The following is a 66,239-nucleotide window of genomic DNA, read 5'->3' as shown; positions in this document are numbered from 1 at the left end:
CATTGCGGTACCTGTTCATTGTTGCTCTTGATAACATGAATCAGCTCACATGGCACTTTCATCAAAGGCCCCGTACACTTTGTTCCTTTTAATGACGGCATATCTTAATGGCTTTTGTTTTAATCTCATATTCTATCACTGCAACATCCCCTGTCTGTCTTCAAAGGGTACAATAGGCCCCGCCTGTGTACGCTGTTCTGTAAACAAGGAGGAGCCATCACTATCGCAGCCTGATGTTTGGAATGCCACCATTATGATGGCATTTCTTTTTCTTTTTTTTTTTACATCCCATCACCTGCGTCTGCGCTCTCATGCCATTTGGAATGGAGAGAACAGCTTTAACAGATGTGTGACCTCTGACTCTTATGAATATCAATCACCAGTTGAAAGCAATACCAGATCAATTGAAAAAAACTAAAAATAATACATAAAACAAAAGTAATCAGTCGTTGCAGGCAGACTGAAAGTGTTTTTTAGTGCTACTGAGAAGTGAGTGTATCCCGTGTGAAGCAGTGCCGGTGCCTTTTCCTCATTGTTAACACCACAGGTCAAATCCTCCTCCTTGAGATTTGAAGCATTTCCGTGGAAACTGCAATGAAACTCTTTTACCTCTAAACTCCTGCCAAGTTGTGCTGCCATCAACATTTGCAAGGCTGAAATCTTGCTGCGTGTGAATGCGTGCCAGTTTTTGATCTGTGTGATCCGAGCAGTGTCCTTGGACAGGTTCCAATGTGGAGTGAGTGTTTATCAAATTAGACTTAAAAAGAAAATATATATAAAAAACCAGCACAATTAAGACAATAGAATAAGAGGACGATGTATATTTTTAAAATATGCATCCAAGGACTTTTGAAAGCTGTTTTGATTGGTGGTAAACAGCTGTCACGGAGTGAACATGGAGGACGTCTGGGAAGATAATGACCATCAAGGGATTAAAGGAACCTTTATCATGACACGGAACAATTGAAGGAAGGAAAGGTCCGGAAGTAAAAGGCGTCTCAGGAGCTTTGCTCGCATATTCGGGCTTGAGTTCAACGCAATGAAAGTTCCTCCCGTGCGGAAAAAAACAAAACAACAATTATACATTTTCAAGTTCACACATTCCTTATTTGAGTGTCGCCACAGCAACAAATGAGTTTTAACAGGAAGGAAGATCAACACTCTCTGAGAGCTGTAGCTCTCTGTGTTGAATTTGTGAATATCGTATATCTTGATATTATATAGCTGGAACTCCCCACCAGCTGAACAAGCCTCATGGATGAGAGGCAAAACATCATCAATCTTTTTCTGCAACTTCAGTTGACTTTATTCAACACAGAGACAGGAGGCGGAGCTAGAAGAGGAAGAGATGAAGATGCTGAGGTTGTCCTTGGGAGTGACCAGGTTGGACAGGATTAGAAATGAGACAATGAGAGGGACAGTGAAGGTTAGACGTTTTGGAGACGAGGTCAGAGAGACCAGACTTTGATGGGTTGGACATGTCCAGAGGAGAGACAGGGACTATATCGGTAGAAGGATGCTGAGGATGGAACTGCCAGGGAACAGGGCTAGAGGACGACCCAGGAGACGAGACATGGACGTAGTGAGGGAGGACATGAGAGTGGCTGGTGTTGGGGAGGACGATGCAAAGGACAGGGTGAAGTGGAGACGGTTGGTTTATATATACATAATAAGCTTCACTGTTACAAACTCCAAATTATATTTATGATTTTGCAAAATACAACTAAATATCTGATGCAACAGGAGTTAAATAACAAAGTGCTGTTTTTTGTTCTTGTTGTTTCTCTAATAACATCTGCTCCTGGTGTCATGGCCAGAGGTTAGAGCAGGTATGGGCAAACCCAGGCCCGGGGGCCATATGCGGCCCGTTGGTCTTTTTAATCCGGCCCGCCAAACTTGTCCAAATTATATTATTAAATAAAATTGTATTATAATTAAACCTCAGTCATTTGACCTTTTCCCTGTAGTGCTACCTGTAAAAGGCCAAATACTTTACTGCAATAGCTTTCATGTGTCATTTATATTAGCTCACTCAAATACTCCATCCATCTGTTCTTGGTCCGGCCCCTCTGCCAAATTTTAGAACCTATTGTGGCCCGCGAGTCAAAAAGTTTGCCCACCCCTGGGTTAGAGTGTGCTTCGATGCCGAATAATGAAAGATAACCACCAAACTAGGTCGTCGAGGTGCCTCGCAACAAGAAGGTTGCAGGTTCGATTCCTTTCAGTAGCAGCTTTTTGTTCTCCCCGCATCTGCGTGGGTTTTCTCCGGTTTCCTCCCATCAGCAAAAACGTGCGACTTAGGTACGGTAAATTAATTGTTCCAAAACTGTCCGTCAGTGTGCGTTAGTGTTGTGCGATTCCTGAACGAATCGTTCAAAACCCGTGATTCACTTTACTGACTCATGAGTCATGATTCTTCTTCCCCGCTGAGTCGTTCAGTGACTCGTCCCTGCTACGGCTAGTTAGCTGCACAGCTAGCTGAAGACACCAATCAGTATATTACTGCTGGTCTAACATACCTTGTAGAAATATATCGAGTTAATCATTGTAATTGTGAGAAAAGCATCGATTCATGTTTTTTTAATGAACTGCCCATTCCCCTGGTGAACCGTCCCACTCGCTACAAGCTAGCATCAGCTCAGCTGCGCTCACAACAAGAGAGGAGCGGTTCAGTGAGTCGCTCACCCCCCCTCCCCGCAGCACAACGAGTCACTGAGTCGCTCACCCCCCCTCCCCGCAGCACAACGAGTCACTGAACCGGAAAAACTCACGTACGAAATGAGTCGCTGAGTCCAGACTCACGCCCTCTTGTGAGCGGCTCACTAACCCCCTCCGCCCCGCTTTGAGCGGCAGCAGCCACTCGACTCGAGCCTGGGGGGGCCCTTCCTCGCCGGAGTCGAGGGGCTGCTCCCCCCTTCCGTTCTGTTTGTCTTACAAGGATCAATAAGAGACTAAAGTAAAATCGATATTCAGTCAGTTAGTCCACTGATTATTCTGAAGATAAACTTTAGTGTCCCGACTTAACAGAAACTATTTAATGCCGCCTTTTATTATATAATTCAAATTAGAAAATATATTTTTGGAATATTGGCGAAAAAATAATAAATAAAAATAAACATATACAACTTTTTTATTTATTGCTTTTGCACAAGTGTATTGTATACTATATGTATTTTTATTCTAATGCTGCACTGTTTGAACACATTTTTGGTCGCAGGTGAAACTTGTATTCACCTTCTGGGTAACTGACTCAGTGACTCATTCAAACCCGATTCAGTTAAAATAATCATAGTTCCCATCACTAGTGTGAGTGTGCGCGTGTGGCCGCGCGACGCGCTGGCGACGCCCCCGATGAACCCCAGCTGGGATAGGCTCCAGCAACACGCGAGAGGCGGGGCCTAACCCGGACGCGTCACCAGCGCATGGCGGGGATTCTAAGCAGCCAGCTGTTTGTGAACTATTGATCCAGCTGTTTGTGAACTATTGATCCAGCTGTTTGTGAACTACTGATCCAGCTGTTTGTGAACTATTGATCCAGCTGTTTGTGAACTATTGATCCAGCTGTTTGTGAACTACAGATCCAGCTGTTTGTGAACTATTGATCCAGCTGTTTGTGAACTATTGATCCAGCTGTTTGTGAACTATTGATCCAGCTGTTTGTGAACTATTGATCCAGCTGTTTGTGAACGACTGATCCAGCTGTTTGTGAACTATCAATCCAGCTGTTTGTGAACTATTGATCCAGCTGTTTGTGAACTATTAATCCAGCTGTTTGTGAACTATTAATCCAGCTGTTTGTGAACTATTGATCCAGCTGTTTGTGAACTATTGATCCAGCTGTTTGTGAACTACTGATCCAGCTGTTTGTGAACTACTGATCCAGCTGTTTGTGAACTACTGAGCCAGCTGTTTCTGAACTATTGATCCAGCTGTTTGTGAACTATTGATCCAGCTGTTTGTGAACTATTGATCCAGCTGTTTGTGAACGACTGATCCAGCTGTTTGTGAACTACTGATCCAGATGTTTGTGAACTATTGATCCAGCTGTTTGTGAACTATTGATCCAGCTGTTTGTGAACGACTGATCCAGCTGTTTGTGAACTATTAATCCAGCTGTTTGTGAACTATTGATCCAGCTGTTTGTGAACTACTGATCCAGCTGTTTGTGAACTACTGAGCCAGCTGTTTCTGAACTATTGATCCAGCTGTTTGTGAACTATTGATCCAGCTGTTTGTGAACGACTGATCCAGCTGTTTGTGAACTACTGATCCAGATGTTTGTGAACTATTGATCCAGCTGTTTGTGAACTATTGATCCAGCTGTTTGTCTGTTTGTGAACTATTGATCCAGCTGTTTGTGAACTACTGAGCCAGCTGTTTGTGAACTACTGAGCCAGCTGTTTGTGAACTATTAATCCAGCTGTTTGTGAACTACTGATCCAGCTGTTTGTGAACTATTGATCCAGCTGTTTGTGAACTACTGATCCAGCTGTTTGTGAACTACTGATCCAGCTGTTTGTGAACTACTGATCCAGCTGTTTGTGAACTATTGATCCAGCTGTTTGTGAACTATTAATCCAGCTGTTTGTGAACTACTGAGCCAGCTGTTTCTGAACTATTGATCCAGCTGTTTGTGAACTATTGATCCAGCTGTTTGTGAACTACTGATCCAGCTGTTTGTGAACTACTGAGCCAGCTGTTTGTGAACTACTGATCCAGCTGTTTGTGAACTACTGAGCCAGCTGGGCCACTGGATCAACGTGCTGCATGTCTGCGTCTCTCCTGGCACCCCGAGTCCTCGCAGAGAGAAGCAGGGAAAGCTGCAGCTCGCTGATAGGACTCATTGTAATCTCCAGCACCGACTCTATTTCCTCTCCGCTTCGTGGCCTTGCTGCTTCCTGCTTTCCTCTTTCTCAGCCACTCCCGTCTCACACGCTTAACATTTTCCTCATCCATCAGGTTGTTGGCTCTCGCCGGTCAGGACTCAAATCCTAGGGGGGGGGGGGGGGGGGTTCCCACAAAGCAGTTCAATCTAAATGCAATAGTCTGGAATTTGGAATTGCGTATCATTATAATGTAATTTTTTATTTATTCCTGAATCCATTCCTTTGATCAACATTCACTTCAAAGATAATTCATTCAAATGTCAGGATGGTCTGAGGAGCAATCTGAAAATCAACAAACTGAAAAAAATGCGTTTGAAAAACACTGTGCCTTGCAACGTGCTTTTAACATTGACCTGTGCTCTTATTGATTTATAGATCTTGCAGCGCACGCTCCTCTGTTTGCCATCCACTGACTGCGCTTCGACTCGGCAGAGACCGGGTGAAACCATTTATCGGTGTGGGACCACGTCGTGATATCCTTGGAGTTTTTTTTTGGTTAGTTTTTTTTCCTCTTATCCTTGGAGTTTAAACCAAACCGAGTGATTTACAACAACAAGGTAAGGCATTTAGAGAAACAAGAAACAAGAGCAACAAACGATCATCTATCTCTGAGCGACATGTCTAATGGTGGGGCCTCTCAGTGAAACGCTGGATTGAGCTCCAGTCTCACATGCACAGTGCCGTCCTCCCAGGCGGGTTGGACATGCTGCTGCGACCATTTCGATCCCAACATTTCCAATTGTCAAATTCACTACAGAAAGGCCGTGTATGGGCTGCCTCCTTCAAATCTTTGCAACCAAAGTTTCGACATTGTTTTGATGAAACATGTACTGTCATCGATCTTACACACAAATTAAGAGTCTGATGGCATTAAGACTTAAAATAGTAAATTAAAGTATGCACATAACAGGCAGATTTTGGTGAGAGAGTAAGGGCATTTAATTGACAAGTACTTTTGTACTCATCGTGCTCGAGCATTTAATAAAATAAGACGAGTCTAAATGACACATTTCAACTGAGGATGCATTACGCAACTTCAAATGAAACACTTGCGCTAATAATGAGTATTCAATTACTGGTTTAGTTGCTTGTGAAGTAACAGGATTCGTAACTTCACCTCCTCCTGCTTCAGTTCAATCTGTTTCTTTGTGAGGACACTCTGTTCTTGCACGCCCAGTCTCCACTCTACATCCTCCTGCACCTCCTGTTACCGCGAGGAGCGACTGGAGGTGCCGCTGCTTGTAAAGTACCTCACTTTGGTCCTGGCTGTGGCTCGGGTTGTGACTGCGGCCCAGACTCTGGGCTCTCTAGATACATTTAGTAGTCCCATGGAGTCCACCGATTCCCCACCTTCAGCAGGAACAATGCCATGCAATGCCTTGGAGCTCCCGCCTCCTTTGATGTCCAAGGCGATATCTGTGAATTCACCCCATTTTGCCAGCTTGTTTCCTGTTGGGGGTTCCTTTGCCTCAGAGTGCTCTTTGTTAATTTGCACTTTTCATGACAAAATTCTGTATGTAGACTTAATATTTTGATTTGAGGTTAAAATAAATGTCTGGTACAGATTTGTTCCAAAAAAGGCCAGACTGTCTTTATTCAAATGCCTAGCCCTATGTTTTGAAATACCGGGATATGAATCTCAGATCCATGAATCAGAGGATTTTGAAATACTGGGCCCTGGAGAATAATGTGTTAGACGGGTGGAAACTATCCTGTCTTTTAAAATGATGCTTCTGTAGAGAAAAATCTTGTTAAATGCTCACGGAAATTAACCGCAAATATTAAATTGAGCCAGCAGGATGCATGAAGTCACAGACATCACTGAGCAGTTTGCAAAGGTGTGATACAAATTGCCTATTTTTCAATATGCATTTTGATTTTCGTGTCAAACAAAGGGACCATTCAAAGGGAAGACTCCATCCCCTACACTCCATAGTGCCAAAAGCCAACTTTATCATAAGTATGACAAAGTGTGCTGTGTGACATTACCACAAATGAAATATGTAACTTTCTTATATTTGTGGGAATCAAAAAAGACGCATTGAATGAGCTTTACTATTAGCTACTGGAGTTTACGAGTATAATAATAACGCTTATTGTTTGTTTTTCTTCCACAGGGCATGTCCAGAATAATCCCCGTATTCCTCGCGGTGCTCTTCTCCTTGTTGCTGAGGGCCACTTGTTGCAGTGGCAGCAGGATCCTGGTAGTGCCTATTGATGGCAGCCACTGGATCAACATGGAGCTGATTCTCCGAGAGCTGCACTCCAGAGGCCACAACATTACCGTGCTGCGCTCTGCCAAGACTTGGTTCATTCCTTATATATCTCCAGTTTATACTTCCATTAACGTATCCATGCTGGAGGATGAGACAGATATTAACTTCTACAATAATATGATCCGAAATGTTATGGACTGTCCCAGTTCATGGTCGTTGATACACACCTTCTGTAAACGGAGAATAATCACATCCATGTTGGCGAGTGGCCACAGGATTCTTGCCAGAGCAGCTACTAGAATGATAGAAGACCCTGTTTTTGTGAAGACGCTGCAAGACGCTGAGTTTGACTTAATGTTAACAGACCCCGGTTTGACTATCGGGGTTCTTCTGGGCAGCTACCTGCAGCTGCCGATGGTCTACAACGTCCGCTGGATGAACACAGGCGAGGGTCATTTCAGCGTAGCCCCCTCTCCTGTTTCCTATGTCCCCTTGTCAGGAAGCGAACTGCGTGATCGAATGGATTTGTTTGAAAGGACCACGAATATGTTTCATTATCTCTATAGTGCTTTTGTACAGTATGCTATCATTAATGCTGCCTACTCGGATCTGATCCAACGGCACTTCCCCCCTGGAACTGATTTGATGTCCATGCAGCAGGAAGCGCACATCTGGCTGGTGAGAACAGACTTTGTCTTTGAGTTCCCTCGTCCAGCCATGCCTAATGTGGTCCACATCGGAGGTTTCCAATGCAAAAAGGCTCATCCCCTCCCTGCTGAGCTGGAGACCTTCATGCAGAGCTCTGGTAGACATGGAGTTGTGGTCATGTCCTTAGGGACACTGTTATCAACCCTCCCTCAGGAGATCACCGAGGCCATCGCAGTTGCTTTTGCTCATCTCCCCCAGAAAGTGGTGTGGAAGTTTGTGGGCGAGATGCCTTCATCCTTAGGGAACAACACCATGCTAATTGACTGGTTGCCTCAGAACGACCTCCTGGGACATCCCAAGACTCGTGCCTTTGTATCCCATGGAGGCACCAATGCCATATTTGAGGCCATTTACCATGGCATTCCTGTTCTCGGCCTGCCTCTTATCTTTGACCAGTTTGACAACTTACTCCGGCTGAAGGTGCGTGGGGCAGCTCTGGTGTTGGAGGCCGTTTCACTCACCAAAGAAAGCTTTCTGGAGGCTCTGAACGACATCCTGGACACTCCCTCGTATCGTGACAACATGCAGCATCTCTCGCAGCTACATCATGACAAGCAGCTGCCCCCTATGGACACAGCCATCTTTTGGATAGAGTATGTCATCAGACACAAAGGAGCAGACCATCTCAAATCAGCAGGTTCTAATCTGCCTTGGTACTCGTACTTCTGCCTGGATGTGGCTGTGTTCCTTGTGGCACTGACTGCTGCTTTTGTCTGGGCTTCCGTCTTAGTCTGTAGAATTCTCTGCTGTCGAAAGTCAAGGAGAAAGATGAAAGCAGAGTAAATGATTCAGAAATAACCAGTGTTTCTCTCAGGGATGCTAGTTGAGTATCCAAAAATAACCATTGTTTCACAGCTCTCCTTTGGAGTCCAGCAACATTTGTACATCATATTCTAAACCCTTTTGAAAACTCATGGCATTAATCCATGTGTAAAATGTTGTTTTTACTTGCAGGTGTTCTTGTATTAGAACTTTTGTAGGCTACATATTTAAGTAAATGGGAATGTCGCACTGAGGCATTCTTGTAAGTACTTTGATACATGAACTGTTGATACAAGCAATCAATCAAGTCAATTCTAGTTCCAAAATAAATTGCGTTGTTATACTCGTGTCTACTGTTACGGGAAATGAGTGAGAAGCAAATCACAGGTATGCCTCCAAAAACTGTTGTGTAAGTTTAGACTTTTATACCTACAGGAGTTTGTCAACCTAGGCCAGCGGTCCCCAACCTTTTTCCTGCCGCGGCCCGGTGGTTGGGGACCCCTGACCTAGGCGACTCGAGACTGTTCGGCTTTACAGCCGCTCTCTTCTGTTGTTGTTTTTTTTGTCTGTTTACGAGGTGTTTTGAGAAAGTGAGCGAGCAAATCGAGTGTGCAACAGTTACTTCGGTCTCACCCACGATGTCTACCGAGATGGAATTGTCTCCTTCTACTCCTATATTTCTCGTATCATGACGCAGCATAATATACCGTAATTCCCGGTGTACAAGCCGCTACTTTTTTCCAATATTTTGAACCTTGCGGTTTATGCAACGACGCGGCAAATTTACGTATATTTTCCCACTTTCGTTACGAGCCGTGTTTCGTTAAAGCCTATTTATTTTCGTTACGAAATTAACGCCCGCCCGCCCGGAGGGAAAGCCCCGCTTGCGCGTAGCTGGGGAGATCCGTGAGAAGGGCCCGGCGCTCGTCCAGAGTCGCCGCCGCCAGACCGCCGTACCCGGTCCCCGGCGCCTGTCCGCCATCCGCTACGCGGCGTCGGACGCGCCGGTCCGTAGGGAAGGAACCCGCCCCCCTCGACCTCCCGGGCGTCCCCACCCCTGCCGCACCACACTCCCGCGGACGGAGGATGAGGGGCACGGGGGCAAGGGGGACGGGGACGCGCCCGCCAACCGGGCGCGCGCGCCGCGCAGCCTCCGACAGGCGGAGAGGGGAGGGCGACGGGGCGACTGCTCCCCCAGCCGCGGCTCGAGCCCAGCCCCGCTTCGCACCCCAGCCCGACCGACCCAGCCCTTAGAGCCAATCCTTATCCCGAAGTTACGGATCTGATTTGCCGACTTCCCTTGATCTAACATGCCAGAGGCTGTTCACCTTGGAGACCTGCTGCGGATATCGTTACGAGCCGTGTTCCGTTAAATAGCATTTGTTTCAATGTACCGGTAGACACCTGCAGTTTACGAATATGTGCGGCTTATTTTTGTACAAAATAAATATTTTTTTAGAATTCAGTGGGTGCGGCTTTTTCACAGGTGCGCATAATAGTTCAGCAATTACGGTACTTATGGTAATTTAAGATGGGGCGACTTGCGACCAAGTCGGAATACGACAAAAATCTTGGAACCAATTGTCGTAAGTCGACGAACCCTTCGTTTGTGTCGGGCAATTTGACATGGTCTGACTTATGTTTGTTTGCGGGCCATGGCGATAGAAAGTAATGAATTTAGTCTTCACACTAAACTTTATATTTGCACTCTACGCTCTATAAATCACATTGTTTAAGCTCGCATCACTCTCATGCAATGTGGCATGTAAAAGCTCATTATGGTTCAGTGTCATTCTAAATTACTCAATAAATTCTCCTCTCTCATTTTTGCATATTATATTTTATAATTTAATAGATTACTTTGTTCATATGCTTTTACCTGTTCACATGTTTCACCCTCAAATTCCATTCATCTTGTGTCAGAACTTCTTGAGTTAAATTTAAAACATAAGACAGAACTTGGTCCAATGAGAATTTCTGACTTTTGAATGTAATCATTTTATTGAAAAATGTGTTGGCCTTAATTAAAAGAAGTATACGAGTCAGAGCAGAGAATAAACTGGTAGTAGTAGTACTGCATGTCCAAACAGTAGTTGCCATCAAACGAATATATAGCCTGGCACAAGCAATACAATTATCCATCATACTATTCCAAGTACCATAGTTTATCCACAATTTCATTTTACCTACTTCCTGTATGACCCAATTTCTTTGCATGAAGAGGAACATACTGAGATCTTGTGTAGGTTAGGGAGTTAATAAAACACTGGGTCGATTCATATGCGTAGTTGCACTTTAATGCAAATACTACATTTGCACACACTGTTTTACAATATGTGCTAAAATAATAACATTTATGAAATACATGCGTGACACATTCCTGTAATGTGAGTGTAATTCCCATACTTTTTGTGTACGTTACTCTACCTATAATAAATGCACACTAACTTTACACATGGTGTGTTATCATCAGGTCACCATAGAAATGTACAGTAAACAGAAATATTTACGTTGCCTGTGTGAATGTTGGTGGAGGTCAGGAGGGCCGATGGTGCAGATTGGCAGCCTCGCTCCTGTCAGGCTGCCCCGGGGCAGCCGTGGCTACAATAGTAGCTTCACCACCACCAAGTATGGAGTGAATGAATAATGCACGACGTGAAGCGTCTTTGGGTGCCTAGAAAAAAGCTATAAAATCAAGCATTATTATTATTATTATTATTAAATATACTAGGTATGTAGCTAGTAATGAAGGAAGCTAACTATATAGCTGCCATTTATATATTGTGATGGCTCCCTTTTTTTAATGGCATTTAACATTTCCTCGATAGAACGGTTTCTTTTTTTGAAAACCATTTTCTGTAGGGCTTTAATCTAGCAGGTGAACTGCTCTCACACAGCAAACAACGCTGCCTGGCAACTCCCAAGATGTCTTTGAAGTGTACAGGTTAAAACTCTTTATCACATTTAAGAGGCATAGAGATATTAATAGATCTCTGGAGACCTTTACAGTGGGAGTGATGTCTCATAGGAACTGCTCAGTTTATTCATTACAGTCTTGGTTTGCTCAATAAATCAGAGACTGGTGACATTTTAAAGAAAAACAAGTGAATGATTCAACCCTCCTCCTTTTGAAACCATGCGGTAAAAATACGACCCAACACCCATTGTCTCGGCATATCCATTCTTCCCCAAAAAACAATCTCAATTGTGTGAGATTGTTTTTCTACCAATGTTACCCAGGGAAAGTTCAAGCTAGGTGAACTATTAGTCTACAAATTTAATAAAACAATTCATTTTCAATTCATAATAATTTCTTCAACCTAATTGATGTGCTAAAATTATAGGACCGCTCTTCTGTAATATCCTCTGGTTTCGATCTTTTGTTTGTGATTGGAAATCAGATACAACCATGAACTGATACTTGTTTTATTAACTGCATTGACTACCCAAACCATTATCTGGGCTAAAATGCGTTGAAAAGCATGCATGTATGTCGTGCTGCAGAAGCGTGAATGAATTGAAGTGGTCTGACAATTTACAGAGCGCTGGAGGACTTGCCTCAGTTCCTCTTCTCAGTCCCTGTCCACCTTAATCATCCTGTCTAGTAATGGAATAAGTGTAGGCGAGTGCCTGTTTTTGTTCTGGCACAGAAAGGCGTTCTCCTGCCTCAGGATGTCGCCTTTAAAGTTGAAGACGTGGGTTTCCTGTAGAGGAAACGATCACAGAACACACAAGGCTTGGTCGAGACACTATGTTCCCAACATTTCTTGAGAGCAGGTCACCCAGCTGCAGTGTGGGCAGCATGCTTTTGTGGATCTAAGTCCTTCTCAATGCTGCTAGAGGTGAGCGAGCGCACAAAACTATCATGTTTAGCTTCTTATGCACCAGCTATTAATGAATAATCTAACAATGCTCTGATTATCTGCTTTGCAGGTGTTATTTTGCCCCCTGATGGATCGTCTGTGCTTTAAAGCCGGGTTGACTGACGGCATTGAATCCCGCACATGACCTTTTCCTCAGGATAAAATAACACATTTCTGAATATTACACAATGGATCAACAAGTGGATACGTCAAACTGAATACTCTACCTATCTTTTCTGACGAGCTCATCATCTTGCTCAAGAGCACATGTCGTTTCTCATGCCAGGTTCTTGACCAACAGAAACATGCCCAATGACAGCTGCAACCTCCCCTTGGACACGGACACATTGGGCCTCAGTTGCATGTATGGCCTGATCTTTTCTTTGGGCCTCCCCTGCAATCTGCTGTCTCTCTGGGGATTGTATCAACTGGGACGCTCCGGCGGAGGAGGCTGCCAGCTGGTCTATATTCTTAACCTGCTGCTGTCGGACCTCCTGCAGCTGCTCACCCTGCCACTCTGGATCCTTTATCTCCAAGGTGCGCACCGATGGCCTTATGGCCAGCTCCCCTGTGAGCTGGTAGGCTATGTGTTTTATGTAAATGTCTATGCCAGTGTCATGTTCCTGTGCCTGATAGCGCTAGATCGCTGCCTGGCTATCGTGTACCCACTGAGCAGCCGCAGGATTCGGACTGTTCGGGTTGCAGCTGTATCTGGAGTTGCAGTTTGGACGCTCACCTTCCTGTTCTGCCTGAGCGGGCTGCTACCGTCAGTGTTTGACTCTGAGAGACTTCTGTGTCTGGAGCAGTATCTAGTCAGTCCTGGCTATGCTTACTTCAAGATCACCTCCGTGGCCCTTGGCTTCCTGTTGCCGTGTGCTATATTAGGGTAAGTGCTAGCTCTGCTTTCAAACATGGTGTGAATGTGTGTGTGGTACAGTACAGTACAGTGGTACTATAGAACTATTTTCTTTAATATATGACAACTCTCACCATCGACTGTTCTTTTCATCCTTAGCTACACCTCCGCCCATATTGGGGTGACACTCCGGCGATCTCCTTCTCTCTCTGACCATGAGCGGCACAAAATCGTGGGCATCCTGGTTTTGATCACTGTCAACTTCATTGTTGTGTTTGGACCCTATCACCTTGTGGGTGGATACAGATTTGTGTCCTTGCTGCTGACTGATGAGCCATGCGGATTGGAGCGTTCTATTTTCCTGATCTATCGTCTGTGCTACGGTCTGACGAGCTTAAACACCTTACTGGACCCCCTCTTCTACATCTTTCTGTGCCCTGATGCCCGGCTAGAGCTGCAAAGATCCCTGCCCTGTTTGGGAAGGGGACAAAGTACCATTAAAAATATCACATTTGGTGATAGAGCATCTTCAGACACCCCGGGGAAGAGGATGAGCGAACAAAGTGATCTTGTAATATAACCACAGGTTTGACGCCTAGTATTTGGTCAAAGTATTGCTCCCCCCAGTGGGCATGTGATGTAAATGTACGGCATGAAAACAAACTCTGAGTTGACATTTCATAGTAGATAATCTACGGTCAATAATATTTCAGAACAGGAAATTACACAAACTGCATATATAACAGTGAAGACTTACGGAAATCCACTTTGTCACTGATGCAAAATAAAAAAGTAAATGTATGCAATTCATTTCTAGACTGACTCATTTTTGAAAAGTCAAACTGGTATATGGAGGTATGCATCTTTCTGTGGTTTTATGTTCATCACCCGAGAAAAGCTGCTCACACAAATATGTACTACCAAACATGGAGAGCGTTCGAGCAGCACGTCTTTGGAGTTAGGGCATCTTTTCAGGGATGAAGCTGGAGACCTGTTACACTGGAGATCTATCAGCTCAGAATCACCTGCAATTTGCAAATGAAATATTCCTGGGCAGTTCAAAATAAAAATTTAGCCAAGCGTGCTTAGTTGAGCAGAACCCAGTAGACAACACATCGGTACAGTGATCTGTTTTGCCCTTCTTTTTTTAGCAACAGGGAAAATGACTTGAGTTTCGTCTCTGATCCTCTCTCTCAGCATGAAAAGCTTCCGCTGCGTCATACATGATGCAACACGCGATTCCGTCCTTGAAGCTGTGAGATAACATACGTCACCAAAATCAGACCGGCTATCTTTAAACAAAAGGTATAGCGACCGCCGACCGGCTATCCTTTGTCTTCACGACGTCGACACTCTGTGCTGTGGTGCTGACGACGTGTCCCATCATCAGGGCAGGAGGGTGATTTCTGCCTCTGCCTCTCCTCCTGTTCCCGCCAATCAAAGAGAACTATTGATGATGATGATGAATATATTTATTAGATAGAATGTTAGAGTACAAGTACAGTCAAGCAGCATGTATTACAGTACAAGTACAGTCAAACAGCATGTATTACAGTACAAGTACAGTCACACAGTAGCATGTATTACAGTACAAGTACAGCCACACAGTAGCGTGTATTACAGTACAAGTACAGTCACACAGTAGCATGTATTACAGTACAAGTACAGTCACGCAGTAGCATGTATTACAGTACAAGTACAGTCAAACAGTAGCATGTATTACAGTACAAGTACAGTCACACAGTAGCATGTATTACAGTACAAGTACAGTCACACAGTAGCATGTATTGCAGTACAAATACAGTCAAACATCCTGTCTAAGAGGAGCATTTCTAAAAAGCCCTTGCGGTCTTGTTTCCGTTGAAAGTCCTTCGTACATAAATCATCGACATTTAACAATAACAATAAAACTAATAGTAAATTACTCAATTGATGCAAAATAACAATAAAATAAAAAGACACATAATATGTGGATCCTGGATCCTTTGTGTTATCTGGATGATTTTTTTTGAAGAGTTCTAACCTGCCACGTCTAAGTTAAATGAAGTTGTTTTTAAATGCTCATAGAAGGCAAACGTAGAAAACCGATCGCTTATACTCCTTGTGGAGTTAAAATTGATGCGGTGAGCAGCGCCCTCCTCAGGAACGTTGGTGCAATGTTAAAATGAAGGACAAGATCATTTGCACAAGCCCGGCGATGCGTCGGTGACTTGTCCGGGGTGTCCCCCACCTCTCGCTGTCAGCTGGGATAGGCTCCAGCAACAGCCGTGGGTACGCATGGACGAAGCTACTGGAGATAAGATGATTGATATCGTCTGGTCTACAAGAAAATGGTTGAACATGATAATGAAGCATCTTGTTGGTCCTTTGTCTATGGTCAACAGAAAATTATAATCACATAGTCAAACTGTTTTTTATGATAAGATATTCCTCTCTTAGTCCCAGAATGGGGAAATTCCAAGTTTCAGCAGATGAAAAAAATTAAATAAAGCAGGTAACCAAATACAGACATCTGTTCAGATTAAAGTATGGAAATGATACAACTATGTACAGAGAAGGTATTGTACTGATTTTCGTGTTGTACCTATAATGCACATCAGGTTTCACATCAGGATTCTCAATAACAAGACAAAATGGAATTCCTTTATCTCATGACGTTTCAATCTGGTCAGGTTTTGCGCTGTGTGCAATTCAGCTCTTTGACGGTAGGTGGCAGAAGTTGACCTCCTTTGGATCATTGTTGCTGTGAAGTGATGTTTCCGGTTTGTTGTGGTCAACTAACATTTAAAGGTCCCATATTCTACCCATTTTACACAAGTTAATTCAGTTCTCAGGCACTTATGTGAAATATCTGTGACAGTCTTTGGTCAAAACAGCAAACAGATGCTGCAGGACAGCGTCCGTCTTGTCTGTGTCAAACAGCTCTCTCAGAAATGGTAGCAAAAGGGGGAGACTCTACTGTAGATCATGCACTAGAATGATCGCATGTTTATTGTGATGTATGTCCTACATCAGTTGCCGTAGGTTCGTACTGCGCATGCTCGGGTTCTAGTTTATGGTCTAGGCAATAAAGAAGTGTTACCGAAAATAAGTATCTGTTCTCATTGCACGAACATTTTACATGGTGTCAGAAGACGTTTCGGACCCGCCGACCGCGAGTTGTCGTTTTTTTTTGAAGAAAGAAAAGAACAGAAGAAGACAGTTAATCGTCTTAAGCGTGCTTGTTAAGTATGGCGGAGGGATTCCGAAGACCCGACCCCCTTGTGTTCGAGGGAGACATTGCCGAGAAACGGCGTATTTTCGAGAGGGAATACGACATCTTCATCGAGGCGGCGCACACGGATAAACCTGCTAAAACAAAGACGTATATCCTCCTCAATCTCGCAGGAGCGGAAGCTACAGAACGGGAGCGTTCATTTGTCTACGCAGCAGAAATTAGGGCGACGACGGCGCTGTCCTCGTTCCCGCCGAGTCCCATGAAGATCCGGAGTGTCTCAAACGCAAGTTTCGAGATATGTGCAACCCGCAACACAACAGGACGATGGAAAGGCACAAGTTTCACACCCGAAATCAGAGACCAGGTGAGACAATTGACTCGTTCATTAGCGATTTGAAGATCAAGGCGAAAAGTTGTCGTTTTGGTGAGCTGACAGAAGAGCTAATCTGTGACAGGATCGTGTGTGGAATCACGAATGACAGCGTTAGGAAGGCCCTGTTACGGGACAGCGATTTGACTCTCCACAAAGCCGTCTCAATCTGCCGTGTTTACGAGGTGACGGAGGAAAACACGAGAGCCCTGGCGAAGCAGACGCTCACCGTGGATGCGCTACAGCGAAAGTCCACCAGAGGGCAGCACATACCGTGGAATAGTCGAGAAGCCACACAGCCCATTTTGAACTGCAACAATTGCGTTGGCAGCCATCCAGCGCAAAGGGAGAAATGTCCAGCATTTGGCCAGCAATGTCAGCAGGATGAACCATGACAAGAAACGCTGCAAATCAAGGTTAGTGAGTCAGAATCCAGAAAAAAGAGGCTTCACAAAGAGAAACTACTCCAGAAAACCAGTTCATCAGGTGGAGGTAGAGCAGTCTGAGCAGGCTGACACTGATGACACTTTGTATGTTGATGGATTATCTGTGAACACAGTGGATGATCCGGCACAGGACCGAGACGAGGGTTTTGTCACTCTGCATGTGAACAACAAACCGATTGAAATGAAAATTGACACAGGAGCAAAGTGTAATGTAATGGCGAAAGACACTTTCCAACAGATTTCAGGAGGGAACGTCATCCCGTGTGGCGAGAATACGAATCTAGTGGCTTATGGAGGCTGCAAAATTGAAACTGCAGGCCTCATCACTCTGTCTTGTCATTTAGATGGAAAACAACAGACGCTATCTTTCTTCCTTGTAGAGCGTGATGTTACACCACTCTTGGGGTTTCGCTCATGTATGCGTCTAAATCTTCTCACCCTCAGCCCTCATGTTCATCAGGTCAGTGCAGAGACTAAAACAGACTTTGTCAAACACATTAAAGAGCAATACGAGGATGTGTTCAGTGACGAGCTGGGAGAGTTGCCGATAACTTATTCCATGACGTCGGATCCATCTGTGCAACCAGTTGTACGTCCGGCGCACCGCATTCCCTTGGCAATGCAGGATCGTGTGAAAGCTGAACTCGACAAGATGACGAACAAAGGAGTCATCATCCCCGTCTCTGAGCCCACGGACTGCGTTTCAGCAATGGTAGCGGCACATCAAAGAGACAAAGAGGAAGTAAGGCTGTGTATTAACCCCAAAGACTTGAACACTGCTTTAAAGAGACCCCACTATCCGATGCGTAGCGTGGAGGAAGTCGCCACCCAAATGTCAGGTGCAACTTTGTTTTCAGTGCTCGATGCAAAGAATTCTTTTTGGCAGATCAAGCTAGATCAGAAGTCATCCAGGTTAGCGACATTTAGCACACCTTTTGGACGCTATTGGTTTCTCAGGATGCCGTTTGGCATAAACGCAGCAAGCGAAGTTTTCCAGCGCTCAATGGAACAACTGTTCGCTGGCTATCCATGTGCCATTATAGTTGAGGACATACTCGTGGGAGGTCATGATGCTGCTGAACATGATGCAAATCTGAAGAAGGTACTTGACCGCGCACGAGAGATCAAACTCAGACTCAGCCCGCAAAAGTGCAAGTTTCGTCTAGATCAGGTTTGCTATGTAGGTCACATCTTCACAAAGGAAGGTCTTAAGGCTGACCCCACGAAGACTGAAGCCATCACGAACATGCCAGCCCCAGGATTCTCTGGCAGCGCAACGTTTCCTTGGTATGGTGAACTATTTGGGGAAATTCATTCCAAATCTGAGCAACATCGCAGCGCCGCTCAGACACTGCATGGTGCTGGCCCCCACAACACCAACAAGCATTTGACAATCTCAAGCCATGCTTATCCAGGTCACCGGTTCTGTCAGGCTTTGATGTGAGGAAGCCGGTGACATTAACCTGTGATGCCTCTTGTTATGGACTTGGCGCAGCATGTATGCAAGATGGAAAGCCTGTCGCGAATGCGTCTCGGACTCTTTCAGACACGGAAACTCGCTACGCACAGATCGAAAAAGAACTGCTCGCAGTGGTTTTCGCGTGTACAAAGTTCAAGGACTACATATATGGCAAGTTCACAATCATTGAAACAGACACACACGGCGCGATGATCCCCCAATAAACTCAGGACGGAATAAAAATGCTGTGAATTATCCATCCATCTTCAAAACGCTTATCCAGGGTCGGGTCGTGGTGGCTGCAGCCGAAGCAGGGAAGCCAGACTTCCTGGATTTCTTCCAGACGCGTTTCAGGAGGTGATTACAGACCTACGCAAACTACAAAGGATCGACTGGATGGTTTATTTTGCTGTTTTTGGGGAGATAAGGACCCAAAATCACAACAATAGTGTAGAAACATACTTACTATGGGACCTTGAAGTCTCATTACCGCTGCAAAGGAGGTTCTCCTTTTGATAGCGTTTCTCTGTCTGTCTGTTTATTAGTAGAATTATGGAAAAACTGCTGGATGGATCTTGATCAAATAAATCTGAAGATAGGTCTTGGCAAAAAGTATTTTGGATATGATCCAGAATGAGATCAGGAATAAACTTTAAAAATGCCATTTACAGATTCAAAAATCAGTTGAAAATACACATCAGCTCTGATTCACTTTTACTTTTCACGGTCGGTGTATAAAGATACCAAGAACAATTTAGAATCTTTTGATGATGATCCAGGTCACTATGTGGACGGTGTAGATCCAGTTAGGAGGGGAACGAGCTGCTCGGCGGAGGTCTGCGCTCTCTGAGTTCTTTTCTAGTTTTTAACTTTTTCTCAGAAGCCCCAAACACCATTCAGGCTATGAGAGAGTAACATTTCATTCTGCAATAAATATTGTTTTTAAGTTTTCACAACAAGCCAAATTTAATTAGGGATGTCGGTCTTTATTCATCTTATTTATGTATTTTCATAAAAAAATGAAAGCATTTAATATTTTTAGTATTCAAAAAAAGTGTTCTTGTATTTTTGTTGTTTTCCTCCTCAGAGACTTACATGTTTTAAAATCTCGTAGACAACTATCTAAAAAGTTCCCCCCCCCCAAACCCTCTGACAGGATGTCACTGTGGTTTTATTTGAGATGTTGTTGGTTTGTTTGTTCCAGTTGCACCACATTAACACCCCGGTCTTTCATTTCTCATATCACCATTACATGAACGTCTCATGTCAGTTAACAAGTCGACAAAAGAAACACAGTGTGACAAAGATCAACTCAAATAATTATATTGAGAGTTGTACATACAAAAATCAAAATTAAAATACATAATGCATTGCAAGAAATAAAAAATAAAGGTTTGGTCTGGGGAACTACAATCCCCACAAAACCGATTGTAAAAATAGTGCCAAAACTGCCACAAGATGTGATGCCATAGAGTTACGCTCCATGAGCCATTTAAAGTCACACACATGGCAAAAGCATTCTGAAAGTGCAAACCTTGTTTAAAAAAAATCCCAGATGCTGGCCCTGATCCACGCATCCACTAAAATGTAATCACCACTAAGATGGAGAGGTCTTCTCCTCGCTTTGTTGTTTCCTCAAATGGCTCTTATTCATTGTTTAACACTTTTGGACTCATTTTCTAGAAGGCGGATCTTCACTCTGACAAACAGTGAACATTTTGCAGATAAACTCTCCCTTTGTCAGACTCAGATTAAGAGTAATGTTTATTGCCATTATGTTTCACACTCATTTACTCTGCAAACACAAAAGGAAATTCCATTTTCACCCTTGTTAGTACAAGAGCCCCTTGAAACAACCACACACATCACGCATATAAGCAGAGTTTTGGAGACCCTGCAGCCGGCAAGCTCTGTGTCTAAACTCTACAGTCCAAACTGGGATCTATGATGGAAACCAAAGTGTTCACTGGTTCAACAAAGGAGAAGAATCTCATCCAGGATTCATTTGCACCCACGGAGGTGTAGCGTCGGGCATATGGGGCTAAACGAAATGTTGCCAACAACGCCACTTTAGGCCTTTCAACCTAAAGACCTATTTTGTGTTCCTTCGGTTTCAATTCAATTCAATTCAGTTTTATTTATGTAGTGCCAGATCACAACATAAAGTCATCTCAAGGCACTTTACAGGATTAGCAGGGAAAGACCTGCAGGGAAACACAGAACCCAACTTGACCCACAAGAGCAACGGAGGCAAGGAAAAACTTCCCTTTAACGGGCAGAAACCTTGGACAGAACCTAGGCTCATGGTGGACGGCCATCTGTCTGGCCGGCTGGGTTGAGAGAGAGAGAAAGAGAGAGAAAGAGAGAATGGCAGGTCGGAGACGAGTCAAGGAGATGGATAGGGAAGTGATAGTGAGACAGAGCAGGAGCAGACAAAAACTAAATGCTAATGCTAGCGACGTGGACTTCAGTGTTGAGGGACACAGGTCCAGGTTCTGCAGCACCACGGACAGAAGGACCTGAAAGAGAGAGAGGGACAAACAGCGGGAGAGAGCGAACAAGACTACGGGGAATAGAGACATATTGCACACATCTATTTATAACATAAATAATCAGATAAAGGGGGAGGAGCTCAGTGTGTCATGATGTTAAGCCACCAATGCTGCCTAATGACAGCAGATTGATTATACCGATTACTGCATCGATTAGTTATAAGCTTTGTTAAAAAGGAAAGTCTTTAATCTACTCTTGAACATAGAGATGGTGTCTGTCTCACGAACCAAAACGGGGAGCCGATTCCACAATAAAGGAGCTTGATAACTGGAAGCTCCGCCCCCCTGTCTGCTCTTGGAAATTTTTGGAACCACGAGCAGGCCAGCGTTTTGGGACCGCAGGGTCCTAGTGGGGCAATACGGGATAATCATCTCTGTAAGGTAAGGAGGGGCCTGGCCAGTGAGGGCTTTAAAAGTAAGTAGAAGGATTTTATATTCAATCCGTTCCCTAACAGGAAGCCAATGCAGAGACGCCAGAACAGGGGAAATGTGTTCTCTCAGTCTGGTTCCTGTTAGAACACGAGCTGCTGCGTTCTGGATCAGCTGGAGATGTTTAATAGACTTTTTTGGGCAGCCGGACAGTAAGGAGTTGCAGTAGTCCAGTCTGGAAGTCACAAAAGCATGGACTATTTTTTCTGCATCTTTTCGGGTTAGTAGGTGCCTGACTTTTGAAATATTCCGAAGGTGAAAGAACGCAGTCCTTGAAATATGCTTTATCTGGGACTGAAATGACAGGTCCTGATCAAAGATTACACCCAGATTCTTGGCAGTGGTGCTGGTGGACACTGAGACGCCATCTAGTTCAACTACAACACTAGAACAGACATTTCTGAGATGCTTTGGCCCAAGAACCAGAACCTCAGTTTTATTTAGATTTAATAACAGGAAGTTCTCGGTCATCCAGGAGTTAATGTCCTTAAGGCACGTCTGAAGTCTAACCAACTGATCGACCTTGTCTGGCTGAACGGACAGGTACAATTGAGTATCGTCTGCATAGCAGTGGAAATTTATGCTGTGTTTCTTAATAATGTTACCTAAGGGTAGCATATACAGCGTGAACAGAATAGGTCCAAGCACTGAACCCTGTGGAACTCCATATTTAACTTCAGTGTACGTAGAAGATTCATCATGAACACGTACAAACTGAAATCTATCAGATAAATATGATCTAAACCAGTTCAATGCAGATCCTCTAACACCAACAGATTGTTCCAGCCTCTGTAACAGAATCTGATGATCTATTGTGTCAAAGGCTGCGCTGAGATCTAATAAAATAAGCACGGAGACAAGTCCATTATCAGACGCTATTAAAAGGTCATTGGTGACTTTAACTAATGCTGTCTCTGTGCTATGATGAGTTCTGAAACCTCAAATAACTGATTGTCTTGTAAGAATTCACACAGCTGACTGGAAACTGCTTTCTCTAAAAGCTTTGACAGGAATGGAAGGTTTGAAATTGGCCGATAGTTAGCCAAGACATCAGCATCTAATGTTGGTTTTTTGAGAAGCGGTTTGATGACTGCTGTTTTAAAAGACTTGGGTACATAGCCTGTGTGTAGGGATAGATTAATTATATTTAGCAAAGCAATACTGATTGAGGGGAAGACTTCTTTAAGCAGCTTAGTTGGGACCGGGTCTAAGAGACAAGAGCACGGTTTAGATGAGGCAATAGCTGCACTCATTTGCTGCAAGTTAATGGGGGTGAAGCTATCCAAGTAACCATCAAGAGTAACAGCCGTATCTCTACTTCCATCACTCAGGGAGGGGTCAATGCCACACGAAGGCAGACGCTGATGAATGACGTCCCTAATCGATTCGATTTTGGTACTGAAGAAGTTCATGAAATCTTCACTACTGAGACCTATCGGGACAAAAGGGTCAACAGAGCTGGCGCTTTGTGTCAGCCTAGCTACGGTGTCAAAGAGAAACCTCGGATTAGATTTGTTCTCTTCTATTAGAGATGAGTAATATGCACCTCTTGCCTTGCGGAGCGTCTTCCTGTACATTTTCAGGCTGTTTTTCCAGATTAAACAAGACTCCTCCAATTTAGTTGAGCGCCACCTTCTCTCCAGTCTTCGGGATGTTTGTTTTAACAATCTAATTTCAGAATTGAACCACGGAGCTTTCCTTTTTGGTTTTAGTTTTTTAATTCTTAAGGGGGCGATGGAGTCAAGCGTCGTGCGCATCAAGTCCCCAGCACCACCTACAAGATGATCTATGTGGGAGGGGCTAAAGTTACCACACGACTCCTCAGTAATGTTAAGGCTTGATAAAGAGTTTAATGCTGATGGGATCACTTCTTTGAATTTAGCAATAGCACCATCAGACAGACATCTAGTCAAGGCAGTTCTGTTTGATGGAACGTAGTCCAATAATACAAACGTAAAAGTGATGAACTTGTGGTCTGATAAAAAAGGGTTCAGTGGAAATACGATTAATTGATCAATATCAATACCATACGTGAGAACCAGATCCAAGGTGTGATTAAAGCTGTTTTAGCGGGTTTCCCCACCCACAGGTCCGCTCACAGTGAAAACCGACACGGCAGTTACCAATTCAAAATATTTATTTAACACTCTACAAACAGTCTCTACGGCCAACCTGCCTTTGACGGGGAAAACACAAAGACAGGAACGAGGGAGGGGAAGCACCTATATGCGGCCCCCCCCAATCAGTGGCAAATGGGCCACAGGTGCTCCCTCCCAACCTGCCTGCCTAATTACATCCCATCCGGTTACATTCTCCCCCCCCCCCCCCCCCCGAGTTATCGGTGCCCCACCGATAAATCATAAAAAAAACCCAAAATGGTTTTATAAAAAAAAACACAGACAGTAAAAAAACGGACGTTACCCGAAGGTCAGCACCTGAGCCCCAAATACACCAGCGTACGCCACAATATGCGGCCCCAAAAGAACAGCCGGAATGACCCTCAGTCTGTTCTTCCCGCTGGTGATTCCCCCAAATGTCTGGCTCTCCCGCTGAGCCTCGCCTGGTCGTTCCCCATCCTCTGAGGGGCATCAGACACAGCCACGCCGACTCCAGCCACGCCGACTCCAGCTGCCGATCCAAACGCCGATCCAGCTCCGCCCATCCAGCCACGCCGCCATGCCGATGTCCACGCTCCGGCCTCGCCTGGGCCGCATCCCCCTCCACTCGCCGACGACCATTCGCTGCCAGAAGCTGCGTCACCCGGCCCCTAAGGTCCCGCAGTTCCTGCTCCAGCACTGGAGTGTCCTGGCGGTCGTCTCCAAGGGTCCCTGGAAGGGTCGTCTGCAGCCAAAGCCACTGGCTTGTCTCAAAAAAATAAAAAACAAAAAACCCTACCGATGCCGTGCTGGATTGTGATCCCGCCGACAACGCCAAAATGTAGCGTTGGGCATACGGGGCTAAACGATTGTGTTGCCAACAACGCCACTTTAGGCCTTTCAACCTAAAGACCTATTTTGTGTTCCTTCGGTTCCCTGCTTGTTTTAGCGGGTTTCCCCACCCACAGGTCCGCTCACAGTGAAAACCAGCACGGCAGTTACCAATTCAAAATATTTATTTAACACTCTACAAACAAAAGAAAAGGAGAGACAAGACAGTGACAGTCTATGGCCAACCTGCCTTTGACGGGGAAAACACAAAGACAGGAACGAGGGAAGGGAAGCACCTATATGCCCCCCCCCCCCCAATGAGTGGCACATGGGCCACAGGTGCTCCCTCCCACACCTGCCTGCCTAATTACATCCCATCCGGTTACAGAGGCAGAAATGTTCCGTGTAATGGCAAAGCCAACTCGCAGACACACACCTGTATCTACAACATGCCAGCAAAGAACCAGAGTCCTGCTAAATCTGTGCTGTTGCCTCATGTGGACACATTTTGCTAGAAAAAGGGGCAAAGCTGGACTTTGAAGGTGAGTAACTTTGTTATTTCATGTAAATGAAATCGCTCCCCCACTAAGAACTTTCTCTCTTGCTCTGTAGACGCTCTTGTCTTGGTATATTTCCTGACTGGAGCCTTTCCGTTTGCCAGCGCGAGAGGTAAAGATCACGTTTCTGTTTACAATGTGCTCATTTCTGAACATGAGACAGTCGAATCACAGCATTGCATGACTTTTCAGAATCTCAGGTGAGATTTCTGGCTGCCTCCGTGGACAATGCAGAGGTCATTTTTGTGTCGATTATTTTATCGTTATTCATACATTAAGCATATTGGTTTTACCTCATAGCGAGTACCATGTTGTGCAAACGGTTATAGATGTCATTGCTAGGCTAACACCCTAGCAATAATATAATGTAGGATCCTATAATGTAGGATTATAGGATTATTAAAAAAAATCTTATATCTAGGTATTATTAGAAAAAAAAAAAGTAGGAATATCTACATTATACAGCTGTGAGTTTGAAATAAGGAATAAGATCAAGAACACATAAGATGAATGTGTGGACTTCACTGTAAAGCAATAAAACCACATAAATTTCATCTTGGTCTTTGTATAACGGAGCATGTCATGAAAATATGTTCTAGATGTTCCTATCGAAAAATGTAATTCCTTCTTAAGGTAACAGGGTAAGTACGTCATGTACCTTTCTCCTTGGGTTGGGCATCTGTTTGCTACTTGCTTCTTTGTTTAGGGACATAATTGAATGTCACAATGCAAAAAAAAGTCCATCCAAACTACAGTAGAAGGCATTCATAAAACGACCAAAGGGATAAATCTAAAGAAGTAGTCGACTCCCTAACTTTAAGATAAAACATGAGGGTAGAAATAAAATTGGGATTTGAGAACCAAAATTCACGCAACTTTCAGACTTCATACCGGCAGCGTTTACAGCAGCTGTCACTGTGTCTCTCATAAACAGGTGGAAATACGATCATTAATCCCGTGGATTTTACTGAACTAAGTTGCTACTCTTTATATTCCTATGAAGGCAGCAATAGCATTTCTCCCTGTAGCATCAACCCATCCGTGTTTTTGTTGAGAAAGATTTCATCTGAGGAAAAAACAAATTACTTTTTTGATGCTGGAAATCCTGATCACCCTCATTAATCCACAAATGGGAACTAAAGCTTGTGTTATTGTTATTTCTGAAGTATACACATGTTGAGGATTTAATTCACAATGGCATCAACTTTGTTGCAAAGTGGATGTTGTCTATTTGACAGTCCTGTTGTGATCTTTTATTCTGGGTTGTGTGCAACAATCACAATTCCGTGAAAGTAGAAAGCATGAGGTCATAAATATAAAATCTAAATTCTAAATCTTTATGCAGAATCACCCTCTGTCATGTACAGCTCTTGGTTTTGATTGACATTTTCAATACCAAGTTTTGAACCTTCTGCCCCCCCGCCCGAATCTGGAACCAATACCATTCTTTGACAGGGAATTCATAGCCCAAAAACCATATGCTTTACATCATTTATTTGAAATAGCATTGCTGAACAGCGGAAGACAAAGTCTTCAAACTATTTCAGTCAATTTGCCTTTGAACTTGTTCAAAAAGCTCCTCTGATCGAATGACATCTCCTTTACACCAGAAATATTCAGCGGTTTTACACCCTGTAAACTTGGCAGCTCTCAGCATGCAAATTTTATTTCTGACTCCCTTGCGAAAGTGGTGTGAAATATTGCAAGCAAGTTTCCACTGAAGGAAACTTTAGACCCGGTTTGAACACAGAAGGCGTGACCTGCAAACCTCCGACTCGTCGCACAGCTCAGTGTTGAGGTTTCAGGGTCAGATCGAGCCTTTCTCTATATATGGAGCCACAATCTACTCAATGGGGTCAAGTATATGTCCCAAATCTATACAGATGTCCTTTTCCAATTTAATATATTGCACAAATTGTGCCTTGTTCAAACACATGGTTTTCAATTTCGATAAAAGTACATAAAAATGATCAACCAGCTGTTTTCTAGCATTTCTTGTTCTGCCCTAGAGCCGTGTGAAATTAAGGCGTGGCCACTATTTATTCATGCTGTTCATGTTCATTTATTCATGGAATTAATTAGATTAAAGTATGATGAGAACAAATTAATTAGCATTTATTCTGATAATTTGAGGCTTATTCATGAGACAGATGGATTGCTAGCTAGCCAGAGGTGTAGCTATAGAGAGTGTGTCTCTGAGAACATCTGTCTGCGGTTCCAGGCAGGATGTCTCTACATTAGCAGTCAGTTCCTTTCTGAGTCCGACACCCAGATTCTGGCTGCAATAGAAGAACTTCCATTCTCCTCGTCAGTAGAATCAAGGTTGCAGCACTTTAAGTTTACACTTAATTTGTTAATGTAGTTTTCACAACAAGCAAAACTCAATTTGAGATATTGTTAGAAAAAAGTGAATGCTATCCGTTTACAAAGGTGTAATGAAAATCCACTGCTGAAGTGCATTGTGGGAAATGTAGGCTTTGCACTCAGATTTCATTTCAGCCATGTTCTTCCAATGTATCAATCCGTTGAGGGTCACAGTTTCCTTTTCCTTCCTGCGCAGTACTGCAATCCAAAGATTACAGTATTGATTACTGATTGCTGCCAAATAACAGCTGACCCTGAAGTGGCTACTGCTGCTGACGTGCTGCATTCAGTCAGGAAATCTCAACCAGCAGTGCAGAAATCAATGTGTTATACAGACAATTTCTAATTTGTCAACGAGTTCAGACTGCAATGAAGTCCGGCAAAAAACATCACGATAATATTCTCAAGATAGTTAATAGCAGAAGGTCAAAGAAAAGCCTACAAGCGCTATCCATGAATGGAAAAAACAAAATATGCTCGCTATTAGGATGTACTGTAGCAATCAGAGCTTCTCACCTCCCTTTAGTGTGAGCATTAACACCCACTCTGCACAACCAGGACCCTTTTCTGCTGAAGCATTCATGTCTGACCCATTTACTGAAACCGCCATCATCCCGGGCGATCACTTGACAGTGGAGGATGTTTGCGTTTCATGTGCTCTTGGTTCTTCTCTTTAGAGCCCGTAAGTCACTGCCTTCGATATGTTTCTTACTAAAAAAAAAAAGATTACTGAGCAGCATTAATGCACCTTGAGTTCTTCTTGAGAACATTTTAAAACTTGTTAACGGTGTAAACTAACAGTGGTAACTTTGTGATTTAGGCGGTGCTGTGATCTACATTAACCGAGGACACAATGCGACGTTGCCGTGTTTCTTCGACAATGCCAATTACCTGTGTTGGTATAAACAGATCGCAGGAGGGCAACCGCAACTAATATCTTCTCACTACAAATATCTACCCGAATCCAACATCTTCCACAACCAGTTTAAAGTGGACAAGCGGCTTTCACTTAATGCAGGAGAGGATTTCTACCATTTGAAAATCTCAGAGGTCCAAGACTCAGATTCAGCCATGTACTACTGTGGGCGGACCAGTATTACAGTCACTGACTTTTATACTGGGATATTTTTGCTTGTGAAAGGTATGCACATGTCAAACTATTTTAAATATCATTTTCATTGAGTACTTCCTCCTAACATGTCTGATTGTTCAGAGTCGAGTCGCAGGTCTTTGATCCAGCAGCAGGTCCCGGACTCCGTGAGGCCAGGAGAGTCTATAACGCTGAACTGCACAGTGGTTCCTGGAACAAGTGACGGAGAACACAGTGTTTACTGGTTCAAAGACAATTCCAGAAACTCACATTTGGGAATCATGTACATCGACACACAGAACAGTACTCAGTGTTTAAAGAGCAGCGAGTCTCCAGCTCAGAGCTGTGTGTACAGTTTACCAAAGGCAAATGTGAGTCAGTCGGATTCTGGAACGTACTACTGCGCTGTGGCTTCATGTGGAGAGATACTGCTCGGAAAGGGAATGAGGCTGGACGTGGGAGGTTGGTGGCTGTAATGATACTTGTTCACTTACCTTTTAATGAGTACTTATGAAAAGAATCTGTCTTCACAGGGAGAAATGATGACCGCTTCCTCGATCCCTTGGTGGCAGCTCTGCTCATCTCTTTTATGTTGAACATCATCCTGATAAGTGTCCTCTCCAAAATGTCCAGGAGAATATGTAATTCTCAAGTTAAAATTAACCAATACTTACCATAAATAAGAAACATATTCGTGCATTGTTTTGAGTCAAAGAGGAAATATTGGCTCAACCAAATATTTTCCTGTTTAGACTAAATGGTGTGTATATAGATTGAGTGCGGCGCAACAAATGTGAATGGATTATTGGTTAAGATTATTTCTAGCATTTTATGCAAACCTAAAGGGTTAAAAACTTGCATCACAGTAATGTTTTTTTTTTTTTCTTTCACAACCAGCGTCTCCAGAAAGATGCTCGGCTCTGCCCAGAGGAGATGCGGAGGTGAGCAAACCATTTCAGACGTTTAACGAGATATGATTGTGCTTGTTAGGCGTAAGGGGCGGGGCTATTGCTTTTGCAACGCAGAAGACGACAAGTTGACGAGCTCGTCAACCCTCGGCATCCAACTTTGCCATGCTTTTGATGACGACCAACACACCCACGCACACACACACAGACACTCAACAGCACACACACACACCCCGACACTAAACAACACACACACACACAGAGATCCTCAAACACGAGTTGACGAGCGCAGCGAGTCAACCATCGGGCGACCAACACGCCCACGCCCACGCCCACACCCACGACACTCAACAGCACACACACACACACACACACACACACCCCGACACTAAACAACACACACATGCAGACACGAAATGCAGAAATGATTGAAATTTTCCAGAAAATTCCCTCATGTCGTCCCGATCAAAAACCACAATTTTAATTTGTTTGTTGTGTTTTAAACCAGCATTTCCAAATTGAAGACACCCTGGATTACCCTGCTTTAAATGCCAGCCTGCGCAACAGAACAAGGCAGACGGATCCGACCTGGACTGAGTGCGTCTACAACGGCGTAAAGCAGTAGAACTGGGCTTTCACAAATGACACAGGATTGTCTCACTGCAACTGTAGATTTGAATAAAAATGGCATATTCAATCATATTGCAGTTCATCCTTTCACTTTCTTCTGTATTTGAAATTGCAACCCGCATGACTAGAAACTGTTGTTGTCACTTGTGCTTTCCGGTTGGATGCCATCCAAGTGTTTAAAAGATTTTCACATAATTTATCATTAAGTGGACATACTCTGGAAATCTTTGAATTTCAAAACCGCATCTCTGTGCATGTGTGACCCGCAAACCTCTCTGCACCGAGGGGCTTGTGGCATCGTGTTGATAATGTTGAGCTCACCCTGCCCATTCTTCTTCTAAACCTTTTCGTCTTCATCTAAAAGATCACTGCCATGCTAAACAATAGCAGTGAACTGGGTGCTGCAACCAAAAGACGTCACACCCAGAATGCTTGCGACGCAAGCAACATTGGCGACCCCCAAACAAAACGGATTTAATATCTCATAAGAAATAATTATATATTTTTGTCTATGTATTTACATAGTAGAGGTAAATTCTTCTGTTTTTAGACCGATTTGGCAAAACAGTCAGGGATCACTTTCAGCTCAACGTAGGATAAGCTCTGATCGTGCAGACAACTTTCCACAAATATTGGAGGAATCTGCAGTGGAGTGTCCAATTAGAAGATGCATTGCCTTCTCCGGACCACCAGCTCAGTCTGAGAATTAGCCGACACACACATGTCATCTGCATAGCTGTGTATATTTATGCTGTGTTTCTTAATAATGTTACCTAACTGAAGCGCATTCAGCTTGAATAAAATAGGTGCAAGCACTGAATCCTGTGGAACTCCATATTTAACTTCTGCGTACGTATAAGACTTATCATGAACACGTACGAACGTACAAGATGGCGTGTCAGGCCGGACACTGAAGTCATGTGCTGACCAACTGGCAGGGGTTTTCCTGGACATTTTCAACCTTTCCACCGTCCCTGCCTGCCTTAAGTCCTCCATCATTGTGCCTTTACCCAATAAATCATCCATCTCCTGCCTCAACGATTACCGCCCTGTTGCTCTGACTCCGGTGGTGATGAAGTGCTTCGAGAGGATCCTCCTTAAAAACATCAAGGACGCCATTCCTGCTAGTTTGGACAGCCTGCAGTTCACCTACAGGGGGAACCGCTCCACGGAGGACGCCGTCTCGCTGACACTTCACTCGGCCCTGACTCACCTGGAGCAGCCTAACACCTACGTCAGGATGCTGTTTGTGGACTTCAGTTCAGCTTTTAACACCGTCCCGCCGGACATGCTGGCTCTGAAGCTCCACAGCCTGGGACTGTCGCCACCGCTCTGCTCCTGGGTCAGGGACTTCCTCAGCAACCGCCTCCAGGTGGTGAGGATAGGAGACACCCCATCCTCAGATCAGATCAGAAAAACGTTATTATCCCCGTGAGGGGCAATTCGTTTCACAGCCAGCAGAGACACACCACAATTCAGTCAACGCACAAGCAAAACATAAAAAGTGCACAAGTGGAATAAAAGCTGGTCATAAAAGGCTGTTGATAAAACCAATGGATGCAGGAAGAAATGACTTTTTCAATCTGTTTGTCCTGCACTTTAGTACCGACGACCGGAAGGCAGCAGCCTGTATTCAGAGGCCAGCGGGGGAGTCGGGTCAGCCAGGACAGCTTGTGCTTTCTTTTTTACCCTGGCTCTGTGCAGGACAGAGAGCTCCTTGAAGCTGACCCCCCCCCCCCCATCTTGCTGCACCTCTCAACGATGCTGTTCAGCCTGTTTTTGTCCTTCACAGTAAGGGACCCAAACCAGCAAATAAAAGAGAAGGTTAAAACAGACTCAATAAAACATCTTTATAAAACTTCTCAACTTCCGGTAAAAGTACATGCTGGTGGGCCTTTGCACAAACAGCATCTGTGTTTGCCTCAAATGACAGCTTGTCGTCCACGATGGTACCCAGGTATTAGTACTGCTGTACCGTTTCCACTGCCTGACCATGAATAAAAACAGGGAGGATTGGGGGGGGCTTCCTCCTAAAATCAATCAGCATTTCCTTTGTTTCCTTAACGTTAATGCTCAACAATGATCTCTCACACCAGTTTAAAAAGTCACTCAACACCGGGCCGTGATCGGTGTCCTGCTTACCAAGAAGTGACACGATCACTGTATCGTCAGCAAACTTAACCAGGTGTCTGTCCTGATGCTGACTTTTACACTCATTTGTGTATAAGATGAACAGAAGTGGTGAAAGGACACAGCCCTGGGGGGCGCCAGTGGAGGATAAAAGTACGTTGGATAAAACCCCGTTCACCCTCACCCTCTGTGTTCGGTCAGTTAAGAAGTCAACTAACCAGCTCACTATACCCCTGTCAAGGTCGTGTGCGCTGATAAGACGATGGGCTAACATGTGCGGCTGAATGCAGTTAAAAGCAGAAGAAAAATCAATAAAAAGCAGACGAGCAAAAGCCTGTACCCCCCCCAGGTGACCCAGAGCCAGGTTGAGTAGGGTATTAACAGCATCCTCAACCCCCCTCCCTGCCCTGTAGGCAAATTGCAGAGGGTCTAAACTGCTCTGAGTAGAATCTAAAATCTCTGCCTTTATAAGCTGCTCCATGACCTTCATGATAAGGGAGGTGAGTGCAACAGGGCGAAGGTCATTTTGGGATTTGGGGTTTTTAATCTTGGGCACTGGCACGATGATGGAGTCTTTCCAAAGACGAGGGACCCGACAGAGCTGGAGAGATTTCCTGAAAATAAAAGTGGAGATGCCTGCCAATTCTGCCAGCTCTTCACCAGTCTGCCCCCAATGTTGTCTCCCCTCTGATCCTGAACACTGGGACCCCCCAGGGCTGTGTTCTCAGCCCTGCTCTCTTCACCCTCTTCACCCACGACTGCTCTGCCATCCACTCCACAAACATGGTTGTGAAGTTTGCTGACGGCACCACTGTGGTGGGTCACATCTCCAACAACGATGAGACCCACTACAGAGAGGAGGTCCAGAACCTGATGCTGTGGTGCTCGAGGAACAGCCTTGTTCTGAACACCAGCAAGACCAAGGAGGTCATAGTGGACTACAGGAGGTCCAGGAAGACTGAACACACCCCTGTGTGCAGTGTGTCCGTGCGGTACGGCAGCGGGCAGCTGCACGGCGCAGCACAGGAATGACTTCTCCCCGGTGGTGAGGACAGCACAGCTTCGGGCTACGCTTCCTCCGAACAGTCACCCAGCCGCCTTGGTGTTCCGGCTACTCAGAAGCAGCCGGGAGACGGTTAACGGCTTGGTCCGCACCGTTACTGGATTCGCTTCTATGGTGCAGAACCGGGCCCCTAAATCATTTAGCCTCACCTCCAACATAGCAAATAAACTACACCTCTTACACGTTTTGCTGTCAGTGAAGAAGACAGAGGAGAAGCCATCGCGAACTAGCGGTGCGATCAGCTGTTCGGTAGTTGGCTTATTAAATTATTTTAACAGTACCAAAGGAAACTAGCCAAAAAATGTGTGAAATTGGTGCAACTAATCCACTATCAAGGAATATTACAAGCAGCTATCACATTTATGTGGGAAAAGAAAGTATGAATAATTTTTCAGTTGCAAAGAGCACACAACCAAGCTGTGAAACAAGCAAACAGGAAGTGACTCAATATGCTCACCGGGGTACGTCAGTATATATATATATACATATATGCATACATACACACACATATTTTTGTTTTCCTTGAAGCATTCATGTGGTCAGTTTCAGCAACAGGATAAGTGACAAAGAAACACCCCACTTTTTCTAAGGCTCTACATTTAGAGAGGACTCACCGGAACATACTCTATCAATTCAGCGAGGGGATTGTAGAGCTGCATTTTCCCGTGGAATGAAGGACCTCACCTTAATAACAGCATTAAGTCTCTGTAGCTTCATTAGTAAGTATTGTTGTTGTATTATTATATTGTTCTTAATGTATTTTTCTAGATGAAAAATATTATTTTTTCATTTGTTTTTTGATTCAGGCTGGACCTCTGCCTCAGTTGCAGAGCCTCAGACTGTGGAGTGTCCGGTGGGGAGAGAAATCACATTGCTGTGTGCCAAAATAGTCCAACATGGTTCTATTGTATTTTGGTTCAGACTGGTCAACAGAACTAAGGCCAGCTGTATCTGCTTAATGCTACACAGTCAAGTTAATTATTGCAAGGGATTTCAGAATGAAAAATACAGAATGAGCTCCAACAATTCTGCTGTTTATCTCAAAATCCAACAAGTGGAGTTATCGGACTCTGGACTATATATCTGTGGATTTTACTCAAACAAAAGTATTATGTTCACTGAGACACTTCTTAACATTAAAGGTAAGTTCCTTCCTTCTACAGTCTGTATTGATCTGCAATTAATGTACAGTATACCCTGTATTTTAACTAATCCAAATGTCAATTTAAACCCTGATGCAATATTATATTTTTGATTATTTATTATTATTATTATGATGCACATCAATCAGAGAAAATCAAAGCTGAATTTATCTTAATTTCATTAAAAGGGAACAATACACCGCTTGAAGATACGGACAGTGCATGCGAAAGTAAGATTTATTTTATTGTGTTGTTATTTGCATTATTAATTTGATGTCTTTCATTTATTATTTCATTATGAAGTTGCTTTAGATATTTGTAGATTTTGGTGATTCAATTAATCTCTGATCCATTTCAAATCCAGCCAAGTCTACAAAAGAAACAGTCTAACTTCACGATCTTTCCTGTAGACTGGTCTGCCGGAATAGCACAGAAAATGAGTGTCGTCCTGGGAGGTCTCTCTGGTTTCCTTCTCATGGTCGTTATTGGTTTGATTCTTAAAGTCAGAAAAATATTGAAAGGTACTTTTTTAGAGATACTTTGTCTGTCTGTTCTTAAAACTGTCTGAATATGCAGGAAAAATACTCGTCAGAACAGCTGACGAAATGTTCCGTTTTTTCACATAGGACGCAAAGAGGACAATAATCCCGATCGAAGTGAGGTGAATCTAATTTTAACCTTTTAAATGTTAACTTTCATAGATTATCTGTTAGTGTTTGACTGACAAATAGTATGAGCTACTAATTATTTGTCATTGAAGTACTGGTATAAACACACACACACACACACACACACACAATCACATCAAGTGTCCACGTTAGGACTGAATAAAGTCTTTTCAGATTGCAGCCTCTGATGACTTGAGCTACGCAGCAGTGGCATTTCAACGGAAAGCAAAAAGAAGAGCTCCAGATCCTAATGTCATCTATTCTACTACCAGGTAGCCCCGTGATGCCGACGCTGTATCATTGCATATCATGCCACTCCTGCCAAATTTTCTTTTTGTAATAAAGATATTTTTTTTATTAAGTTGAAAGTGTCTCCTTACAGCAGAGAAATAATTATCAGCATGTGTCTATCTAGCAAGTAAATCAATGCTATTGAAGTTATACGGAGGAATCAGAACCAGAAAATGCCATCGTGGCAGACAGCGGTCTGCTGTGGGGGACTGGCACATTGTGATGGCACAATGTGTTCTGAATGCAAGTGAGGTGTAAACCACGAGGCCTGTAAGAAGCTTTCTGACAAATCTTAAAGGAAACAACAGAAACAAAGAAAAGACGATTGTGACATTTGTTTTTAAAGCACAGTCTTGCATGTAAATTGCATTTAACTGCTAACTGTTTAAATTTAATGTAACAAGATAACACTGAGTTCTAGACTGGGGAACTTCAATATGCAACACAGCAAACAGAAGCAGAATGACAAGCCTTATTTCCCCATTTTTCCCCATCCCATTTTCAGTTCGATGCATCCATCCATCCTTGCAGCCATCATTTTTCTTCTTGAAGCTAAGTTTCTGCACACCTGATTTTGAAAACTTTGCTATGGAATTGAGCCAAATAAAATATATCTTGTTTTAGGTAAAGCTTTATTGGAACCTGATCGAGTTATGGACTATTTCCTTTAGGTTAATTAAGTCTTGAGCCAAGAAGAAGGTATTTTGGTAGGCAATTGTTTTTTCCATGGAGCCACAAATATTCTGGAGGGCCAGGCCACAAGGCTGAACTCAATTCTACATAATATTAACAGCATTTCCAGCTGTTTGATAATGGAATTAATGCACCAGACGACAATGAAAAAGAACCAAAAGAGAGCTTTTCCATTTCTACCCATGCAGGTCCATTGTCGTCATATTGATGGTGCATCCATTATCAAACAGCTGGAAAACTGACAAGTTCCGAAAACATTTTGGTCTTTTGAAGATGAGTTTAGAAAGCCCAATTGCATTTAATTATTGTTTTTCACCTTCACTACATGATGCTACATTTTATGGCTGGCAGAAACGAGGGCTGACAATTTTAAAAGACTTATTCATTGAAAACACATTTGCCTCTTTTGAACAGTTGACCAATAAATATAATTTACCCGCCTCTCATTTTTCATATATTTGCAGTTTCAAAATTTTGTTTCAGGCTCCATTTCAGGATTCCCTACTAAACCTCCAAATGATACACTTGATGAGATCATGTGTTTTAACCCGATCAAGAAAAAGGCTGTTTCTGCAATGCTTATTTTGATTTCACGCTTGAGTTCCACTTCTATGGCTGTTATTAAGCGGTCCTGGGAACAGGATCTCCAAAAAGGTATTTCTGACTGAAGATTTTAAGGAATATTCATTCATCCTCCATGTGTGCAAGACACTGCCTTATTCCGTTTAAAGTGGTACATAGGGCACATCTTAGCAAAGCAAAACTGGTAAAGATGCCCTCAAATCGACCCAACTTGTGAAAGATGTAAATCGGCAGATGCCACTTTGATCCATATGTTTTGGTTCTGTCCCAGGATACAACAATTTTGGGGGGGTGTCTGTGATATATTTTCTTCCGTATTCAGCATCAGGATAACACGTAAACCATTATTATTTTTGTTTGGGGTTGACACTGAAGGCTTGGCACTACTGGCAGGGGGTCAGAAACGAATCGCCTTCTCTACATTGTTGGCACGACGTTTAATTCTTTTGAAGTGGAAGGATGCAGCTCCACCCACTGTGTCACAGTGGATTAAAGATGTATTATTCTATCTCAAACTAGAGAAGATCAGATTTGTTTTGAGGGGTTCTGAAAAAGAATTTTATAAAGTATGGAAGCCTTTTCTAATATTTTTTGACCAACCTTCTACTCAGGTCCAGGAGTGACCGTTTGTTCGATCCAGCATATTTGTGCTGACTCAAGTACAATAGGTCTTATTTTGTATTGATGTGAAATTTAATATGTTGTTTGATTGACAGTGAACAGGGGTGGGTTTGGGTGGGATTTATTTACTTTATTTTTATTTTATTTGTTTTCTTTATTTTTATTTTTTGTATTATGTTTGTATTTCTGTTTGTTGTTCTCTGTGTGAAATTAATAAATATATTAAACACGAATATTAACAGCTTTTCTTTACATTAAAAACAGTCAATAGCATTGTTTTGACAAGCTTGTAAGAGTATATGTTAGAATTAAGCAATGAAATGTCATTTATTCAATTAAATTTTTCAAAACAATGGTAAAATAAAGGTGAATCTTTTACCATTCGTGACTCATTAGTGAACATTTTCAGTCACATTCACTCTAAAATACATTTTGAGTTTAATATAATGTTGGAAAGTTGTGTAAAGTTCTTAGCATCGTAAATACATCACAATATTGTCTTTGTGCTCATGAAGAAAGATACATCATATGAACTGTCACTGAATGCAGTTTTAGTCCATGCATGAGGTAAGATTAGAAAATGTGTTTATTTTGTAATTTCCAGTTAACCTTACATGGGCCGATCAGAGTCAACCAAAGGGCCTTATGCGGCCCTGGGGCCGTACAATGCCCAGGTCTGGCGTGAGCCATTTGAACGGGCCCTAAGTTTTTTTTCCAATTCGTGGTCTCTGCAAAGAGGTTTGTACATTGGTTTTTAATATTCTTTTTTTTCATTTTCATTTCAATTTTGCTTTCCTTAGCAACAGAGAAATAAGAAAGCTGTTCTTATAGTCCTGTATTTTGATTTAAGAAGTCTCTCCTTGCAGACCACTTTTTAACTTTGTAAAAATACATAACATTTGTGTATGTATAAATGTGTTTATATCGTTCTTATTTTATTATAAAGTTAGTAATTAATCAAAGCGGCTTTGGGAACATGCCGTGACAAGCACATAGCGGTTGCATGAGTGTGCAAAGATTCAACGTATGCATACAATATTTATATGAAAGACGTAGACATGTGGAGCTCAGCATAAGGAGGGGTGAGTGACGCGTCAGGGCAAAGATAAAAACATTTATATCCCATGAGAGACAAAACATGGTCTCCAGGTTTGTCGAGGAAGCATATCTGAGGAGACGGGGCAAAGAGAATGTTTAAATAATTCAGAGAACATTGTGTGTGTCATAACATGGAACATTAAATTGTGTCAAAAGGATACCAATATAATTGAAACAAGTAAAGACAAATACTTTAAAGTTAAATTCTGCCAGCAGGACAACCAACCAACCAAAGCAACCAACTACTAAAGGTGGTGGTAACCAAAACATTTCAGCGCAAATAGCTAATACTGCGAACATAGTAACACCTACTGTGTTCGCAGGATTAGCAATTTGCACTTAACTACTAATGAATTATGCAATTTCCATTGTCAAACTGAGACAGTTTATTTTAACATGTTACCAATAATCTGAATTTTGATTTGTGCCTCTATTTTTATTTATTGGTGGTTGAATTGTTCTGCCATTTGATTTGACATGGCCATTCAAGTGGACACTTGGATGCATTCGTACGTGCATTGGGGGGAGTGCACGCTTGTGTCCGTGGGTGGTGCGCTGGTGCTGCTGTGGATCCTCAGCTCATGTGAAGCTAGGGTTAGGGTTAGGGTTACACGATATCTTTTCACATCCCTGTATTATTCCCAATAGGGGGAAAACAATACTTTTTCATTTTCCTCTTTGGGATCATCACAGTGGACCTCTGCGGAGGTAATAACACCCCCATGGTGTCTCGACAGTGCCGGCGGTGGCAGCAACGTGATAGGTCAGTTTGTGTTGTTTTGCTTATGAACGACCTGATACATGATATAAGACCACGCCCGTCTCACCTCGACATATCCGTGTTTGTTTCACAAGAAAGAAGGTGAGGTTTAATCTGATTCTAACGCTTGAGGGTCATTGTCATAGAAATATGAGACACTCTCACAAAAAGGGACACAACCATGAGGTGGATGACACAACATACTGTATAGTACAGAAGTAGAACATAGTCAAACTTTATTTTCTTTCAAGAATGATCAGATACTACTATAGAAAATGCACTTTTTTGGTACCTTTACATTATGAGAGCTCTAACTTTTCCCGTCATCTTCCTGACATTCTTACTCTCCTTACTCTCAGTCCTAAACTCTTCCGTTCCTTCTTTTCTTGCTGTGGATGCACCAAAAACACTCTTTATTAAAGCTCAAACCAAAGTTGATTTGTGTTGGAAAGGACTATCCCTGGAGCATTATGACTGGCTTCCACTCCGAGAATAAAAGGGAGCCTGAAGTTAACACAGGAGTTTGTTGAAACTGTTTACACTGTTGGAACCAAGCAGCCCTGAGAGAAGTAACTATTTAGAGGAGGCGGCTGCAAATAGGTCCTATGCTTTTCAACCTTAGCATGGCACTAACTGAGGGGACTGAATAACTCCTACCTAATCAAGTCGTCCCTCCCACTTCCAGGGAATGATAAACTGATCTCTAAATAGGGTATGGCAACCACATAGACCTCTTGGGGAATGACCTCAATGTTTTTCATGAGACAAGGAACTGTCAGTAACGTCACAGTCAATATAACAGAAAGTCAAACCACAATATCTAGAAGAAGTCAGAAGTCTATTCTATTCTAATTTGAGAATCACATCTGTAACAGGGATAAAACTGGGAAGCAATGCAAAATAATAATTCATTTGACCATGAAATTTCATATATTGAATAAAAAATAATCTCAATTTTAACGAAGAGTTTGCCGTTCAATAGGTGCCGTGGAATGACTATGAATTGTTTGATGCTGCACCTTAGTCATCTTTGGATTTATTTGTAAGAGATATTTACTTTACAATGTTTACTTTGCTAATATCTTCATCTAGCAGGATGCAAACGCTATCCAGTTTAGTCTGAGGTAGTGGTCCGTAGATTTCTCTCAGAATCAGATCATCTATTAAAGAAATTTACAGCAAGGTAAGTGATGAGGTGAATGTGTGTGATTTATAGGTTACAGCAAATTTATGTATGACTGGTTAAAACTTTTGGACTGAAAACAAACATTTTCATGTAATTTGACATTTTATTGTGGATTTTGGGCTCTAACATTCTTATGAATCCACATTCTGGTATGTAAAGTACAGTTTTTGACTGTTGCCACAAATCACTCAAGCTTCTTTAAACCTTTTACTTTTACTGTTTCTGATTCACTGACAATGGTTGATATTCTATAAATTCAGCTTTAATGGCAGTATGTGCAAGATTACAGCCTTTGTTCCTTGGATGTGTGGGATTCTCCTCTGTCATCATGTTGGCCCTCTACCACCTAGACATGTTGCAAGGAAATACAGGTAAAATATGTGTTTCTCTCTTTATGTGTGTGTTTGTGTGTGAACTGAAATCCTAACAGTTCTTCTTGGGTGGCCTGGTTACGAATAAATGTATTTTGTGACATTGTTCAGGAATTAGACAGTGGATTATTTAAGAGTGGACTCGTGACTGTTTTGTTAGTGTTGTGGTTTCTCCAAGAACCACACAGTTGCTTCCTTGAAAAGAAGTACTTTATCTGAATTTTTGCAAGCGTCACTTAACAGGATGCCACGTCTGCACTCTGCAGCGTTGCACCCAGTGTCTTTGGAACGCCCCCTGCTGTCAGTGCATGGAACAACCAATATTTAGATGACAAATAGACAACTCGCTTTTTGTTTTTATCATTACAGTGACCACGCCACATTCAATGTTTATTCATTTCTTGGGTGTTTTTTTGTTCTCATCCCAAATCATCTGAATTGAAAGAGAACTCCCTGAATAAAATAAGTCATTCTAAATAGGTACTAACCATATTCTATTAAATGTTTTACAACAGAGATAATCCATCAGCTGCAGGAACAGAGAAAGCAACATCTGAGAGAAATGTGTGAGAGTGTCAAGGAGGAATTTCCTGAATGGAAGCGCAGTGCGGAAGCGATGAGTAATGGGGAACTGCATCACATCCTTGTGAATGACAACCATGGCGTCCTCTACTGTTACATTCCCAAGGTGATGAAGACCCCAAGAGTCCCCACACCTGCTTGACACAATGTGACACAAATGACTGTCATTCACCAGTGTTACTGAACATCTGTCTTATTTATGTTTGTTTGTTTACAGTGCATTTGGTATCTAACAGTTTGCCTCCTCCATATAGTTATCCTCCGACATGAAGCAGAAACATTTATATGCATTATTATATTTTTACTCGATTACTGTTTGAATGGGACAACGAGGCAACAGGTAAAGAGCGTGAGAAGTGTACCACACAACTGAGAGTGGTATTGTTTATTTTGTGTATATCAGTACAGATGATTCAGTTATTTATTGCATTACTATTTTATGTTCAAGTAGTTTGCAATCTCATTTTTCATTTCATTTTATTCATATTCACAATAATAAACATAAACAAAACATTACAAAGGCAAATAATAGTGCAGGAGAGGAAAATAAGCCGAAAGGGCTTATATAAAAATCCTCCCCTCAAGTTAAAATTAACAAAACAAAATCAATCAATATATATATAAAACAAAAAAAAAAGGAAGTTACATAAAAGCTAAAAAGGAAAAGATACACGGAAAAACCCAGCAAACAAACTGAGCAAAGGAAAGAAAGAAAATATAGAAAATAAAATAAAGTAAAATAAAATCAATTTTAAAAATAAAACCCAAAATCAAAACAAAAAAAAACAACAAGAACAAAGATCATACAAACTACAAATTAATTTCAAAATACTATACATGCCTGGACAGAATATACTTCACCAAATTAGACTTAAACATTGTGTACGTAGATAATAGTTTTAACAACTTGTCTAAAGAGTTCCAAAGTTGGGAACCACGGAATTTGATAAAGAATTTATGACTCGATGTACGACAAAGCGGTAAATGAAAATTTTTCTGACCTCTTACTGAATATGAATGGAAATCACATGATAACAGAATTTATGAAAAGTGCCTGGAATATCTTGTTTATAGTGAATAAATTTAAACATAAACAGACATGTATGAAGCGTATTAATAGAAAAAATAGACAAAAGTTTAAATTTTTTAAATAAAGGAGCAGATGGCGCTTGATTGTTCGAGTTTGTAATCATTCTCAAGAATCTTTTCTGAATTACGTGATCTTATTAAGGTTCGATGACCTTACTATGTTACAGTAAGTCAAATAAGGATAAATTAAACTGTGATATAATGTCATGAGACAGGAGTGATTAACTAAGTGAAATAGTCTTCTGATAATACCATAGGACTTCATAATTTATTTACATACATACTCAATATGGTTTCCCCAGGACAATCTATCATCAACTAAGATACCAAGAAATTTTTTACATGAGACTTGTTTGATTTCAATGTTGTTAATTAGCAGCTTTGAGTCCAGCTTAGGAAGAATTTTATTTTTGTTTTTAAAAAGCATATAATTTGATTTATTTACATTCAAGGAAAGCTTATTCATCTGAAACCATCTTGAGGCGTATTCCAGAGTGGTATTGGCATCTCAGACTGCTGATCCTGTGCTTTATAGGTGGCATGTTCAAACTGGAAGAGGTTCATGCTTTTCCTGGAGCACGGTGAGCCATATCGAGACCCCATGTCTTTTGGTGTGCACGGGAACCCACTGATAAAATTCCTAAAAGGAAACCCAATAGAAATGTCAAAGGTCAGTTCTTTTGATGCTTCAAACGCAGGAGAAAGATTAAACAGACTTGTAGACTCAGTCAGTATATTGATTAGAAGGTGATTCAGTGATACAGTAATTAATGGTGGAAAAGATTGATGTATATTTGTTGTTTACAGGCAAAGCTGAAGCACTACACAAAGTTCCTGTTCGTCCGGGACCCATTTGTCCGTCTCATTTCTGCCTATCGAAACAAGTTGCAGAAATACGTACCCAGTTTCTATGAATCCTATGGTCAGTTAATCCTGAAGCGCTTTGGCAACCAGTCTAATCCAGCAGAGACAAAGGATAAGACGCTTGCTTCTCGTGTCTTCCCATCATTTCACAACTTCATTCAGTTCCTGATTGACCCAAACACAAGGAAACCTTTTAATGAGCATTGGAGCCCGATGTACCAACTGTGCCATCCTTGCCTCATAAAGTAAGGCCAATACAGTAAGGGCTGTAGCTGTGAATGTCATGTCTGTGTTACTTAAAGGGATGAGTTTTTTGGAAATATTTTGTAGAAGACTAAAATGAATAATTACTGTCAATATTAATTGCTCTCCTGATTTTCTTCAATAATTATTTTGTTTTCTGTGGTCTGCTACCACAGTGAAGTTATGGTTGTCAATAACTAAAAAAATATAAAATAATTAAAAATAAAACTGTATATAATCAAATTTGTGAGGCAGGAATAAGGAATAATATTTAAGATAAAAATCATAATTATTTTAAAAAAGTTAAGTAAAGTTAAGTAAACCTGTTTGAATAAAACAAATACAGTGGAAGCTCAGTTCTCAAACATAATTTGTTCCATACTGATCAAAAAACGTCCTTGTTCGAAACTACATTTCCCATAAGAAATTATGGAAACTAGATAAACCCGTTCCCACGGACGGGATAAATTACCATTTGAATGCCTAAAGTTATATTAATATGTAACTACGTTGATCGAAACAACAGATAACACATAAAAGTGTAAATAGTATGGAAAAAAGTAGAATAAAAGTTAATTTAACATAATTTTACTTCTTTCTTTGGATCCATGGCTAAGAGCTCAAAACAATAATGTGATGAAACACGCACACGAAGCCAAACATTTCTTTCTCCTATGGCAGGTCGACTCAAACTGAACCTCCTCGGGTTGACACCGCATTCGTTCGCGTGTCTTCGGTTCACCTCGGCTCAGCTCCGCTCAATTAAATGACATTTTATTTCAATAGCGCCAGATCATAACTGAAAGTACTTTGAAGTACTTTGTCGACAGAGGCAAGAAAGAACTGCCTTTGATGCCAGAGAGCGAACATTTAATAGTCCACACTTAATGGTTGTATTACAATTAATTTCTATGGTGGTGGTGTTTATTTTTGCGAGGCGTTCAGGAGTAACACCTCTTCTGTATAATTTAACAATCTTAGGGGGTCGGGGAACAGACACCATCTCTATGGGGTTTTTGGTGGGTGATTGATCTCAAGGATGCTCAGAGATGGGTTTAGGACTACGTCTCTGTCTCCTGGTCCTGACTCTGGATCGTCAGGGTTTTGGTTCTCTAACAAACTCGGCCAGATTACTAGGAATGAAAGCTGCACCATCAAAGGTTAATATCTGCCAGAATATCCGCCAATTATCTATTAAGGCCACGTTGTTTTATGGACACCACCGAGACAGCCAGTGGTTGATTGTCAGAGGGCCAGAGAAAACAATACCAGAATCACTCGGGTTCACACATGCTCGGTTCGCTGCCACTCATGTGTTTGAACTCCGAAAATCTGTTTGACTTCCGAAGCATTTTATGAGAACTGAGGTTACACTGTAATGTAGAATCATATATTGTATCATTGCAATGTTACGGTATGTCTTATAATATACCTATATATGTCTAGTTGATTTCAGCAGCAGGAGAATTTAGTTCATTAGACAGTTGATTAGAAAAATCTGAAATCTATACCTGGCGCGACAGCGATGGAACTGAAGTCATACATAGAAGACAGCAGTAAATATATATATTTTTTGTTATTGACAGGTATATATGTTTAGGTTACAGAATTGACAGTGTTTATTTGTCTCCCCTTCTTATAGTATTGTAACGGTTCATGTTTTAGGAGTGTTCATCTTTGTGAGATCCACCGTGTGCTTATTCCAGCGTCCGACGGACGCTACAGTATTAAAAAAATTATGTCCAGGGTTCCTGACTTAAGATTCAAAATCTTTGATTTTATGGACTGTAAACTGCAAAATTATTGTCTGCCTTGAACCTGTTGGCTAATTTTGGTTTGTTTTTATTCTCAGGTATGATTTTATTGGCCATCAAGAGACTCTTTCAGAGGATGCTGAACATTTGCTGAGGATATTGAAGCTGGGCAATGGTATTAAGCTTTCTCCTGCCTATCAAAATGTGACGACCAAAGATTATTTATTAGCTTGGTACAAACCAGTGCCCCTTGAGGACAGGAAAAAGCTCTACCAGTTGTATGAGATGGACTTCAAGCTTTTTGGCTACCCAAAACCTGTTGAATTGCTTGATGGTTAAGATGAAGTTGATATTTGGGCATGTACGGTGAGGGTGGCCTCTCTGCAACTCCAATCACATCCTGTTTTTTTACGAGTGGATGTTGTCATTCTACATTTACATTCTACATTGGAAGGCTCTTTTTCTTTTTCACCAAGAATAATATGTACCAAGCCAATAAGCCAAAGCAGCCTGCTGTTGACGCTCTCCAATGTTTTCTTAACGTTATTATGTCAGAGAAATTCATTTATATTTTCATTGATATTGTGGTGACCACTGGGTAACGGGTCTCTTACCCAAGAGGTTTATGGGTAGTGGGTGTGGTTTTGCGCCCATAATGTTTTGGCGCTCTTATTGCATTCAGTCTGTTGTTGGCGTCTGAAGAGTAAAGAGCAGTAATCCACCTTGGTCTCCGAGTCATTCCTCATCCTGCCACAATATAAGTGTTATTGAGAAGAACAACCCCATCTAGTGGGCAGAGAAGATACTGTATGCAAATATATAAGCCACACCCCTGGAAAGTCAAGCAAGCCTTCTCGCCTACGGAGACATCCGTAGGCGAGACATCGCCTACGGGGACATCGTGTCCCCATCGTGCGTAGGGGACATTGTGCGTAGCGGCTGGACGTAGCGGTGGCCTCCCGGCCGAGAAAAAGTTAACGATGGTCCTTCCTGATTCATTTGTGTGCATTTTCTTTTCTTTTCTTTTTACTAGTGGATGTTCTCATTCTACATTTATCCATTGGAAGGCTCTTTTCCGTTTTCTTTTTTACCAAGAAGATTGGATGGTCTCCAATGTTGTCTTAATGTTATTATGTTAGCGGAATTCATTTATATTTTCATTGATATAAGTGTTATTGAGAGCATTACATAAAGAGGAACATAAAATGAAAAACAAAAGATTTCGTTTTTCGTTTTATGTTCCTCTGTGTGCCTGAAGCCGTGGGCCTTCACACAATTTTGTTATGTTAGCATAATGACAATAAAGAATCTTGAATCTTGATTATTTTACACAGGGTGTCTTGAGTGTTAAACTCTGACATATTGGCATCATGAGTGATCTGTCTGCTTTATTATCTCTGGCATGCAATTGCATAGCCTGGCAGTGTATACTCTGGATTAGTGAGTGCTGTGGCAATTACTTGAACATCCAAATGTGCAAATTCTCAAAAGAGTGCTATTTTAACAGCATAGTCACAAATCCACAAATGAGTGTATCCAGCCGTGTATTTCTTTCCTCCAAATAGTTCAAATAGTTGTGAATCCAGGTATTCAACCATTTGTTGAATCTGTGGAGATTTGCATTGTTCATTATTTAACTCTGTGTTGAATAAAGTCTAGACGAGACTTTATCTGATCTACCTCAGTCTTGCCATTAGTTGTGTTAGATATTCTAGGAGGCCAGAAACGGAGATAGTCATTGCGACTCTCTCCGGATCAATCCCCCCCCCCCCTTTTGTTTGTCCACCTACGTTGTAAATATTATGTGTCTTTTTAATTTATTGTTATATTGCATCAATGGAGTCACATTCCCGGAGAGGACCGAGCCACGGACAGAACCTTACTTGTGTAAAAATTTCAAGTTGATTGGGTTACTAGTTTTTGAGTTATGTGCGCGGACAGACAGACAAACGAACCCAATTGCAATACCCTCACCTCCCCTTTGGCGAGGGTAATAATAAGAAAACATAACTCACGATAAAATGAGAAAAACTTTTTGTCTGCCAATTGCACCTCAACTAGAGGGTCTCTGGTTCAAGTCCCAGCCCAGACAAAAATATGAAGTGTGGACTGGTAGCTGGAGACCTCAAGGCACTGCCGAGGTGCCCTTGAGCAAGGGCCCCATGTCCTTATTTTGCTTAGGGCCCCCAAATAACCTGGGCCTTGCTCGTGACCACAAGTGAGGGTATGAACGGAGATCGACTGGTAAATGGAGAGCTTCACCTTTCGGCTCAGCTTCCTCATCACCATGAAGGTGAAGGGAGCGCAGACACAGGGACGCACGCACATTAACATCTTGTGCAAGTTCCGCTTGCTTGATGTCAAGCTGAGATGGATTTCTTCCAGATGTGTTTCAGGAGGTGATTACAGACCTACGCAAACCACGAAGGATTGACTGGATGGTTTATTTTGCTGTTTTTGGGTTGATAAGGACCCAAAATCACCATAATAGTGTAGAAACATGGGAAAAGTGAGTTTATCATAATATGATACCCTTTAAGAGTTCTTGGTATCTTTATATACCAACCATGAAGTTAAAGTGAGTTGGACTTGATGTGTATTTTCAGATACAACCTGTCTAACTTGTACACGCCTTCCTTCTTACCATCTTATAAAACAAGCACGGACATAACATCGCTGTCAAGTGTTTTGATTGGACTCTCATAATGTAGAGGTACCAAAAAAGTGCATTTTCTATAGTAGTATCTGATCATTCTTCAAAGAAAATAAAGTTTGACTATGTTCTACTTCTGTACTATACAGTATGTTGTGTCATCCACCTCATGGTTGTGTCCCTTTTTGTGAGAGTGTCTCATATTTCTATGACAATGACCCTTAAGCGTTAGATTCAGATTAAACCTGTCTGACATGTACACACCTTCTTTCTTGTGAAACAAACACGGACATGTCGAGGTGAGACGGGCGTGGTCTTATATCATATATCAGGTCGTGTCCGGCCTCCTCCCATCTTCCACAGGCTCACCTCAAGGCTGTGTCCTGTCTGCCCTCCTGTTCATCCTGCACACCAACGATTGTCTGAGGACAGATTCATCGTTAAGTACGCTGACGACTCCGTCATCGTCAGCCTGCTCAGCGATGATGAAGTCAGGCATGGACAGGTCTTAGATGATTTTACAATCTGTTGTACGGAAGCATTCCTCCAGATCAATGCCTCTAAGACAAAGGAGGTGTGTATAGACTTCAGGCGTCCGTCCCCTGTTCCTCCTTGCAGCATTATTAACAACCATCCAGTGGAGCTGGTGCCCAAATACAAATATCTGGGAACCATAATCGACAACAAGCTCAAATTTGATGTGAACTGTGAGATGCTCTGCAAGAAAGGCCAGCAGAGACTCTTCTGCCTGAGGAAGCTCGCTGAGTTCCAGGTGGACAGGAGCCTGATGAAGATGTTTTATTGTGCCTTCATTGAATCCGTCCTCACTTTCTCTGCTGCACTAATATGGGCCAGCATTTCTGGCCCATATTAGTGCCGTTATTGTTCAGGTCAGTAACAGAAATTAAAACCAATGGTCATATACGACCCCACATGAATACAACAGCAATTAAACTCCTACTAAAGCCGGAAAAAGACCCCACCTTCCCTCCAAGCTACCGACCTCTATCGTTAATCAATGCCGACATCAAAATTATAGCTAAGGCGCTCGCGTCTAGACTCGAGACAGTAATTTTGTCAGTAATTCACAGTGACCCATCTCCTGTCCCCTCTTCACACCCCCTCTGGTCTTCCCCTTTCCCGCCTCTTTCCTCCTCCCCTTCCGGCATCCTCCCGGCTCGCTCTCAGGCCTGGGCTCTGGAATATGGGGTTGAGGTGTTGGGTGCAGGTGGGCCCGGCCGGCCTGCTGTGCCCCGTACCGCTGCGCTGGCCTTGGTTTTGTCGCCGGCTGTCGCACTGGAGCCCTGGGATGGTTCTGCAACTGGTCTAGTCGCTCGGCAATGGTGTCTCTGCTCAGGTTTTTTCTGGGAAAACTTCGTCACAAACTTTAAGCGTACCCTTTTTGATGAAAACCTCTCTGTAAATAGCCGGGCTGATTTAGCGATCTCTTCCTCCAAAATAAAACTAGCCTTGGCAACAGCCTGGCTTTGTGATTTGGCTTTTTTGAACAGAGCCTGTTGAGATTTGAGGCCTCGTTTTAATTCCTCAACCTTCTGTAGCCTTTGTTCCGTGTCCATATTCTTGTTTTTGTCTGTGTTTCGTTTCATAATGTCTCAGATTATACTCTTTCAGTACCCCACACTTACTCCACACAGAAGACACGCAGGTTCTCCAGCTACCTCCATGAACATGGACTCCGACTCCCACCTTGTTTGAAACCCCCGGTTCTCAGTGTCCACCTTCCGTTCTGCCATTTGATGTGTATCTGAAAGTTAACTTTACTGTTATGCTAACGACTTCTGCGCTAATAAATATTGAAATGAAGCGGCCGACTTCTTGCTGCGTCACTGTTGAATTGTGGGAAATGTAGTATTGGTCGTGTAAAAGCTCTGAGGGCTGCCGGCTTACTGCGGGCTGCAGGCCGGTTAATAAATCAATATCATCCCAGAAGAATCTGTATTTTGAAATAGAGACACAATCCGGAAGAAGAACAGAGTGCATCCAAGCAGCATATTGAAATACTAGTCATGCACTAGTCCACTGGCAATACAACAGAATGGCACGGTGGGGCAGGGGGTAGTGCTGTTGCATCACAGCGAGACGGTTCAACAGATTTTTATTAAGTAAAGAGTAGCTTGATTTGACAAAATCTGACAAAAATCAATAAAATTGGACTAACTACTGTTATCAATCCTGTACTTTGTAAATAAGTCTGTATTATTTCTTCATTGACAGTTATTATGGATTTGCTCCTCACTGGCTATAGATGAGTGATGTTATCAAAATCCTGACTTTATCTCAACTATCAAGCAATTCAACAGGCTTTGAATAGCCAAAAAGGTTGAAGTCCATCTCATACAACTGGTACAGCTTCCTCCTGTCCTCTGTGAGTGCTGGTTTGTACCATTTGAATAGAGACTCTCGAGTAGTCGCATTAATATATGCAGAAGGGAACTTAAAGTAATTCTCCAGCTTCAACATCTTCAGCAGCTGTTCAGCATCTTCTTGAAGAGTCTCTTGATGGCCAATGAAATCATATCTGAGAAGTAAAACAAACACAAACAGCCCATAATAGTAAATAAGAATACTACAATAATAATGAGGACAATAAGGACTATTATACAAAATTAAATGATAATTAGGATTTCACGGTGCAGCCCAACAATTTTCAAAATAAGCAGAAAAAATGGGGAAAAAGAGTTAACTGGACATGATTAAAGGTGTTGTGACCTCTGCTAAGGAGATTATGTTTTCTGTCTGCCTGTTAGCAAGATAACGCACAAGGTTCTGGATGGATCCTGATGACATGTTGGGAATCTGACCAGGAACAGTTGATTACATTTTGGTGATCAGCCACAAGAGATCCTGGATTCTGGATCACTTTGGAATTTTTGTTGGCATTGCAGTCAATGCAGCTTCAAAATTTGTTCCTCAATATCTCCGTTAATTATTGTCCGATGTTTATGGAATTTTACATTTTTCATGTAGGGCGGGGACCTCCATCTTACTACCAAATTTCCTCCGGATCAGATCCGGATTGCGGATACTGTTGTGATCTGGATTTTCCCATTTACTTACAATGGAGGCTTTTTCAAAATAAAATCTAACCTTGTACAATATGCATTCTATTCACTCAGCAAAAATCACAGTCATAAAGGGGTCCGATATGCACCATCATGCAAAATGTCTTCTGGATCTGTTCAAGAATGAGGTCCGGAAAAAATATCTACGTTTAACTCCATTTGTGAGGGTTGCTATGGAGACTGTTGCTGCAGGTTGATTTTTGTTCCTGCACAGCTGCGGAGGCATCGTTGAACTGAACGACACGCACCTGTTACTTATCTCACCAAATCAGCTCATGCCTCGTTCAACCAGACTCTAGAGTCTAGACCAAGCATGAGCAAACCAAGGCCCGGGGGGCCATATGCGGCCCGTTGGGCTATTTAATCCGGCCCGCCGAACATGTCCAAATTATATCATTAATTATAGTATTATAATTAAACCTCAATCTTTGACCTTTTTCCTGTAATGCTACCTGTAAAAGGTAAAATCCTTTCATGTAATGGCTTTTGCATGTTATTTATATTAGCTCACACAAATACTCCATCCATCTCTTCCTGGCCCGGCTAGAACCCATTGTGGCCCACAAGTCAAAAGGTTTGCCCACCCCTTATCTAGATGGTTCTCTGCCAGAATATCCTCTCAGTTTTATTAGTATTTTCAGGTTCTCCTGTTCTATGTGTTCATTTTTTATTCCCTTGTTCTATCTTTAATACCTGAGGAAACATATCCAGTGGAAATTGGGGTGAATTTTCACAACAAAACAATTTTGTTGTTGGACAATTTCAATAATATCTGTCTTACCTCCACGAAGGAGGTTCTCTTTTTTGTTGGCCTTACCAACACACTGTGGAATTAATTAGTAGTGGGCAAACATATTTGTTGTGACTTAAAAAGCTATGGATCTAGATCCAGAAGAATCCACCATTACTTAAAATTTGATTTTTGTAAGGTGGAATTATTTGAGAGCTACAAAATCTTCTAAGTTTTACTTGGTGATCTGTGAACTTAGAATTATTTTATAGTTAGAACATGTTCTTTGCTCTTTTGGTTTTCTATGATTTGTCGATTAACCAGCTGTGTTAATAAATAACTTTAATTTACCAACATCTGTTTTAATGTCCGTTTACTCTTCCACCACAATTTAAAAAACATTTGAAAAAAAAAGTTTATGTATGTTTTCAACAAGTTATGTTAAAACAACTTAACTGCTGTTGATTCCAGAATTAAAATTATTACTCATGAGCTGTTTCTACACTGTGAGATACAGCTCAACTTAACACAATATTTAACATGCTGCCACAGTACTACAATCTGAAATGGAACAAAAAAGTGTTTTTTACCAACATTTACTCAGTGGCAGAATTTGTTATTTTTTTACTTTATCCTCAGGTCAATAAGCCTCACACTGGCATGACATTCACAGCTACAGTTTTGACTGCAATGGCCTTACTGTATGAGGCAGGGGTGGCATAGTTGGTACATCGGCCTCCAATGCTCATCCAAAGGTTGTGCTGTCTTTGAGTCAATCAGGAACTGTATGAAGTTGTAAAATGTCGGGTATATTTCAGATGCAATTGCCTCTTCCTTTGTTTTTGGTTTATTAGTCTGGTTACCATACTGGTTCAGAATTAGCCAACTATAGCCTTGAAAGTGCGGCTGTCTGGAATTGTGGATCTTGTCTCGATAGGCAGAGATGAGCCGAACAAATGGGTCCCGCACAAACAGGAACTTTTTGTAGTGCTTCAGCTTTTCCTGTAATCCAGAAATAAATATATATCAACTGTCAATCGCACAAATTCCGTGTGTATGGAGTAAGTTACTAATGGGTCGAACTCGGGTCGGCAACCTAAGACACACGTGTCATGGCTGGCACGCAAGGGCGTTTATGTTGGCACGCACAGAATATTAAAAAGAAAACAAATATTGTGTTTTATCATGTTTAACACCTGTCAAGTTAGGTTGAGGCCAAATGTCTCCCTCTCTAGGCCAACTTAAAGGATAACAGCTTTTTGCATTTATAAAATAGATTAAAACACCTGACGGATACAGCTTACGGGGAAGGTGGCGCTATTAGAACGCTTAGAGGCATTTTAATTAGAATTTACCCAATCATAATGTTTCTTTAAGAATAAATAATTTTCCTAATATGTCTGTTAACACAATAAATCAGAATTAATCAGGTGTTAGAGAATTCCTGAAATGAAGAGACAAGCTGAAAGTAGCACAGTAGTAGTAGTAACGTAGTGTAAATCATTACGTTGTGAGTGCGCAGATGGGGTCATGTGCGTCCTAGATTCACTGCGAGGGTCTTAGGAGTTCAGTAGGCTAGCTTAGCAGTGGTGTTTGTATGACGAGTAAACCAAGTTTCTGTTGTTCTTTTCAACAAAGATGGATTTACTTCAAGAGGAGAATGGGCAATATGTAGGACATCGAGAGTGCGGCAGCATTTTGAGACAAAACACAAAGAAATGTGAGTGTTTTATATGGATAAAGGATGTGATGTTTTAATGCAAAGGCTCAGTTTTATGTATTTTTGTGATAGGACTGTTGAGAGGTTGGATGCCGTCAGGAGAACCAGAGGTGATTCCTGGAAAATGTATTAAACAAACCTGTGTGGAAGGCGTTTGGGACGCACATGTATGTTTTAGTTGATTTAGGGTTTTAATATTAAAATAGTTTTGCATGCATCTGTAATTTTGTATTATTTGTTTTTACAGTGGCATCCTGCTGTCGTTGTGGTTTTGTGTTTTGCTTATGTTTGTTAGTACGTCCTAGTCGTGGCGTCATATCTGTAAAGGACGGACTAACTCCTTATTTTTATGTCTGTCTGTTTTGTGTGTCGGTCACAGTTCAGTCGGGTTAGGGGGATCTATTATTTGGGATCTGGTTTTCTTGCAGTGTGTTTTCTTTCTTTTAAAGAGTTAAAGTTTGCAGTGTTCATTTGAATATTTTTAAGTTTGGGTTTTGCATGTTGGCCCGCCATATGGTGTCTATGGCGTTTAGATTAGGGTGACCAGATCATCACCGTAAAAATGTGGGGCAAAGGAGGGACACTTCGCAAGGTGGTGGTCAGGAGGGCCGATGGCGCAGATTGGCAGCCTCGCTCCTGTCAGGCTGCCCCGGGGCAGCTGTATCTGCCCCAGGACAGCTGTGGCTACAATAGTAGCTTCACCACCACCAAGTATGGAGTGAATGAATAATGCACAATGTGAAGCGTCTTTGAGTGTCCAGAAAAGCGCTCTATAAAATCAACGCATTATTATTATTATTATTTCCAGACATGTATTTTGTGTAATTAAGTGTAACTCAGTATAAATTAAGTTGTGCATTTAAATAACTGCTCATTTGACTTGTTCCAAAGTCTTTTATTTTATACAACGTCTTGAAAAAACATGTAAATAAACATTCCACAAAGAATGGGGCTATCAATTGTTATTATTTTTTGTAATCTTGTGTTGTTAAAAAATAGATAAAAACTCATTTAAATAGTAGGTATCCCATCCCCAGTCAGAACTGCTGCTGCAGGTTGATTCCGAAAACTTCATGTGAAGTAAGAACAACGGATTGAGAATCCCCTTGAGCTGCTTTTACCCGGAATATACTTGTTCCCGGTCACGGGTTTAGGAGCAGCTGTGTTTTTTAGCAGATTGTTCCATGTTTTTCTCCGATAAACGATCATTTCCTGCGGCGTGGCTTTCTTTGTGCTAATGTTGTGGGAAAGTAGAACCGCATGCAGTGAACGATGACAGGCAGCTGTCAATCATACCGGAAGGACAAAGCATCCAATCAGAAACGGACTCAATCAGAAAGAGACTGAGAGAGAAAGGAGAGGAATAGCTAATCCCGCGATGGTGTCGCTATGTCTTTAAGTATTAAAATAAAATATGTGACGGTGAGATTAAAATGCGGGACACAGCCTCAATTTGCGTGATGCCAGATTTGAGCTAAACATGCTGTGCAATCCCGCACAATGTGGGACGTCTGGTCACCCTAGTTTAGATCTCCATAACATCGGCTTAAGCAATGACAGTGAGGGAACCAGACCATTTTGTTTGTACAAATAAATATTATTCCATTTATTTGGGATCCTCTTTTTATTTTTCATCTCGATACCGTAACACCGGTATGCTAGTATGCTAAACAGAGCAGCACCTTCAAGACGTTTTGTATCGGTAAAAATCGACCGCGATAAGTTCTGTGTGTGTCCTACACAACACTGATTTATAGATGTGCACTATTACATTTAACGTAGGAATTTGGTAGTTAAGTGAATATGTTTAAATACTGCAAAAAAAACTAAAAACAGATAATTTACAAGTGCTTTTATTCAATAAGTGTTGGCACTTTGGGCTTGAGTGTATTGTAAAGTGACACGTGTCATGAAAAAGGTTGCCGACCCCTGGTCTAACTGAATCTGATAGTTTATTAGTTGTGTTTTTCTGGTAACTTGATGTGAATTGACTTACCTTAACCTCTCTTTTTGGGATTTCTTTTAGGCAAGGAATGGCTTTATGATCGTGGATTGAGTCATGATCTAAAGACGTGAGGTCATAATCTGCTGGCATTCCATGTCTCAAGGCAAATAAAAGCCTTTTCCAGTTTGTACATGCAACCTGTAAGAAGGATGATGGTGTAATTAAAAAAAGTATTCAACATGAAACAACAAAGTCTTATCCACTTAATATCAGATCATTTTGGGGGGGATTCTAACTAATTCGGCACCAAGACATCTTCAACGCAGCCATATGCTCCGCGCCAGCCGTTTTCAAGGATTTTATTTCGAGACCCACAGAATATTGTTTTCTGACTATTTAAACACAGTATACAAGCATATTCTAAAAGTTTGTTTCTATCTGTTTCCTTTCTTTAATTATTGGTAGTTGAACATAGGCTTTATGTCCACCTGTCTCTCATCTCATTCATCCACCTTCAATTCAATTACATTTTATCACATAGCACCAGATCACAACAAAAACTTATCTCAAGGCACTTTACAGGAGTAGCAGGGAAAGACAGAACCCAACTTGACCCACGAGCAAATTTGAAAATCTGTTAAAAATACACATAAACTCTGATTTACTTTTACTTTTCATGCTTGGTGTATAAAGATACCAAGAACATTTTAGAACCTTTTGGTGATGATCCAGATCAACATGTGGATGGTGTAAATCAAATTATGAGGGAAATTAGCTGCTAGGCGGATGTCTGCACTCTGATTTTCTAGTTATAATTGCTATTATTAGAACTTACATTGTTATAGTTCTTTTTCAAAGTACTCAAGGCCCATTCATGTAAGGAAAGTTAGAACAAAACTGGCTCGAGAGAATGATGATATGATGGTCAAGAAGGGAAATAAGAAATCTTGATGCTTCAGCATACAGAGAAGTTTTGAAAAAGTATATGCCTCAAACTTTGTGGGACAGTGTCCTCTTCCAAGCACACAAACTCCTAAATCTTGTATATGTGTGTGAAGTGTGTATCCTGTGGTGAGGTGGTCTCCAACCACCGGTCCGTGAGGCATTTGTTACCGGACCGCACAGAATAACGAATGTATACAATTTCCGTTGTATCGATTATTAGCCTCTGAAATGTGTTTTATTTTGAAAAAAGACCAAATTTTCGCCAACGTAACAATCGCCTGTGAATTTTAATGATACGTTACTAAAAACAGACGTGAACTAGCGAAAATTTAATTAAAAAACAAAAGTCTTTGGAGAGCTTCTTTGCTAATGGGAAAGTCCAACTGAGGAGGAAGAACAGAAGGAAGAAAAGAAAACTTCTTTGAACAGACAAACCAGGAGTCAGACTTAAAAACACGGTTTATCAACAGCTGCCTGGCTTCGTTCAATGAAGGGGTCAAAACGGTTCGGCACATAGAGACCAAGTACCCTGGATTAAAAAACAAGAACCCTGAAGTAAAAGACAAGAATGTGAAATTTATTAAACAAAAAAACGGGAACATGAAGGCCAGAAGCAATTATTGAGACCACAACTTATGGTGAGTAGATATTGGTGTAATACTTACTTAGTTATTGCAAGGGCATAAAATAAAGTTTATATTGGTAAGATCATATTCCTCTTTTTTTTTATTTAATTACCACCCCCCGGCCCCCCCGGTCCGCGAAAAAGTTGGCCGCCATGTACGTGTGGCTGTCTGTATCACCTTGGGAATGTAACAGTAGATGATGCGATGCTCGTCGTCATAAAGGAAGTTTGCCAGGTCCCCATTACTCAAATGATCTATATTGTAGTTCCACTTCCTTTGAAGACTGTCACACGTTTGTCTTAGCTGCTGCTGTCTCCGTATCTGCCGTGTATGGATCGGCTCTGTTGTGATGAGAAGATGAAGATAGGTTCTCTATTGTCAGTTTTCTTGGAGTATTAGTATTATTTTAGGCTACGTCTCTTGAGGAAATGGTGTAAAATAAAATAAAAAGTTAATCATTCATAAAAAGGTCTATAAAAATACCCCCCCCCCCCCCCCCCCAAATAAATGCAAATATTGAATCCCAAAGTAACCAGAGGTGAGGTCACAGATCTTCCACATGCAATGCAAGAAGAAGCACAGCCAAACATTCGTTAAACAAATGACATAACATTATTCAATTTAAAAAATGAAAATTGTGAAAGCATCACACACTCACTTTTAAACTTATGTATCTTACCTATCTTTTTTTGCGGCGTGCCTATTTGGTTAAAGGACAACGTGATGAAGAACAGGATTATCACTAATCCAAGGAACACGCCGACTCTTTTCCATGATGCCATGGCACTTAGAATTAAACAAGGAGTCAGTTTTTGTTAATGAATCAGAAAGATTAAAAGTACGCCGTGAGTGATTGAAAGTTTCAGGTAGCATTTGAAACTACACACGGTCAAAAAACTGTCTAATTTACTGGAATGTTGAAAAATACAAGATTTTAAAATAAGTCTTTCTTGATGTTCTTCTAAAAAAACTAAACGAGAGCAATATTTTTAAATCCATTTGTGGAGAAACAGTATGCCTTAATATTTGCCTTAGTAAAATAGTTTTACTGTAATCTAAATATCATACAGTCAGTCATCTCATTACCTACCTTGCAGCAATGTTCGTTGATAGAAGATATGATTCTGACAGATATCTACTTCTCAAAAAGCCCAGACTACAATGGCACAAGATCCGTGCTCCAAATGTGTACTCTGAAGAGCTGGCTGTCAGCAGAGCAAATAGTGCAAACTGTGTATTCCTCCTGAGGTTACACCACAGTACCGTATTACAATACAAGATGAGTCACGCCATTGTTAACCAACATAAATGTAGGCCGAAGAGGAGGCGAGGGTATTGCAAATGGGTGCGTTTGTTTGTTTGTCTGTCTGTTTGTTTGTCTGTCCGAGCGCATAATTCAAAAACTAGTAACCCAATCGACTTGAAATTTTTACACAAGCAAGGTTCTGTCCGTGGTTCGGTCCTCCCTGAGAATGGCGTTGATCTGGATCTGGATCCAGATTCTGGAATTATTTTTACATCTGGAATTGTGCCTGTGCTGTAAACTGCCACTTTAAGAGGGAGGGACACGAATGGCATGATGGGAAAAAGAGTCCAGAAGGAGGCTTGTAGTACGTTCTGGAGCAGCAAGCTAGAGCAGGTTTGGCCCCTCTAATCCGGAAGCCCTGTTTACTGTCTCACAAGATCAAATAGTCTATTGGAGGCGGGGTCTGCAATCTCTGATTGTCGTTTTCTAGTTATTAAAGAAGCTGAACAGTGAAACGGCTACTTGATGTCCTCTGTCACCGTGTGGTACGCTGGCGCCACCACCAGGGACAGACACAGACGGCAGCGCATTGTAGGTGCTGTAGAAAAGGTGATCGGCTGCAAGCTGCCATCCCTCCAGGACCTGTATGTCTCCAGGACTCGGAGGCGTGCAGGTCGGATCACAGCCGAGCCTTCTCACCCTGACCCTGTCCCCTCAGGCAGGAGGCTACGGTCCATCCGGACCAGAACCTCCCGCCACAAGAACAGCTTCTTCCCCGCTACTATAAGACTCATGAACACTTAACAATTCTATATCGGACATTTGAACACTTTAGTTTTACTTGCACTGTTCTGTTTGCACTGCTTGACTGTGTTAGTTGTTATTGCTGCTGATACCCATCTGTGGAGCCACTCCTGATGCTGCTGTTTTTGTAATGGGTTCTGTATTCATTCATGTGTTTTCTCAACTGTATCCATAGGATTTTAGGGTGTACCCCCACAGCATAGCACTGCAAGCTTGCATTTTATTCCTGTCCTTACCTTCTGTTACGAGTTGTACTGAGAAAGAAATCCTAGTCTGTGAACCTCACTGATAATGGCAATAAAAACTGATTCTGATTCTGATTCAAAAATGCCTCTGAGATGATACCCCATATCCTTGCATGGGGCATTGACTAGGAAGCGCACTTTTGTCGTCAAATGAAGGCATCCTGATGGAGCATTTTGAAAACCCTGTCTGCTTTCATTGAAAATGTTGTACTTGTATATAATCAAGTAATAAAATATTGATGGATACACAGAAATATATTCATATAGAGATGGTCCCCAATTATTGACGCAGTTACGTTCCCAAGACCCAATCGCTAAACTATTTTGTCATTGAACGAATCCCCCATTGACCGACTTTTTGTGTGGTCAAAAAATGTTGAGACTCTGTGATGCGCTGGCGACGCTTCCGGGGTGTACCCCGCATCTTGTCCATAGAAAAGCTGGGATAGGTTCCAGCAACACCAGCGGATAAAGTGGACATCGAGATGAATGAGCGAATGAAAAACGTTTTAGATTTGCATGCAATCAAGCCATTTCTACTGTTCATGTCTACGTACTCACAACTCTGCAGCGCATTCTGCTTATCAAAACGTAGATTCTCTGTCGCGAAACGCATGCTTTCAAATGTCAGAATCCGTTAAACGAGTACGTCGTTAGGTAAGGACCACGTATTATTTACCGGTACTCTCTATATGTATTACAAATACTCTCTTTGTTTTTGATGTTTGCCTTTTATATGAACAAACACGAAGGGAGGAGGTTCTATAGGCAGCGAGAGCAGGATGGAGCTCGGACAGCGAGAGCAACCAGGACACACAATGGCAACAAAGCCAGCGTTCTGTTGATTCTCCCACAATGCTTTTATGTACAGCATGTGTAAACATATCTGTTACATAATTATATCATTCAATTGTTCGTTCATTCGTTTTCAACTGCTTATCCGGATCCAGGTCCTAAATAATTATATACTGAATGTATTAAATAAACAATGTGATGGTTATGAATTAGTCACTCATAGTCATCCCATCACACAGAGGATTTTTTTATCTTCGATCCTTGTATACCATCATTACGACATGTTTTTTGTCTTTGTGACTGTATGTAAATCGGTTTTCATGGAAAGCTAGTTTTAGTAAACATGGTGACACACCCAGCATCTGTTGTAGTATTGCAGCGCTGTATTTCCTTACCAACTTTGCAATTACTGAAAACACTCAGTAAACTTGATTTGTGTTGTAATCCTGACTCATTATTGACTGTACACTAGATAAAAGAACCGAGGGAAAATGGAGAATTCTAACAGCAGTACTATTGTGTTACCGGTACTTTGACAACCAGTAAAACATTGTATATGTGTTTTAATTCTTCTTTGTTTATATGTGTTTGGTTTTACAGTTAAACTTAAACCTAATGTGCCACTAATTGGCACTGAAGTTAATTATTTACAGGCTTGGGTCTGCCTCTCAAGTTGATTGTTAATTTCAATTTTGTGTTTATATATATATATATATATATTATATATGCTGGAGCCTATCTCAGCTGGCCACGGGCGATAGGCGGGGTACACCCCAGATGAGACGCCAGTGTATCACCGGGCCACACATAGACAGGCAAGCACTCGTTTTTTGGAAGTGGGAGGAAATTGGTCTTCATTATGGTTATAAATAATTATGAAAATGAATGCAGCCTCGTGGGTAGCACAGGTAGTGCGGTTAGCAGGAGCTTATGTAGCATTGCCAGTTTCTCCTTGGACCGGTCCCAAGGCCGGATAAATGCAGAGCGTTGCGTCAGGAACTTTAACGTGCAAATATCCATAAATAAGAAACAGATCGGTCGAGGCAAGGGTTAACTTTGATTGAAGACGGTTCGCCTCTCATCCCAGAGGCGTCCGATCTGAGAGTCTGGTCCTGGGTCCAGATGCTTATACTCCTGTTGGAGCAGAAAGCAAAGAAACAAAGGACCTACAGTATTTACAGGTTGTATGGAAACACTGAAACCAGGTTGACAAAATACTTTTTTAAGCTTTATTACAAAACATGACAAAAGAACACACACGTATGTTGAAATCCACATTCACAAAACACGGTCCATTCGAGGTCCATTCTGTCTGGCTGTCTGCGACTGACATCTTCTGTCCATGTCCAGTTTCACACAGACACAAATCTGACAGGCGACCTTCAACCCGCCATCCTCTTACTCTTGAGCAGGGACAGCCCAGTCACGGCCACTGTAGCCAATCAGATGGCCTCGTCTCCGGCAGGACCAGTCCGACCGGACGCTCTATGGCTCGGGAGTCCTTTGGTGCCTTTGGACACGCTAAAGTGTGTGTGGGGGGGGGCGGTGTCCGAGAGACAGAGAACCGTTGGAACATTTGCAGCGCCAGCAGGAGAGGAGAATGCAACAGAAACGAAAGCGAGACATTATGGCTTTGCTACGTCTACACACGTAGACACGTCGTCTTCGGATCTCTCCAACATTCAGGTTGGGAGATCACACTCGTACTGCGAGTATGCACATTTCCTATTTACAGCCGACACATTTGCCTCATCCTGAGTTTTATCTCACTGTCCTTTCTCTTACATGCTTATATATTACTCATAAATGTTTGCAGTCTCTCTTCATGCCACGGCTTCAGCTCAAAGGCCAAATGGCCATTTAACATTCCTCCCAGTGGCATACGTTGCTTTTTATTGCGCTCAATACACCTTTTCATATTGAACTTTCTTCACATTGAGCCAGTGGTGCTGGTGCTTTAAACATAGGAAAGCTTGATATCTCCTCCTCTAGGCCTTTTATTCCTTCCCCCAGCCCATCCCCCAGCCCATCATCCATGTCAATCGCCTGTGCTGAGATCTTCTCCACCCCCTGAGACCTCTTTCTCTCCCCCGTCCTTCCATCAAGCATGTCTGCGGCTAAAATATCAGCGTTTATCTTCAGCCCACTTCCACTCGTGTTGCAGTTGGCGTACATGGAATTCCCATGACCATTGCCGGGATTGCTGTGGATTGCGTTGCCACTGTAGGTATTGCCACCGCCATTACCCTGGCTTCCAAGAAGCGCTGCAGATATGTTTGTGGTTGCCGTCCCGTTGCGTTTTTCTGTCAGTCTGAAGCCCTCTGACAGAAGGCTGGCACTGCTTGGGGATTGTGGCGTGGCCGAGGAGCCCAACAACTCCCTGCCCTTCTCAGACGACAGAGAATTATCCGGCAGGCGGCGCCCCTGGTGGCCAATGCTGCGCCGACGGCTCAAGAAGTACAGGACTAATATACCAAACACTAAACCCCCACAGAAGAAAAGGATGTAGACGGCCAGGACGTGGCGACCTCCTGTTGCTGCTGTTCCTCCAGCTATTGGGACCTCTAGCGTCAGCTGATAGGCTGCTCTGCGGCAGGGGGTGGCGTCTCCGATGTCCGGCCCAGTCTCCTGGAATGCAATGAATTGACAAAGACAATTGATTGTCTCAAGTAATCTTGATGCACTCTTCATTTTATTATAGAAATTAAATAAATATATATATATATATATATATAACTGGATTATCATACATTTCTTTCTGCGAGGTTCATGTAGTTCTTAAATGTTTTGCTTGTTACCTGGCAAGTACAGATGTATTTTCCCAGGCTGTCTTCCATTACAGTCACTTCCAGGTCAGAGTGGTGTTGCCTGGTGTGTCTGTGGGGAGGATACTCCCAGCTGCAGGGCCTGGGGGACAGCTGGATACATGGCAAAAGGAGGCGCAGACCGACGGAGACTCGCAGCTCCCTGATTGTAGGCGTACACCGTCCTGTCGGAGACCAAAAAACAGGGAGATGGAAGAATGATAAAACCCCCCAAAAAACGATATATATATATATATATATATATATTATATATGGAATAACCTGACATTGTCATAGTCCTTAAAGAATGATACTGAGATACACGTACCTTCTCCGATGTCACACATTCTCAAAGCTGCGTCAACCATATCACCCGGCGGAGGCCTGGGAAAACAGACAACATGCAGGCATGCTGCTACATGAGAGTTTCAGAACTGATAGCTAGTGATCGGTCCCAATACTGCTGAAAGTAAGATTAGATTTATTCCATTGGTTTTATTTCTCTATCTGTATTGCTGTTGATTACATGTTGAATTATTATAGCATTATATTAGTACAGGAAGTCGTGAACTTATGACCTATGCGACTTACGACAGTTCGACTTTACGACCGCACTGGCTTGTCTGTTTACGACATACCGGAAAGCGAGCGAGCGAATCGAGTGTACGACAGTTTCTGCAGTCTCACCTACGACGTCCACCAAGAGGAAATGGTCTGCTCCTCATTTACAGTATCTTGACGCAGCATAATATAATTACAGTAATTTAACGAGTCGGCTTACGACAAAACCCTCTGAACCAATTGTGGTCGTACGTCGACAACTACCTGCAATTGTATAAAGCATGTGATTGTGATGAACGACTTATATGCCAAACATCACTGTATTTCCTGTTTTTTATAGATTGCAATACTATATTTTTGTTGTAATAAAGGGGAAAGACAAATCTTGGACATTTTCAAACCTGAGTCAAAGTGATTTGGATTAAAAAGCTATAATCCCAAAGTATTTACATATAGCTAAACCACCCCTGCTTTTCAGCTTTGGGCCCATGTACCATGTACCATTGTGATCCTGAAGTACTCACTCTGCTGCTGTTTCCATGCAGGCTCCTTGCGTTGTGTTCCACACACAGCCCAGGCCTCTGGCTCTGGCACACACCTCACAGCTGGGATACAGAGAGCAGCCTTCCGCCTGGACATGAGCCAGAGACACAGGGCTGCCCACCAGAGCCCAGCCCTGGAAACACAGGGAACCATTGCAACATTAAGCAATAGCAGATATATTGGGAAATGCAAATGAATTTTGTATTATATAATTTTTTGTATTGTGTGTTTAAATAAATGGCCAAATGCTGTACCTTGTATAGTAATATGTTGTTTACAGGCTCCTGTGAGGTGAACAGAGGAATTTCCTGCAGTAAGGTGGCATTCTGGTTCACTACTGCCACCCGGTGGAGCTCCCCATGGCCTGCAATGCACACACATACTTTTTTAAATAGATATATATATTTTTAAAGAAAATTCTATCCATCTTCTTCTCCCCTTACTTGTCCCAAGGTGCAGCACTGCCCCTTTCCGCTCCTTTCCATTGTGTGGCAGTGACACAGCCAGTTTGGTGTATGTGATTCCCCTCCGGACCAGCAGGGGTGCTGCAGTTACACTATTCTCCATCAGGGGGTGATCTCTCACAAATGTCAACACCTTGTCAGGAAGTTTCAGGGAAGACTCAAACCCTTCAGTCTTCAGAGCATCATTCAAACACTAAAATGTGGATGAGGGAGCAAAAAATAATAAGATTACAAAGCAGAATATAAATAAAGGCATTGAATGAGGTAGAAGTAGAAATAGATAGCTTATATAGGCAGTAATTATATATGATGTTATTTTAGTTTAGTAAGCTACTTGGCCAGGTCTCGGTGGCGGGACAGGTTCAGGGTTCATCCAGTTCTCGCATGTCTTCTTCAGCTCTTTAAAGGGACCATCCATCACTTTGCTGATGTCAGAGAGATTGAAAACGCACACTGCAGATAACTCTTGATCCCTGAGTAAAAGAAACAGAATGGTTGGCATGAAGCTAAAATGTTTTTAATTTTGCATAATAATTTTTGGAAACTCTGGTTACGCTTCTGCGTGTGGGACGGCGGTAAACGGAGTTTTAGGGTTAGAAACGTCACTCCGCGATGGAAACTGCTGTGACATGATGTCACCGACATCATATGTGTGTGTGGCGCACCCAGATATGTGCGACCACATTTGTATCATTATTGAAACATAATTATAAATTACCAAAATTAGTAGCCTTTAAACTAGATACAGATTTACATAATTTTAATAATTATTAAAATTAGTATTTTACATGTTGCCAATATGACCCTGTAAATAGTCAAAGCGGGGCGGAGCCCTTTGTACGGTGTCGCGTGAGTGGGCGGGGTTGCGGGTTGTGCTCCAGTTCTGAATGGAGAGAAAAGGAGAAGGGTGTGTCTGATCATTTCCCTAATGATTTGTCTCTTCACAGGTGAGAATTGTGTTGAATGTTCTTAGATAATGAATCCGATGTTGTGTGCCGTTTACGTAAGCTATATATGTGATTGTATGATTTCGTAATTGGTTAGATAACTTTAGGGAGCGTTTGAATGCGAGTTTGAATGGCAGTTTGAATGGGAGTTTGAATGGGTTGGCGGAGCGCGCGCGAGTTGTAACGGTCGCCGGCTCGCGGCCGTCTTCCGGGCTCGCGCACATCTTCCGGGCGACGGCTCGCGCCCGTCTTCCGGGCTCGCGCACATCTTCCAGGTGACGGCTCGCGCCTGTGCTCCGGGCGCCGACTCGCGTCCATCTTTCCAGTGACGTCAGTTCACGTGAACAGTTAATGCGTGGATATATATGGATATATATAAATTGTACATATATGTATTAAAAATAAATAAATGAGTTCTGAATGGAGAGAAAAGGAGAAGGGTGTGTCTGATCATTTCCCTAATGATTTGTCTCTTCACAGACTTTCTTTTTGTTAATGCGGTCGCCATTTGGGACCCGTAACAAACTGTGGGGGCTCGTCCGGGATCTCTCCTCATCAATCGTCAAGGACAGATCCAGTGATACCAGAATCAGGAGACAACGGTTGCCAAGCTGCTACTTCAGGCGTCAGCCAGTGGGTGTCCAAAAGTGGAACTGCACGGCTGTCAAGAAAACGTAGCTACTGCACAGATAACACCACATTCAAATTACAAACTACAAAAAGGAAAAAAAAACCCTAATTATTGACATGT

At 42.2% G+C, this 66,239-nt stretch overlaps 5 protein-coding genes across 5 annotated transcripts; 4 read left to right on the top strand and 1 right to left on the bottom strand.

Annotated features, from left to right (window-relative positions):
• The first annotated feature begins 7,006 nt into the window (after positions 1–7,006).
• Positions 7,007–8,593, top strand: ugt5g1 (UDP glucuronosyltransferase 5 family, polypeptide G1). Its single transcript, XM_068755645.1, has one exon. It carries the CDS (start codon positions 7,007–7,009, stop codon positions 8,591–8,593), a length of 1,587 nt encoding a protein of 528 aa, XP_068611746.1.
• A 4,144-nt stretch (positions 8,594–12,737) lies between these two features.
• si:dkey-165a24.9 (G-protein coupled receptor 4) lies at positions 12,738–14,088 on the top strand. Its single transcript, XM_068755964.1, has 2 exons — positions 12,738–13,321; positions 13,451–14,088. The coding sequence occupies exons 1-2, from the start codon at positions 12,741–12,743 to the stop codon at positions 13,869–13,871; spliced, it is 1,002 nt and encodes a 333-aa protein (XP_068612065.1). The 5' UTR covers positions 12,738–12,740; the 3' UTR covers positions 13,872–14,088.
• Positions 14,089–24,440: 10,352 nt separating this feature from the next.
• LOC137911788 (uncharacterized) lies at positions 24,441–30,274 on the top strand. Its single transcript, XM_068756172.1, has 7 exons — positions 24,441–24,588; positions 25,207–25,233; positions 25,304–25,360; positions 28,433–28,753; positions 28,826–29,164; positions 29,236–29,360; positions 30,119–30,274. The coding sequence occupies exons 1-7, from the start codon at positions 24,441–24,443 to the stop codon at positions 30,233–30,235; spliced, it is 1,134 nt and encodes a 377-aa protein (XP_068612273.1). The 3' UTR covers positions 30,236–30,274.
• Positions 30,275–40,739: 10,465 nt separating this feature from the next.
• On the top strand, positions 40,740–45,716 carry LOC137911448 (carbohydrate sulfotransferase 12-like). The gene is made up of 5 exons (XM_068755821.1): positions 40,740–40,845; positions 41,361–41,533; positions 43,052–43,186; positions 43,324–43,625; positions 45,476–45,716. Exons 1-5 carry the CDS (start codon positions 40,740–40,742, stop codon positions 45,714–45,716), a joined length of 957 nt encoding a protein of 318 aa, XP_068611922.1.
• Positions 45,717–50,328: 4,612 nt separating this feature from the next.
• Positions 50,329–57,861, bottom strand: LOC137911786 (carbohydrate sulfotransferase 12-like). The gene is made up of 5 exons (XM_068756171.1): positions 57,759–57,861; positions 57,257–57,420; positions 55,560–55,706; positions 52,544–52,845; positions 50,329–50,569 (listed from the first exon to the last, which is right to left on the bottom strand). Exons 1-5 carry the CDS (start codon positions 57,859–57,861, stop codon positions 50,329–50,331), a joined length of 957 nt encoding a protein of 318 aa, XP_068612272.1.
• Positions 57,862–66,239: the final 8,378 nt, after the last annotated feature.

This window comes from Brachionichthys hirsutus, chromosome 23 (genome assembly GCF_040956055.1).
Source record: "Brachionichthys hirsutus isolate HB-005 chromosome 23, CSIRO-AGI_Bhir_v1, whole genome shotgun sequence".
NCBI classification, from domain to species: Eukaryota; Metazoa; Chordata; class Actinopteri; order Lophiiformes; family Brachionichthyidae; genus Brachionichthys; species Brachionichthys hirsutus.
This window is presented reverse-complemented; position numbering and strand designations above follow the sequence as displayed.

What these genes read in the sequence shown, in the direction of transcription:
- ugt5g1 (XM_068755645.1), top strand. Translation starts at nt 7,007, where the DNA reads ATGTCCAGAATAATCCCCGTATTCCTCGCGGTGCTCTTCTCCTTGTTG.
- si:dkey-165a24.9 (XM_068755964.1), top strand. Translation starts at nt 12,741, where the DNA reads ATGCCCAATGACAGCTGCAACCTCCCCTTGGACACGGACACATTGGGC. An exon ending in TTGCCGTGTGCTATATTAGG is followed by an intron (nt 13,322 to 13,450) that starts GTAAGTGCTAGC and finishes TTTCATCCTTAG; the next exon opens with CTACACCTCCGCCCATATTG.
- LOC137911788 (XM_068756172.1), top strand. Translation starts at nt 24,441, where the DNA reads ATGCCGATGTCCACGCTCCGGCCTCGCCTGGGCCGCATCCCCCTCCAC. An exon ending in GGCAAAGCTGGACTTTGAAG is followed by an intron (nt 25,234 to 25,303) that starts GTGAGTAACTTT and finishes CTTGCTCTGTAG; the next exon opens with ACGCTCTTGTCTTGGTATAT. An exon ending in GATATTTTTGCTTGTGAAAG is followed by an intron (nt 28,754 to 28,825) that starts GTATGCACATGT and finishes CTGATTGTTCAG; the next exon opens with AGTCGAGTCGCAGGTCTTTG.
- LOC137911448 (XM_068755821.1), top strand. Translation starts at nt 40,740, where the DNA reads ATGGCAGTATGTGCAAGATTACAGCCTTTGTTCCTTGGATGTGTGGGA. An exon ending in CATGTTGCAAGGAAATACAG is followed by an intron (nt 40,846 to 41,360) that starts GTAAAATATGTG and finishes GTTTTACAACAG; the next exon opens with AGATAATCCATCAGCTGCAG. An exon ending in TGCCATCCTTGCCTCATAAA is followed by an intron (nt 43,626 to 45,475) that starts GTAAGGCCAATA and finishes TTTTATTCTCAG; the next exon opens with GTATGATTTTATTGGCCATC.
- LOC137911786 (XM_068756171.1), bottom strand. Translation starts at nt 57,861, where the DNA reads ATGGCATCATGGAAAAGAGTCGGCGTGTTCCTTGGATTAGTGATAATC. An exon ending in TCTACTGTTACATTCCCAAG is followed by an intron (nt 55,707 to 57,256) that starts GTGATACAGACA and finishes TCCTTCTTACAG; the next exon opens with GTTGCATGTACAAACTGGAA. An exon ending in TGCCACCCCTGCCTCATACA is followed by an intron (nt 50,570 to 52,543) that starts GTAAGGCCATTG and finishes TTTACTTCTCAG; the next exon opens with ATATGATTTCATTGGCCATC.